This window comes from Perissodus microlepis, chromosome 15, assembly GCF_051167445.1.
Source record: "Perissodus microlepis isolate ML-2025 ecotype Zambia chromosome 15, ASM5116744v1, whole genome shotgun sequence".
In the NCBI taxonomy this organism is placed as follows: Eukaryota; Metazoa; Chordata; class Actinopteri; order Cichliformes; family Cichlidae; genus Perissodus; species Perissodus microlepis.
This window is the reverse complement of record NC_140475.1, coordinates 35,080,314-35,152,402: the sequence shown is the minus strand read 5'-3', so window position 1 is coordinate 35,152,402 and position 72,089 is coordinate 35,080,314. Positions and strand designations below refer to the sequence as shown.

General features: G+C 39.2%; 2 protein-coding genes and 1 long non-coding RNA gene across 4 annotated transcripts; 1 reads left to right on the top strand and 2 right to left on the bottom strand.

The window, feature by feature from the left end:
* Nucleotides 1-12,505: 12,505 nt before the first annotated feature.
* Nucleotides 12,506-26,968, bottom strand: nmur1a (neuromedin U receptor 1a). The gene is made up of 3 exons (XM_084954266.1): nt 26,845-26,968; nt 16,106-17,044; nt 12,506-14,349 (listed from the first exon to the last, which is right to left on the bottom strand). Exons 2-3 carry the CDS (start codon nt 17,016-17,018, stop codon nt 13,970-13,972), a joined length of 1,293 nt encoding a protein of 430 aa, XP_084810392.1. The 5' UTR covers nt 17,019-17,044; nt 26,845-26,968; the 3' UTR covers nt 12,506-13,969.
* A 10,029-nt stretch (nt 26,969-36,997) lies between these two features.
* hykk.2 (hydroxylysine kinase, tandem duplicate 2) lies at nt 36,998-51,637 on the top strand. Of its 2 annotated transcripts, none has more exons than XM_084953855.1 (5): nt 36,998-37,080; nt 48,366-48,674; nt 49,528-49,670; nt 49,833-50,013; nt 50,280-51,637. In XM_084953855.1, exons 2-5 carry the CDS (start codon nt 48,371-48,373, stop codon nt 50,744-50,746), a joined length of 1,095 nt encoding a protein of 364 aa, XP_084809981.1. In that variant the 5' UTR covers nt 36,998-37,080; nt 48,366-48,370; the 3' UTR covers nt 50,747-51,637. The 2 variants fall into 2 exon arrangements, with proteins under 2 accessions (XP_084809981.1, XP_084809982.1); XM_084953856.1 differs by lacking the exon at nt 36,998-37,080 and adding an exon at nt 46,052-46,129.
* On the bottom strand, nt 50,997-54,396 carry LOC146372554 (uncharacterized). Its single transcript, XR_014802778.1, has 2 exons — nt 54,153-54,396; nt 50,997-53,015 (listed from the first exon to the last, which is right to left on the bottom strand). It is a non-coding gene; the product is annotated as an uncharacterized LOC146372554 (long non-coding RNA).
* Between the last annotated feature and the right edge of the window lie 17,693 nt (nt 54,397-72,089).

The following is a 72,089-nucleotide window of genomic DNA, read 5'->3' as shown; positions in this document are numbered from 1 at the left end:
GGTCATTGTTAGGTGGTTTTGTCAACCAATGTGAAGACTTCAAATAATACTATATATTAGTTAGCCTTTTTGGGTATGAATTAGATTTTTTTTGTCGTGAAGTAAAAACAATGTAATACTTTTATAACATTTTATTAGTGCAATAATGCTGAAAATGGGTCATTTTAGCACACTGGTAACACGGTGACATTAGAGTATGAGTTAAACAGTACCTTTAGTAACCTTCAGGAGCACGACGCTTGATTTAGAAATCTACGTCCTACCTTATGTAGTAATCATTTCATCCTTACATGGCAGCCTTCCACACCATTCAAGTGGAAGGCCATTCAACCCGGCGTGTAGCTACATATCTCAGGAGGTGCAGCTTCTGTAGAAGGTTTAGGTGAATGTTTAAAAAGGGATTCCAGTCTGCGACATAGATCTGACACACATGTACATTTACAGATGTAGCTCAACTGTGTAGGAGGAGTTTGTGGGTGGATGAATAGGCGAACAGATGAAAGCGGTGGCTGTGCCTCAGGAAGTAGATCAGCGGGTATTTTAATTGGAAGGTTGGTGGTTTCATCCATGGCTGCTCCAGTCTGCATGCCAAACTATCTTTGGGTAAGACACTGCATAGAATAGAAAGCTCTTACAGTAGAAAGATAAGGAAAAAAAAACATAGACATAGAAAAAGTGTTTGGATGAATGTGTGAGGGAATGATGTGACAAATACTATACAAGAACCAATCCATTTATGACTACAGAGGGACACAGATGTACAGTCTATATCAAATTAAAAAAATCATATTATAAGTATATTTATTTAGTAATGAAGAGTTATTGAGGAATCCTCCTCATATTTTGTCTGTTACATATTAAAGCCTTCAAAAAAAGGGGGGGAAAGGAGTTGCTAAAGGGCTTTAGTAGATGCTTGTTACTTAATAACAGATTAATTATGAGAGATTGTTCCTGGTGATATCAGGAAACACTCAACTCTAAGCTCTGTCTTTAACTTGCAATGGCTGGTGGTGGTTAAATGGTTGGTAGCCCCAGTTGCAATGCAGGTGAATGCAGTGTGCATGTAAATTCAATGAAGCTGAGTGCTTTTTTCATTTATTTGCTTACTTTGTCTCCTGATTGACAGACGTTATTACAAAGAACAGCACCAAATTCTCCAAACAAAAGGAAGGTCAGAGCACAACCTTGAAGTGGTTTTGTCAGGCTTCATTTTTCCAATTTTCGATACATACAGGACATCAGTGATGGCCTTTGAATTGAAAGATTAGATGCCAATTTACAAAACATTACATTCCCAGAGGGCAACGTGAGGAGGAAGCATTACCACAGAGAACAATTTAGTCTTTTTTGTTATAGATGGCTGTTTGTAGGGCACAGGGAACAGGTGCATTTTCCCTTCACCTTAGAGTTTATTGAAATATTGTCTGGTTTCTACAGCAACCATGATCTCTACCATTATCTGTTAGCCAGAGACAAGGCTGTGTAAATTGGTAATCTTTGAGTGTGTTAAAGAGAGGTATCTAGGGAAACACTTATGAGGATTAGGAGCTTCTTTACAGAGACTCATAATCATATCAGTCAAGACAAATCCATACACAGTATGAGTATTGTGTAAGTCTTGAGCCATCCCGTCAGCTCTTTAATACTTTAATACACATCCTGAACTTTCTCAGACAAGTTTCCTTTAGGTAGTGTTCAGGAATAGTTCTCCAGCGTTATTGAAGGACATTCAAAGCTCTTCTTGTTTTTCTTTTTTGCACCTGTCTGCATTCAGTTATTTACATTCTCTTCCACACCATGTCGTTTGTGCTGTCTTCATCGCCTAATCCCAACCGGTCGCAGTAGATGGCCCCGCCCCTCCCTTAGCATGGATCTGCTGGAGGTTTCTTCCTGTTAAAAGGGAGTTTTTCCTTCCCACTGTTGCCACAGCTTTGCTCATATGGGGCCATGTGATTGTTAGGGTTTTCTCTGTTTTCTTTGTAATATTGTAGAATCTTTACCTTACAATGTAAAGCACCTCGAGGCAACTGTTGTTGTGATTTGGCACTGTTTAAATAAAACTGAATTGAATTGAAATATAATTCTCTGGATGTCGACTGCTTTTTGTTCTGTTCTCTCAAGATGATCCCACACTGCTTCAATAATGTTGAAGGCTCTGGGGGAGGATAGTGTTCCAGGTATGATTTTACTGCACTGGCAGTGTGTTTGGGATCATTTTCATGCTAAAAAAAATAAAGCTGTTGTCAAACAGATGTTGTACTAAATGTTGGATGAAAATCTGACATTAGTTTTCTGCTTTCATAAATCCATCAATTTTGACAAGATCCCAACACAAAGTGTCTAAAAGTTCAATTTAAAACTTCTTTGCCAAGTTGTCTGTTGTGAACAACACAACAGATGTAACAGCGGTTCATGCCTTGTGTTAGATGCCTTGTGTGGCTTAACAAATAAACAAAGAAATGAACAAAACTTTTTGGTGAAAAGCCGACAAGAAAACTCACCACTGCACTAGTGCCTTGTTTTACTGGTAACCTTGGTAACGAGACATTTAACCTCTTAAGCCCCAAGCCTACCTGATCTCCTGCTTTTAGCCCCCTGATACAGGGGCAAAAGGCAGGAGATCAGAAAGGCTTGGGGCTTAAGAGGTTAAGACTTTAAAGTCCAGTGTGTCACTATCCATTTGTACCATGGTTTGATTTTTATAGCAGCAAGAGTGTTTTTTATGCAATCCTCTTTTGTAGTCTATCTTTATGCACGTCTGCAGAGTCAGTAAAGTGCATCATTGTAATTATGTATAATGTAACTTAATTTGACATGACCAAAATGCAAAATAGTCACTCAAAAACACAGTTGTTAAAAGATAGCAAAGAGGAAACCATGCTTTCTCTTGCTTCGCTGGTTTTAGCAGGACTAATTAGTCTATAGTTTAGCATAAAGGTATTGTAAATGTTTTATTTATTTATTTATTTTTAGCCAGTGTCTGGGTCTGTGTCTGAGCAGGGCTGGTTTCCGTGTCCCTCATGTGGACATTTTGACTTCAGTCACAGCCTATATCGAAGGACCCAGCTTGTCTCCTTGATGCCGAAATGTTGAAAGTAGGACAGGAAAATAAGCCCCTTTCATGATTAACCAAATTATCTCCTTTTTTGGTCCAAGATGCACCAGATGTTATTACGGCTTCTTAGTTCTCAGTGTGTTCTTCTCATATCTCTGCCTTTTGTTCCTAACTCTTGTCTTAGATCATAATGACATCTTTAGAGTACACAAGGGGGATGAAATGAGCCCATAATACGTTGTGTCCAACTTGTTTTCATTTTTGAAATCAAACAAGATCTAAGCTTATGTCAGCTGTGTGAGATTAATGTTGTTCCTATTTGACAGGGCAATTTCAGCCGAGGGTTCATCTTTTGTTTCCACGCTCCCAGATGGGTTTAAGTGGTTGCGTTTAAGGTCGTGCGTTTGCATTTTACATTGTACTGACAGACTCTGTGTTGAGAGTTGTGGCGATGAATTCATCAGGCTTTGTTTTCCTTGTCTTCACCTCTCCCCCTGGGGATGGCTGTCTATAGCCGTTTTCACACATGCACGGGAGCCGTGAGCCTTTCTAGGCATTAGCTGGCAGAGCTGCGTGTGTCGATGAATATCTTTGAGCAGTCTTTGCAGCACTAGCTCCCCTGAACAAAGTCTGTTTAATGTCTGACTGAGCCAATATGGGAGAATAGCAGATAATATATTCAGAAAATTCAAAGCTAGCGGGTGTGATGTCCTGCCTCCTGCACGCTCTATCCAGGTGTCACACCTTGGCTAAATCAAACAGAGGATTTCAAGTGGTGAGAACGTGCCTGATGTCAGTCTACTCCTGTGTGTGATAAGTACCAGTGCCCCCATCTGTCCCAGCATCAGGTCTTCAGCCATTTTGATGTGTCAAATGACACGATTTCTGAGTTTTACACCAAGTAAAAAGGCCTAATTAAGCAATCATGACATAAGATATTATTTGAGTTTGTGCACATTTCAGTTACTATGTTGTTAGATATACATTACATTCACTACACAAATTCACAGATTACTTCATAAGAACATCTGTTTAGCTGCTTTATAATATGTCATTTATCCAATCACATGGCAGCAGTTCAGCGCACTCAACCATGTAGACATGGTGAAGGCAAACTGCTGATAGACTCAGCAGGTTAAAATGAGAATCAGGATGGGGAAGAAAATGTTATTAGTGCCAGACAAACTGTTCTGAGTGTTTGTTGTGTGTGGTGTATGGTTTATATAGACTGCAAAGAAGAAAATGTCCAGTGAATTGCATTTCTGTGATTGAAAATGACTCGTTGGTGCCAGAGGTCAGAGGGGAGTGGACTAATTGCTTTGAGCTGATTGAAAGGCAACGACAACTCAACTAGCCACTTGTTACTGGAGAACATGCCGAAGCTTGGAGCGGATAAGCTACAGCTCATACTCCTTACGGAGGCGGCACAGTGGTGCAGTTGTTAGAAATGTCAACTCACAGCAAGAAAGTTCTGGGTTCAAACCCTTAGCTGGAGCCTGACTAGGTGCAGTTTCCATTTTTTCCCTGTGCAGGACCTCTGGGTACTTAGACGCCCTCCCAAAGACATCTGAATGTGTTAGGTTAACCAGTAGTTCTAGTTTGGTTGTAGGTGTGTAAATATGAGCATGAACGGGGCATTAATCCTCGCATCCACTGGCACTCTGTACAGGGTTCGTCCTGCCTCTCAGCCTTTATGCCATATGGCATCTTAAAGTAGGCTCCAGCCTAGTTTAAAGACATTTTCAATCTGCAGTATGCAAATTTAGAGTCAATGAAAAATGAGCATTAAAGAAAAATGAGCAGCAGGCTTCTTTGGCAGACAGGTAGTGCTTTAATAGACTGTGCAAGGGCAATAGAATAATAGAACAAAAGTGTTTCCTTTGATCTTCAAGTGGCTCATTCAAGTTGACCTCGTGTCCTGCTGAGATTTCATTTTCAGTGATTTTCAGACATTTTTATTGAGGGGGAAGGTGAAATTCTGACATCGCTAAAATGCACAGTTGGAGGCCTTTACAAGCTTTAAGGGATTTAAGCTACATCCTTCAGAGAAGTGCCATCATTACTCACCTCGCCGGGGGGCAAAAAGATAAAACAGGCAGCATCCAAGATGGAAATTTGTGTCATGGAAATGTCCTGCGTCTATCCACCATTTCTTTTCAGGAGGCATGTGCAATAGTATCAGAATTAAATATTTAGTAGAAAAATACATGTGTACTACTTAAGACTGAGGGTTTAGCCATGCGCTGTGTCTCATGAGCTTCTTGCAAAGACAGATAAATCCTCCACGCATATCTAGTAATCAGAAATGAAATCTTCAGATGTTCATTAGTCAGTAAGTTTATTAGCATCATTGCTCATTCTGCAAATGAGAGAATTTAAACTGATGATATGATTTACGTTTTAATTTCCATTGTAAATCGCAACAGCTTTAATAGAAAACATAAAATTGATAGTATTTTGGTGAATGGCATTGCTTGTTTTTCTATGAACCCTCCAAAGACGTGTAAACAACATATAATTCAAGTGAGCAACAAAAAGTGATTACTTCAGTATGAAGGTCATAGCTGCATGTCCATTATGAAATAATTTCAGGTTCTTCGCTTTGTCATACAATTTAAATGTAAAACCATTACAAAGTGTTTTACAGGTGAGGCAGAATGAAACAAAATGACTAAAAAAAGTCAAAATTGTGGAAAGCTTTTCATAAAAGCATCTTTTCAAACATGACCCAAATAAAGCAACTGACTCTGCCATCCTAATTTCTTAATTTGTAGGTTGATACAGCGCTTCTGAGGTCTGATTGCAAACTCTCTGTCCCCTTCTTTTCCCCCGGGCCGTGGAAAAAGACAACAAACCATTGCTCGAGGATCTCCAGGTATGGCCTGGTGCGGTCAGTAGATCTTCTTATGCTTCTGCAGAACCAGAAAGTGTATTTAGTTAGAAATAAAGGATGTGACTGTGAGACATGAATCATTTTAGCTCTGTTGCTATGAAACAGATGTAACAGATGTAAGAGCAAAGCAAAGTTAAAAATGCCTCCCTTGTGTAGTTATCTTGTCATCCACTGCACCAGCCTCCTAATAATTTTTGCATGACTGCGTGGACATAACTATTTCTCTCTGCAATTGTTCGTAACTTAAAGTAACTTCATAAAGAAATTACAGTTAGAGGAAGGTAGCACAGGGATTCAGAATACTGATGGGGAACAGAAAGACAGAACATGCTCTCATATCTCATATTTCCAAGGATGTAAGACCTCATAATATCTTACAGACTTGTATAATGTCCAGTTATCTCAGTAGGGCAGGATTACATGTGTTTTGGACTCCACTCAACTCCCTGTCTGGCTTCTGGAGACAGGCACTCCCTGTACTTTTAAGATTACACACACACACACACACACACACACACACACACACACACACACACACACACACACACACACACACACACGTAGAAAAACATATTTAGCATACACATCCAGTAATGCATATACTATTATATATTGTACATATATTTATTAGTCTCAGATTTAGCCATTCTTATATTTTGCTTGTTTTACGTTATTGTAGTTTTGCACAACTCTGTTGCTTGTGAAGCTCGCACACAAGAATTTCACTCACATGTACTGTACCAGTGTACCTGCACATGTGATGTGACAATAAAAGTGATTTGATTTGATTAGGCTTGAAGGTGTACTTTTGCTAAAGTTTATAGTCAGGGCTGGATCTTTTTTCCAAATCAATTCAATTTTATTTATATAATGCCAAACTGCTTGACTGCAAATTATGCTGTGGTTATGCTGCTACAGTCTCGTGGCGATTTTCACAAAGCCATACTTAAGGAAACGAGAACAGGGGGAAAGGCTGAAGTATGTCAAATAACACAAGAACTGCACTGAAAATCCATGGCAACAGGTCTTACTGGTGCATAGAGGCTAGCGCTGAACATTATTGAAGCATTGTGGGATTGTCTTGACCGAAAATAGAACAAAAGGCAGAATTATCCAAAGAAGAGCTTTGAAGAAAGCTTGCCAAAGAAGGTTCAAGCAATATAAAAGACTGAAGGGAGGTCACACTAAATACTGACTTTCTCTCTATATGGTATATATTTGACGAGTAAAATGTAAAGAGATAAGGTGTGGATCAAGACTTTTGCATATATTACAACATAGAGAGAGAAAGAAAGAGTGTATATTAAGAGCTCCAGTGAAAGGCAAGTTTTCCTTTGATATGAAGGGTCCTTATGTGGTCACATGTCCAAGCTTCCTGAATAATTACCTTTCGGCAGGCTCATTTCTGGGATTAAAATCCACTGCAATGTTAAGAAATATTCAACAGTTAGAAGGAGTTCTGTGTATTTTGTCTTTGTGGTGCCATTAAACATGGCAGGACTGCAGCTTTACCCCTGCTGTGGTTAAATTATTACCACTTCAAGTGGGTGGTACAACGATTTGCCCACATCACCCCATCAAGGTAAAATTCATCTTATCTGTGATATTTAATAGTCTTGCTGCTAAGCCTTGGGATGATGCATTTAGGCTAAGAACTTCAAATGTTTTGCACCTTTATGTTATCGTATTGCAATTTTATTACTATGTTAGAGCAATGACCATCATTAGACAGAATACTTTAGCTCCTTTATTTCGATCTTGGCAGAAGGTTTGTTCTAAGGCATTTGTTAAGTGTAAAAGATCATATTGAAGCTATAGCTTTTTTATGTATATGTTAGTACTGAAGATTTACCTTTAGCGGTAACCATTCCCTCAATCTCCCACAAGCTACATTAGTTACTATAGTAACTAATGTTACATTAGTTACAATAGTAACTAATGTTACATTAGTTACAATAGTAACTAATGTAGCTGAACCCCTCCAGGAAGAAGGTGCACTTGAAAATTGAAATTGTTCCAGGGTATTTTGCAGCCAACACAGGTAATGATGATGGTGATAATACCTGTGGTGAAACAGAGCATTAGGAAGAGAGGTAATGTGGCTGACTGCTGGTCAGTAGAAATGAAAAGCCAATAAGCTGCAGGAGACAAAACAGCAGAAACATCACATTAACACCAACAGAATCAACTGGACATTGTCCACTTCTGTCATTTATGTTTTTTTCTAAATCATCACGCTGCACTTCAAGTTCCTTTTCATGTGGTATTTGCAAGTCCTATTGCAAAAGAAGAAAATGGACACAAATAAAAATGTCTTATTCTAAAAACAGGCTGCAGTTATTAAAAATATATACTTTTAATTTCTGAGCTGGCTTTCTCTCCCATGATGGTCATCATCAAGTAAAGTGACCGGGTGAATGCACCAACTAACCACAAAGAGTGACACACTTATCAACCAAGTGCAGTTTGTGCTCATACAAACCAGCACATCAATCATGAAACATGTTTGTTTTTCTGTTACATTCTGCCTGAAAACCAGACGATACTAAAAAGAAATTCGTCCTGTGTGGAAACTCTTTACAGAATTAAATATGACTATTTTCTAACAATTTTCAAATAGATAAAATGAAGAAATGTGAGGATAGAGCCAAACCGCCCACCTATCCATTTTCTGAAGCCTATCTTAGCTGTCAAAGGACAAGAGGTGAGGTACAACCAGGACCAACAATCACACACTCACATTCACATCCACAGTCTGTTTAGACCAGTTAACTTCATAAGCACCTCTTTGGACTGTGGGAGGAACCTCTTTGGACTGTGGGAGAACATGCAAATTAAAGCACCTAGGTGCTGAAACTCCTAAATGGGAAATTCCTTTTCCCATAGTGTCAGTATTAATGTTTAATAAATGCTTCCTCATTGCATGCCTCACAGCTGATCCACACAGTTTTATTCATTTAGCCATCCATCTGTTTTCCTCTGCTTGTACAAGCCAGGGTTGCAGTGGGGCTGGAGTCTATCCCAGCTGTCACAGAGCAAGAGGAAGCATACATGCTGGACAGGCCAGCGTACACACAGCGAGAGCCAGACAGTTATTCACAGGCACAGGAAAAGCACAAAATCTCCACTTAGCAAAGTGCCAGCCAGCCAGTGGATTTGAACCCAGGACCTTTGAACTGAATTGAATTGACTGCTGATTATTTTTAGCATCATCTGAGTTGCTGATGTAGGACCTCACTCAGTTTCCCAAAACGCTCCCTTTTCACACCTCCAACTGATGTTCACCCTGGGGTCCCATATACAGCAAGGACAGGTTACAAGGCTACATGATGTCACCTGATCAGACTCCTGATTACTCTTTGCTTTGCTTCACACTGGCCCAAAGAGAAACCCCAACCAGGCAAGTGAGAACAAAGGGACCAAGTTTTTCTTGCCTCATCATAGTCTTTAGTTAGAGCAGGATAAGTTCGTTCAAGTATGTAAATATTTCACTACAGCTGTTAAATTACTGCAGGTCCCAAAGCTAATTAAGAGGAATAAAAGGCAATCAAGTCCCTTTTATTTAACCGTGTCGAGGACTTACTGTCCTGCAGCACACATGGATCTGGACAGAGACCGGCGTGATAAGTCAGAACAAATGGGCTCTATTCACCACTACGTTGTTGGATTACTCTTACATGGCTGGATAAGCACAGTGGGAGCCCCGACATTGTTTCACGCTGCTGTCTGGATGGGGCAGTCAATTAGACTTAGTCATCATCTTAAATTAGATCAGAAGACCTCCTCAGGTCCTGCACTGATTTAAATATAAACTAATTTTATATATAGTTATTACAATTCAAATATGAAAGGATTGAAAAACCTTGAATTATGAATTGCCATCACTAGTAAATATTTGTTTTGTATGCACTGTATAACTTCTATTTCTCATGATATGATTTATCCATGAATGTGGAAACGTTCATAAATGTTCTCATATTAAATTTGATCAAACATTATATGTAGATATATCGGGAAACTGTGCATACTGTATATCTACAATACTTACACGTCTCAGTAATGAATATGCTGCTGTAACATAACATGTTTATCTATGGAGCAAGTTACAGAGTTGTGGGTTAGATATAATATGAAATCTAGTAAGTGGATGAAAGTCTGAGGATAAAACAGTCTGCATTTCTGACATTTGTAAATTTTCCCCTCAAAAAGTCAGATTCAAGTAGCATTATGAGAAATATCTCACAAAACTACAAGGAAAAAATGCTTCCCACTCTCACCCGTTCTCTCTTTTGCTCTCACTCCTATCGCACAACTTTACTCCAAAAAGTAGCCTGACCTCGCACACTGTTACATTTGCAAAAAAACCTCCTCCACAAATTACACGTGTATTATAAAAGAATTTACCTCTTTCAACTTGTTCAGATATGTCAAGTAGGTACATATGAAAACTGCAGATGTTCCAGAGAATCATGTGGCTGATGGTACCTGTTGGTAATGATTACGCTGATCCAGCAGATTCCTCAGGAGAAACGTTCTGCCTGAAAACCAGATATTGTTTTAACAACAACTAAAACTACGCCGCCTCCAGCCCTGAGAGATTTGATTATTTTGAAATGCCTTGAAAGTCTATTAGCAATGCCTTTTCAATTTTAAGGAAGAGGCACACATGGTTAATACCTGTAAATATACATCACTTGTGTGACTTCTGGCCCTGAGCACAAATAGCTTGCTAAACAAAGCCAGATAGAGATGTTTAAAATTATTCTGTGGTGTCATACAGTTATTTTAGCAAAATAACAGGCCAGCAGGAATTAAAATGCCAATGTTTTGAGATGTCACAAAAAATCCAGGTTTAAACAGAAGAGCATTTGAGAGGTGATGACACATAGTGTGAACAAATCTGCATCCCTTGAGTTTTTAGTGAATAGATTTGAAGTTATTAGACGCTCTCATTCTGATGCACTTCCCCTGATACACAGTCCTCATTCAATTAAATTCAATTGTATTTACACAGCGCCAAATCACAACAACAGTCGCCTCAAGGCGCTTTATATTGTAAGGTAGACCCTGCAATAATAAATACAGAGAAAAACCCAACAATCATATGACCCCTATGAGCAAGCACTTTGGCGACAGTGTGAAGGAAAAACTCCCTTTTCACAGGAAGAAACCTCCGGCAGAACCAGGCTCAGGGAGGGGCGGGGCCATCTGCTGCGAGAGAGAAGTAAGACAGGAGGAAACTCATGTGCAATGTGTGGTAAAAAGTTTAACTGAAACTTGTATTTTCCATTTTTCTAATTGGCCTTTTTTGAGATAAGAAAGCGCACCCCTTTACAGTTTCCCTGTCGAGCTACAATGAATAGATGGAAACAAAAGGATCTAATTTCAGGAGGCGGACTGTGAAATTTGTTTCCTGCTGTTGTTCGCCCCCACTGGTTTAGTGTTGTCATGAAAAATGTCGAATCTGTTTATTGTAATTTTACCCTTTTGATTTAAAAAACAAAACAACTTTCATTACGTTCCCTGTTGTGCCACAGCAGGTTGTAAACTGGTAAGAAAGACAAACCGCTGTATTGCTCACACCATCTGTGACCATCAGCTGCATTTCTCACTCCTGCTGAGCTTTTGACTTGTCCGAGGTTTCATTCTAATTTAAACTTGTAAAAGCAAAAGCACAGGCTGCCAAAATGCCAAAGCACTTACCCTATTATTTTCTACTTGCTACCCCACACTGCCATCAGCTAGACATGTGGTGTTTTGCAAAGCAGCGCAACACTCAGCATCCCAGGAGCCTGCAGCACTTGCTAAAAGGGTCCTCTGTGGAAAAACAGTGATGTTAACATGCTAAAATCTGCAGCTTTTCTGAGTTATCTTCTAATGTAGACCTTTAGGTGCTTTGTTATGTGATATGTTGTTCTGGCACAGAAACAAAGTACTCAAAACTGTTTTTGGGGGGAGAATAAAATGGTAAGTGGCTGATTAATCGACATGAGGCCAATTTTCACTGAGAGTACCATGAGTACCATGTGACACGTGCCAGGACACGCTGACTTGAAAATCATTTAGAATGTTGACCCCATCATCTGCATGTCTGCAGATAAGATTGTTTTAGCTGTTGTCTTCGTAATGATGAGAATGTGGATCCTATAACTTGTTATGTGTTTCTTGACCACAACACGTAGTCTCTTCTTTTCCTTGTTTCTGTTATACAAGTGGCTGCCGGAAATAAAGTTAAAGTGAGGCGATTTGTTTTTTGTTTTTTTTGTCTTTTTCAGGGGTGGTGAGGCTGAAATAAGGACAATAACGTGAACTGTTGTGACGCATCATCACTCACCTAGTCACTATTGTTATGGAGTCCCTTTGCTAATAACAGGAACGACAGGAGAGTGTGGAAGTGGGACCTTAGCCGGTTGGTGAGAAAGTTTAGGTGAATTTTCACTACATGCTTGATCAATTAAGATATAAAGTTAAGCTTTGCCATTCCTACATTTCACAGTGGGGCTAATCACTGTGAAAGTAACATTTTATTCCTGATACAAAACTAAACAAACAAATTATAGACTCAATTTAAAAATGGGTTTGAATATGTATTTTTAACACATTTACAGCCAAGATTGAATATGTTTTGTTTTCAACACAATACTCCGAAGAAAATCCACTCAAAAGGTTTGAGTGTAAATGTTACATCTTTGAGACTTTGAACGGCAACAGTGAGTAAAGAACATTTATATTACAAGAAGTACACAAAGCATTAAAACACCAGTATAAGCAGTACACATACACATTTTTCAAATGCACATCAAGGTAGTTTGTGATCATAGAAATAACCAATAATTTGATATACATACAGTGTAGTTTACCTCTTACATCAAAAGACATTAATATTTTACATTCAAAATTATATTCATAGTATTTTAACAAATAACAAATAAATTCAACACAACTGGTCATTTTATTATTTTGTCTGCAAACTGTATGTCTAGATTACTCCTCAATAATATCATCATTTAAAGCATTTTCTACTGTACACACAAATATGGCTTCTTTCTGACTTTCACATTTATTGGTTCACATAGAAACAAGTCTGACCACTTGGCAGCCATCTTGCTCATGTCTATTGGCAGATATTTGGGGAGTTATGTTTAAGGCCCTGCTTAAATAAACTGTTTTTTCAGTGGCCTCCTGCCGTTATTATATAAAGAAACCTGTAGATTTCAGGACTAGTTGAGTTCCACGCTTCTCTTTTGTAGTGCAAGTTGAGAATGCAGATTCTCAGAATACACCGATGTCATCATTTAAAAGTATGCTATAACCAGCTATCCTTCATTCTAAAATGCTGCTGCGAGAGTACTGACAGGGACTAGAAGGAGCACATATATATACTCTTTATTTGCTCCCTGTTAAATCCAGAATCTAATTTACAATCCTCCCCCTGACATGCAAGATCTTAAATAGTCAGGCTGATCTTAAAGACCTCACAGGATCATATCATCCAAATAGAGCACTTCACTGACAGACTGCAGGCTTACTTGTGGTTCCTAGGATAATCAGAAGTAGATTGGGAGGTTTATATTGTTAACTGGTAATTATGTAACAATGTGCTTTTTGGAGTAACAACAAAATAATGTAACCACATGTACTGCAGTACTTTTTTTTTTGCAATGTATAGTAGTGACCTGTATTGAGAACTTTATAAACCGATGGGTGTGTACATTCATGGAACATATTTTATAGCTTGATCAGCATAAGCCTCCCCTCTTAAAAAAGTTTAGTGTTCATGTGGGGTGTGTGATTTGCTGAGTTATGGGTTAAGTTTTCAAAACAGACAGCGGTCTGACAGCTTCAGCAGAGGAGTGCACTTTTTTTCTGCAACTCTTCCACTTAAGACTATTTTAGATATTTTGCTGATGCATCTGTGCAGACTGGATGTTGATGACAGCTGATGGATGCACTGGCTCAGAACAAGCAAGTTTCTCTTAATGTGTCCCCCATAACATGACATAAAATGTGTTTGTTTGTTTTTAACAAGAAAAACTGGTCTCATGTTTTATTCTCACTTCTTCATCTTCTGCCTCAACAACAGCAGCTCCGTTGCTGAGCGCCGCGTCACTCAGGGTACTGCGGAGCGTCACCCGGGTGACACTGAGCGAATGTTTTCTGGGAGTGATGGGATGTGGCCGATGGCACATGACCTCCTTGAACATTTCTCTAAAGCGTGTTGACATGAGGTTATACAAGATCGGGTTGACTGCTGAGCTGAGGTAGAAAAACACTCCGGAGGTGATGTGCACATACTGGAAGATTTCCAAGTGGGTGTCAGTCCAGTCACTGATGAAACTCCACATTAGCCGGTCAGTGTGAAATGGAGCCCAGCAGATTCCAAAAACCACAACCAAGACAACTGAAAAACAGCACGAGAGAGACAAGAACACAATGAGAGGGGATGTTTCAACATTAGTGTTTTCCTCATGCTTAACTGATGCAATATATGAGTATTTGAGCCTTGCTTTAGGTACCTGTGTTCATTTTTAGCCCTTTCCCAGCCAAATAACAGTCATGACTTCAAAGAACATCTCAAACAAACAAGAATTTTTCAAAATGCCAGACCACATTTTCCCCTTCTCTAATTGTTGTTTGGACTTTAATTGTGCATTCTAATTAGTTGAGACATTATTCTGTCTGGCAGACTTCTAGACTGGATTATTGTGGCTGAAAATTACAACAACTAATAAAAAATGAAATGAAAAAAAAAGATTTTTTTGTGTTACTTTGAAGCTAATTTCAGTTTTCTTGTGTCTTAACAGACTAACCGGCAGAGTACAAGTTTTTTGAGGCATTTACATTTCCAAGGAAATTTATTCACCAAACTTGAGGATTGATTTTTATTTTAACAGAACGTGTCACATCCTTGAATAAAAATATGTTTAAAAAAAGTGGCAATATTATAGATGCTGAGGAAAACAGCAAAAATATGAGACACACTAATGAAAGAGGAAGTAAGTTGAAAAGAGAACAGTTACCAGAAAAAAAATCTTCTGCTTTGTTTTGGCCCAACTTTTCAAAGGTCGGTTAAACTGTATCCAGAACATTCCCAGGGATTTATATCATCTCCTCAAGTGAATTCAGTGAAAATACTTCTTTTAGTGCTGCCATGTTCGGAAAAACACTCTGTTATTCCAAAGGTGTCTTATACAGTGTGCACATCTCACCTTTGCACAGACAGTGAATGAACATGAACACTTCCTGAATTTGGTTCAGTCTGTGTGACTGTACTCTAAGCGGTGAAACGGTAACTTCACATAGTTATGATCTGTTCTGAATTTTACAAAGCATATAAGATGTACATTGAGAAAAAGCTGTTAATTAAAAAGAAACTGACAGAACTAGCTTGTTGTATTTGGCTTGAACTATCTAGAATATTGTTTGCTTGAGAAAACAAGAAGCACACTGATGTTCATAATCACACAGTTCAACAGGTTTTTTTGCAGGCTCTGACTGCAAGTCCCCTGCTGGGTTTCAAAAGCTGGAGCTGTTTCTGTTGCTTTCATCAAAAGCATTCAGTGACTTTTCTTGACAGTTGGGCACGAACTGCCTACTTTTCTTTGAGCTCCTTTGATCTCTTCCTTTCAGGCATATTGATGAAAATCTTCCAAGAATAGTATGACCTTTTCAAAGTCACAACGCTTCGATATTTTGCACTTTGTTGAAGGAATATGACCTGAGAGGAGGATGACAATGACCCTAGAGGTCTTACTATCATGCAACCGAACGCTGCTTTGAAATAGAGGTCAATAAATTATTTATGTCACATCTGAGAAAGATTGGCAATTTAACTTCACCTTCACCACTGAGTGATGCAAAAGCACATGTGAGCCATGACAAACCCTTTCAAAGCTATGTTTCTGATAGAATATAACAAAGTGACACTTGAGTTAACCTTTTCTTCTTGTTTTCCTTATTAAAACATTTTTTTTACTGATTTACATCAGACTACAGACTTACTATCCATATGGGATGGGATTATGTGATCACACCAGCAGTGTCCCTAAAGGTAAAGTTAACTAACTCTAACTAAGCACTCAATTCTGCACAAACTACATAACAAGACTGTGAACTAGAAGGTAAAAGTTGGCACATTAGCAGATCCATATACTTACACAACATTTTAGTGACTTGCCGGCGACGTGCCTTCTGCTGCTGTGTGCGGATGTTACAGCAGCTATCTTGTCCGAAACCAGATTTTGGCTCCAGTTCCTGGTGCATCTTTTCACGCTTTAGCTGCAGCCCAATGAGCATGTAAAGAATACTGATTGTGAGCATGGGCAGAATAAAAAACAGCAAGGTGGTCATCTGGATTGTCAGGTTGTACATCCAGCGTGGTTTCACTAATGTGCACATGGCTGAGTTGGGAATCTCCACATTTATGGTTCCAGCAGGGTCTGTGGAACAACTGTGCAAGAAGACAATCCCATGCAGGCTTGTATTGGGCACAGCACACAAAACTGATACACCCCACACAGTGAGAATGACTCTCTTAGCATGAGTACGTGTCACATAATACTTTGCTCGCAGCGGGTGGACCACGGCGATGTAACGCTCTATGCTCAGTGCCGTCACGTTTAGGATGGATGCCAAGCAGACCGTCTCAAATAAGAAGGTCTTAAAGTAGCAACCTCCCGTTCCCAGAAGAAAGGGGTAGTTCTGCCACAGCTCATACAGCTCTAATGGCATGCCAAGCAGTAGCACTAACAGGTCTGACACGGCCAAGCTGAACAAGTAGTAGTTTGTTGGTGTCCACATGACTTTGTTGCGTGCAATGACGGTGCACGTCAGCACATTCCCCACAACGCCTACCAGGAAGATGATCAGATACATCAGGCAGATGGGGAGGAACACAGGTGATCGACGAGGACCCAGATATTTTTCCAGGTACCCCTCCTCTGTCAGATGTGTGAGATTATGAAAGGTCCCATTCACTGCATGAGTAATATTGGTGCACAGTTCTCCTTTAGGACAAAGCCACTCTTCGTTTTCAGTTATTAAATCAAATGAACAGTTGAAAGCTGACATCCTGCCAACTTAGCCGAGCTCACTGGCTGGAAAAAAGTAGAGGAAACCATTATTAGCATCAATCCAGTTGAACACACAGTAGACAACACTGAATAGTGAGGATAAATAATGAGTTTCAAAATAAGTAAGGAAAGAATCAAGATAATTATTAAACTAAGAGTATTTCCTACCTCAACCCTGAACACAGGACTATATAGCAGATAAAGAAAGTGTTACTTCTGGCACTTACCATATCACTAAATTGTCAGGTAATGTTCATCTATATGTATATGAGAATCATTACAGCACTGTGCAAAAGCTTTGAGCCACCTCCATTTCTTTATATCTAACCACCAAGGAGTTTTCCTTTTCATGTTTGCACCTGTTTCAGGAAGTAACCTCACGTTGCAAAAAAAAAGAAAGAAAAGAAAAAAAGAAAATATAAAGAAATCAGAGGTTGTGCAACAGATTATGAATTGATTACTGGATTCCTCATGTATTTGTATAGCAAGTATTATTTTTGCAAACGATTCCCTTATCAATTCCAGTCGCCCCAAATGACGTCACCACGTTGCGGAGCGTCATTTACCTGGCAGGAAACACGGCGCCTAAGCAGCTCAAACGCTCAAAAGTTTGGTTATACTGTACAAGAACGGATGACAACAGGGCAACTTGCAATACTTGCAAAGAAGATATTTCATTTAAGGGAGGAAACACTACGAATATGCAAAAGCATTTGCTCACAAAACACGCGATAACCTTAAATGAATGTCGTGTTTTTAATTCCGCTCCTTATTACAAGACCTGCCATTACTGTGCATTTAGGTGACCATGATGAGACAGACAGAGTCTGGCTCAGATGCTGGCAGTTCTCGCTGCAGTCTACCGGTAGCGTCTCCTTTCAGGCCAGGATAGACGAATGTCACCGAGCAGTGACTAAGTTTGTGGTCAAAGGCTTGCACCCATTTGCCACAGCAGATGCCCCTGATTTTTGGTAAGTGAATGTGTTTAATTGTAGGCAGGGACATTACTGGATATTCTTGTGTAATTGCTACAGAATAATTTATGTTATACTTTGTTATTGCTACAGAAGAATATTTATTTCATTATTTTACATTTACAATTTTTTTTTCCTGGGGGACCCTGTGACACCCATTGAAGAGCCGTAGGCTGTGGATCTCTTTGTAAGGCCATGTTACTCCTAAATTTCTATCTTGTTCAAAGAGAAGATATAAAACAAAGTTCTAAGCTAATCGACCTTAGTGTTCTCCTTTTTTAAAAATAAGAATCGATAAAGAATCGATAAAGAATCGAATCGTTAAACAGAATCGAAAATGGAATTGGAATCGTGAAAATCTTATCAATACCCATCCCTAGCAATTATAACCAAACAGATATTGAGTAATTAGTAGTTCAATTTACTTTAAGCAAATGATTTCTCATCTTGATTAGCTTAAAATGATCAATTAACCATTATTAACCTTTATACCCTAAAGTGTTTATTTTAACCTTTTTGAATCTGTCTCTCTCTTTCCTTCTCTTTCCCCAACCAATCACAGCAGATGGCCCCGCCCCTCCCTGAGCCTGGTTCTGCTGGAGGTTTCTTCCTGTTAAAAGGGAGTTTTTCCTTCTCACTGTGACCAAAGGGCTTGCTCATAGGGGGTCATAATAACAATCTGTATGTATTATTGTAGGGTCTTTACCTTACAATGTAAAGCACCTTGAGGCGACTGTTGTTGTGATTTGGTGCTGTGTAAATAAGATTTAATTGAACTGAATTTTAGCAAGGTTGGACTGTTGAACTCACCTTCAATGTGGCCAAAGAGACTTTTGTCACTGACTGATGTACGTGCAGTTATCTATCTGCACTTTTTATTTCTCCAATTATTATTCAAGACAGTAATATTTAACATCAACCATGAAAGCAGAATGTGCCTTTCCACACAACTCCATGGTCAAATATTTCAGCTGACATTCACACTGGTTTGCCAACTAAAAACTATAATGATGAAAAAATGAGTGATTTTTCACTGGCTGCTCAGTATGGTGTATCACACTAACAAACGAGGTAGAGTAGATAAATTACTGATGAGTTAATAAGTAATGAGTGAGTCATTATACATCTCTGTCACAACACATTTGTCATGACATCTAAAATAGATCCTTTTTAACAACTTTTTGTTCGTCTTTCTACATCTTTCCCCACCAGTTCTCTCAATTTTAATTACATCAGTTGTTACTGTTGTTTTTACTTAACTTCTGAGTGGTTGAATAAGCTGAAATTGCTGTTTCCTGCACATATAGATCTTTAAAAGCTTTAAGATGTGTGATGATGTTCTGGAAACTAATGTGAAAGGTAACATCCTCAGTCACACTGTTTTGTTGACATCAAACACAGGTCTGTGAAATACAGTCAAGCACAAATTCTTCTGTGAGAGATGTTTGAAAGAGGGACCAACAGACACTAAATCTGTATTTTTGAGGAAGCGACTGTTTCCAGTCTATATTTTGTTGCTATCACATTTTTTTTCAGTAAAATAACAGATTTTTCAGACACTTGTTCTTATTCCTTTTATTATTTGTTTTTCAGATCCGTGATGTTGCTGTTTTGGCTTGCTCTAACCACTCTGCCCGCTCAGAGACTTTCTCAGCTGCAGCTCCATCGATAATGCTCTGTTAAGCATCCACCCAACCAAGAACCAAAAAGGACAAAAGACAAAATTAGTGGATTTTTTTAAGGAGCTGAATATTTTTCTTTCTTCCAATTTGCTGCTACAGTTATTTGCAAATATTACTTGAACAGGCAAAGGATTCAGGTTGCATTTAGCAACACTTGCAGTATAAAGTAATTGCTAGTTTGTGTCTTTTCATGGGATTTATTGACATTCAGAAAAAACTATTACAAGCACAATTTATTAGTCTATTTATCATTTCTTTGGATTTATTTCACCTGCACAGGCCGACACGTCTACACTTGGAAGCAGGAGGAGCCTGCAGTACAAGAAGTGTCCAATCTGGCATTCTTCTGTTTTCCATTCCCTTGGCCCTTTGATGTCAGGTGGGTGGAAAAGAAGAGGATTAGCGAAAGTGGTGGGATACAGTTCTCTCTTTGAATATCCACATAATGGCAAATGATGAATGACACTAATTTATTTTGTTAGTGGGGAGCTATTTAACATTGACTGTAACGTATGTAATTGGCACACATCAAACGGAACATATCTAATGTTGAGACGGTGACATTTTATTGACTTTTGAAAGCTGTATGCTAATTTATGAATTCGATGCCAGTAACAAATTTCAAAAAGGGGCAAAAAAAGAAAAAAATAGAGTTGACCAAAGCTGGAGTTCACCTCATTCGATTGTCTTCAAACTTCAAACAATTTATCAGGCCTTGCAGAATACCTAGGTAGTTCAGTGTTAGCGCCTAAGGTCAAAGTTGACATTGAAAAAAAATTCAGAGAAACCATATTGAGTAATATATCACATAAAAGGGCACGGAGAGAGCTGTACAACACACTTATTTATTAATATGGCATCCTGTGATGTCACAAAGATAGCTTAAAAGACTGAGTTTGTGATGGGTGTATTCACACTGAGTGACAGAAAAGGAAGTAAACTTCCTTTCTAATTTTCAGGGTATTTGTTACTCGCCCTTTGTGGTAATTTGTTATTTTCTGGTGGATAAACAGTTAAATATTTCAAAAGACACTATAATAGCTCTGGTATTAGCTAAAGCACCTGGTGTAGCAGCTGAATTTAAATTTCTGATAAGTCGGTAAGATCTAAGTCGATGGTGTTAATGAAAGGAAATGGTTTCTTTCCCAGATTCATAAAACTTTATTGGAAAACACCACAAAGAGTCTATTCAACAATTACATGTGATGGAGGAGCCCCTATACCTCTAGCAGAGTTTCTGGGCAGTGCATTGCATTAAGTATTATGTACTTTACTTGGTGATTAAAACCTTCTGGGATATGTGGACAGAAAATGTGCTGAGTGATCTGGCATGTTTTCTGCATACTACTGCACTGGGCACATCTAATGCATTACAATGAATTATATACCACAAACTATTCCCCTGCAACTGCAGAGTGTACTAGCTTGCCATAAATTAGATGTAGTGTCATAAGTATTTCCATGTTCTAGTCCCTGATGTCCAAGTTAGTTCTATTTTATTGGAAGAAAAATGCAAAAGGATTTGACTATATTTGCATTTTTAGAGAGAAGCTTGGACATAATGACACAGAATATGTTGATTCTCATTCTATTCCAAGAAATAACACAGTGTACACAGTGCAATGAATAACAAATACATCCTGCATCCATACAAGTTTGGATACAAAACTGAGAATAGATCTGGTGCTTATAGCTGACCTATTGTCTGTCTACGAATTTTACAAGTTATATATCTGAGAGATTCCGATCGTATTACCATCTTGCCAATTCATTTTTGTGTGATATACTGTTCCATCTCTCCATTTTCTTCCATTAAACCAATTCAAGATCGGGACACGCTGGACCCTATCTCAGTTGTCATAAGGTGGCGGTACACTCTGGTATACAGTGTTACAGTTTTAAGTGACCTGCCCAGTGACTATGGATGCAAATCAGCATCTTGTAGGCCTATTTTCAGATGTGTCATTATAGGAAGAAAGAAAAAGTTACACTACATAGTTACATAAAAGTCTATTGATTCGGTTATTTGACCAAATATAACACAGCTGGAGTATAAATTCGTTTAAAAATTGGTTAGAAAGGGTTCACATATGCTTTTGACATCAAGCCTTATTAACCTCAGTTGTATATATTCTAATTTCATTGCACACTATGCTTTTTATATCCATGAAACAAGATGAAACAATAAGTTTCACTTCACGCAAGCCTTAAAGACAAAAAAGCATGGATGACCTGTAATGTTCTAATTCTAAAATTAGAATAAACTAAATTGTTTTAGCCGTAAAAAAGTGAGAGGCAGGATAACAAGGTACTCTGGATGTTGTTACCTTGGCCAACCTTTGATGCATTGGCCTGTATGTCTCACATATAAAATAAGGCCCTATGATTGTTTTCTTTCACATTGTGCAAAATTGTCATCAGTATTGTCAATTATTGTATCTTGAATATTATAATATTAGAATTTCATATTGTATGTGATATATATTAGCATTACTCCCAGAAAGGTCTGCGGGAAAACTATTGGCATAAACTAGACAAAGACAATTCTAGCACCCTCTTTTGGATCACTTTCAGGACTTCCAGCAACCTCCCGGCACCGCTCTAACTAGTCTCTTGGCCTGTGTGACTGATGGCTCATAGTAACTATGGCTACCACAAGATGCTCTGCACCACGCAAAATTGTCCATTATTAAAATATAGCCATTTTAAACTTGCACTAATTTTAAAATTATTCATTATTAAACTCTGGCTGTCTTCCACAGTCTGCCCCAGCTGGGCACGGCCAATGGCCTGAGCCTGGTTCTCTTACTCTTACTTGCTTATAGGGGTCATTTGATTATTTGGGTTTTCTCTGTATTACCGTAGGGTCTTTACCTTACATCATAAAGCACCTTGAGGCAACAACTGAGCCCATCAATAAAAAATTATTTATAATTTCTCTACCTTTCTTATGTCGTTCTACATCTTTGAGTTTATCACATTTTAACATTAATAAAGTTTTTCATAAAAGGAAAACATAAAATGCCAAATGCCACTGGGGCCAAGTTGCATGATGAAAACATCTTGTGTGTTTAGTGGTGTTTGCTCAGCACCATCAGGCACAATCATGATCTGAATGCCCCGTTGTGCCAGACACATTTGTTTTGTCTCTAAGTCTCTATAGACAATTTCTTTTTATTACATTTTTTTTTGCACCTTAAAGGTCTACATTTAAAACAACCTACCACTTCAGATAAAAAGGAAATATTTTTACCTTTTCTACTCGTCAATAGGTACAGTAGCTTTGCTGGATATAAGAACAGTGATTGTGAGTTTACTGAGATCTACAGGGAGTGCAGAATTATTAGGCAAATGAGTATTTTATCCACATCATCCTCTTCATGCATGTTGTCTTACTCCAAGCTGTATAGGCTCGAAAGCCTACTACCAATTAAGCATATTAGGTGATGTGCATCGCTGTAATGAGAAGGGGTGTGGTCTAATGATATCAACACCCTATATCAGGTGTGCATAATTATTAGGCAACATCCTTTCCTTTGGCAAAATGGGTCAAAAGAAGGACTTGACAGGCTCAGAAAAGTCAAAAATAGTGAGATATCTTGCAGAGGGATGCAGCAGTCTCAAAATTGCAAAGCTTCTGAAGCGTGATCATCGAACAATCAAGCGTTTCATTCAAAATAGTCAACAGGGTCGCAAGAAGCGTGTGGAAAAACCAAGGTGCAAAATAACTGCCCATGAACTGAGAAAAGTCAAGCGTGCAGCTGCCAAGATGCCACTTGCCACCAGTTTGGCCATATTTCAGAGCTGCAACATCACTGGAGTGCCCAAAAGCACAAGGTGTGCAATACTCAGAGACATGGCCAAGGTAAGAAAGGCTGAAAGACGACCACCACTGAACAAGACACACAAGCTGAAACGTCAAGACTGGGCCAAGAAATATCTCAAGACTGATTTTTCCAAGGTTTTATGGACTGATGAAATGAGAGTGAGTCTTGATGGGCCAGATGGATGGGCCCGTGGCTGGATTGGTAAAGGGCAGAGAGCTCCAGTCCGACTCAGACGCCAGCAAGGTGGAGGTGGAGTACTGGTTTGGGCTGGTATCATCAAAGATGAGCTTGTGGGGCCTTTTCGGGTTGAGGATGGAGTCAAGCTCAACTCCCAGTCCTACTGCCAGTTTCTGGAAGACACCTTCTTCAAGCAGTGGTACAGGAAGAAGTCTGCATCCTTCAAGAAAAACATGATTTTCATGCAGGACAATGCTCCATCACACGCGTCCAAGTACTCCACAGTGTGGCTGGCAAGAAAGGGTATAAAAGAAGAAAAACTAATGACATGGCCTCCTTGTTCACCTGATCTGAACCCCATTGAGAACCTGTGGTCCATCATCAAATGTGAGATTTACAAGGAGGGAAAACAGTACACCTCTCTGAACAGTGTCTGGGAGGCTGTGGTTGCTGCTGCACGCAATGTTGATGGTGAACAGATCAAAACACTGACAGAATCCATGGATGGCAGGCTTTTGAGTGTCCTTGCAAAGAAAGGTGGCTATATTGGTCGCTGATTTGTTTTTGTTTTGTTTTTGAATGTCAGAAATGTATATTTGTGAATGTGGAGATGTTATATTGGTTTCACTGGTAAAAATAAATAATTGAAATGGGTATATATTTGTTTTTTGTTAAGTTGCCTAATAATTATGCACAGTAATAGTCACCTGCACACACAGATATCCCCCTAAAATAGCTAAAACTAAAAACAAACTAAAAACTACTTCCAAAAACATTCAGCTTTGATATTAATGAGTTTTTTGGGTTCATTGAGAACATGGTTGTTGCTCAATAATAAAATTATTCCTCAAAAATACAACTTGCCTAATAATTCTGCACTCCCTGTAAAGGTAAGAATTCATAGACAAGGATGAAAAGGAACAAAGTTTGTGGTTTGACTGCAGATGTAGGACCTTGGAGTAACATTAGTTTCTGTCTCTTTGACTGAATATCTGCCTGGCAGCTGCAAAACATTAACCCACTTGACATTGCTATGTATAAAACTTGCAAATGGACTGATTTATTTAGTTTGGTGCCAGAACAGAATACCACATCATTCTGGCTGACATAACACCTGCGTGTACACTGCCCTGAACTGTAGTTTGTTTTTTTTAACCTGTCCTGTCGGGCAGCTTTAGCAGGCACAATCATGATCTGAATACCAGACACATTTGTTTTGTCTCTAAGTCTCTATAGACAATTTCTTTTTATTACATTTTTTTAATTATTCAGACAAATGTATCTACTGAGTGACAATGCCAGACCTCAAGGCGGGTAGAAGAAACTTTTTAATTCAGTTTAATGGAATTAAGTTTCAATTCAATCTATCACAGCCCTGAAATGTATCAAATTAAACTGATGTGCATTAAACTGAATTAAACAATAGATAATACAATATAGTTAATACAAGCCTGAACTGTTTTAAACAGAGTTGCATTAAAGGAATTCAACTTTACAGACGATGCTAAATAGGTGTAGAAAGCAATGATGAACTATGGAAGTAACATGTATTGCCCTAAAATGAGTAAGAATCGCTTTCTGAAAGATTGTATATTTGATCACATGTTGGCCACTTATAGAAATCACTGAGGAAAATGGAAAAGCATCCTTTTTTTGAATGTTAATTGGTCATTGTTTGAGGCCAGTGAGCAATGCAATCAATTATCTAGTCTGCAGCTGTTAACACAACACCACAATCCATATGTTACCCAGAAGCTTTTTCCAGTTGTCAGAGCTTTTGTCCCTGAAGTAGAGACCATACTTTTCACTTTTCTGCTATGATTTAATAAATAATCAAAATCGTGAGTCCGAATCATGTCAGTGGACAAAAATAACCTGTTTCAGCAAAGTCTCCATGACACCGTCTCTTATGAAAGTCAAAAATGTCATATCTTGATGGGTTGGAGTGTTTTTTCACAAGCTTTAAAACTGCATGAAGTCAGTACAGGTTTGCAGGAATTATACAAATGCCAAACAGGGAACTTTAATGTCTGACTATAAGTCAGACTTTAATAACAGTGGACACTTTTCAGTTCATTTGGGGGCACTGAGAACACAGACAAAAAAAGAGAACACAGAACATATCTCCTTTTTCTGTATTTTTTTCTGTATCTTGCAATATTCATGATTTATTTTTATACCTCACTGCTTTTATCATTTTTGACACATCACATTTTCATTCATTCAACATGTTCTTTGTTCTAAACAAGTCAAATCATGTAATAGTCTGTAATGGAGTTAATGCCACAAGAAAAAGACCTGCGAGTGTTTGAACCTCATTTATCTACTTTACAATATGTAAAGACGTAATAACTGATTGATTGGTAAATTAACAGCTGATGCACCAAGATACAAAAAAGCCAGAAATGCATTGTTTTGGATTCAATAAAAACTTGTATGTGACACTTGTAAAAGAGCTGAAAGAAATCGATTCTCTTCCTTTTCAAGTAAATATTCACTTGATCACATGTAGCGTATAATAATTTGGGAGAATTAAGAGACAGATCTGCAATCTGCGCTGTTACTGTGTAAACAAAGGTAATTACAAAGTACACAGCAAAATCTCCAGTGTTAAATTAACACTAGAGAGTGTCTATATGGGTCCACACCTCTGAGTGTTAAATACAACACTGTTGAGTGTTAAATTAACACTTTTGACAGTGTTATATGTTTAAAAGTAACCTAGTCAGTTTTGAAGATTAACAATGGCTAACACTGAGCAGTGCTGATTTTCTAACACTGGAAAATTTCTAACATTTTGAGTTATTTTCCAGTGTTAGAAAATCAGCACTGCTCAGTGTTAGCCATTGTTAATCTTCAAAACTGACTAGGTTACTTTTAAACATATAACACTGTCAAAAGTGTTAATTTAACACTCAACAGTGTTGTATTTAACACTCAGAGGTGTGGACCCATATAGACACTCTCTAGTGTTAATTTAACACTGGAGATTTTGCTGTGTAGTAGTTTAATGAACTGGTTGATTACACAATGACACCCAAGAATTTTTTTATTCTGAACGATGAAGTGCCTCTTATATCAGATAGTGAATAAAAATTACAGTGATTTACTGCAGCTCTGCACTGGAGCATCTCTAGCTTTTTACTGGATATAAATGCTCTTACCTCCAGTGTGTCCCTGTGTTGTTATTCCTTTGCGTAAACTCAGGTTGAAGCCTTACGTCTGAACAATATGCGGCTCTTTCACTCCACTCTCCTCCTGGTCTGTCGCACTCTCCTCCAGCCTCACTTGCAGTTACACACATACATACATATTGCGCACACACACACGTTCTCCCCTTTTCTGTCATCCTTCCTGCACGTCAGACTCTCAGACATGAATGTTCAAACACAGGCAGACATTTAAAACAACATTTGTAGTTCTTTCCATTGCAAACACTTAGATTCGAATGACTATGATGATATTAAAGTAGGAATACGAGCTGCGCTCCCTTCACTCAGAACCCCCTTAAGGTTGAGAATAAAAACCCTTGCAGATACTCAGCTTTCAGTTTTAATTCAGTAGACTGTAAAACATACTTTCACACAATTCCATGTGTAGCTGGTAATTTTCCTTAAACCTCGTTGTTAGAGTGGCGTAGCAGTGGTTTTCAAAGAGAACGTATCAGTCGGAAATTAGTTAGCTTTTGTTCATCTCCTCCACAGCTTGGTGGACATATTAATATGTGACTATACAGGTTGCCTACACTAAGCTGTTTTTGTATGTTTGAAGTGTATTCCTCGTCTTCAGTTTTTGCAAACACAGTTTTATGGATAAATATTTATGCAAAATTAATGTATACGTGAGTCCAGCAATAACAAGGCCCAAACTGACTGTTTTACCTGAATTTGTCTTCTAATGCTGCTTAGTACCACGTCTAACGAGCCAAACATAGCTCTCTCAAAGTCCTGTGTTGCCTGGTTACACATTGTACATATTGCAATTTCACTATGGACTGCAGACCTGCACAGAAAACAAATAACAACTTTCATTTTAAACAGACACATTTTTCATGTCTCCCAACAATTCAGACACCAATCAGCGGTCTTCAGATAAAGAGCCCGCAGTATCCCCAAAGACGACACAACAGGAGATGAGTGTGATCAGAAGCATGCTTCTCGTTTTCTTTGACGTTCCCAGTGGTGCTGAGTGAAACTGTCTCCCAGGGTCAGACTGTCAATGTAGAGTTATAACATAATCTTGTTGAGGTGTCTGAGGGAGAACATTCCCTCACTGACAACTTGAACTGTGGTTCACCCCACCGCGCCATCAAAAGCATAAGAGCTGCACGTTTTTATAAATTATTTTACTGTTTTTATACATTCTATTTATTTATTGTTGAGAAAAAGTCAAACTGAATTTCATTGTACACCTTATGATGACAATAACTATTCATTCAATCCATTGAAATCTTTTTGTTTTTTCTTCACACTAAAACAAGCGTAGTTACCATCTGGCATAATTGCCATGTTTCTACTGCAAAGTGAATATTAATTTAAAAGCTCTCCCTTTGTGTGTGTTCTGCCCTGGTGTATAATCAATACTTAAATGTGCCAGTATCTGGGACTGTTTCAGGGCATGGTGCAGCTGGGGGAATTGTTGAAGGTTCAGTACTGTGGGTGGAGGTGAAATGTATGCACACCTAACCTTTCATATGCACCAAGCATATAATCAAAACCATAGTTAGCTCCCACCGTGATAACCCTCTAATTTTGCTGGTTGACTGGTTTTTCTGAATGGGAGATAAAGAGGATGCACATTCACAACAGGTGGTTAACTCTATGTGTGCTGTGCTGGATTCTGGTACATAGCTGACTGATCCTGCTGAGAACGATTTATCTATATGTTCCTAATTTACCATTGTGTGGACAAATTTGCATCCCACTTTTTAAAATATATATATTTTAAACAGGAAATATAGGGAGATATAAATATATGGACACCCTGACCAACAATAGTCCTTCATGTTTGGCATTCATGCCTTATTGAATTAACATAAGTTGAAGGGGTTTGCGTAAAGCTCTTATTTGTGACTATCTAAAGTGACCACACTCACTGGAAATTAAATGCTGGGCCAAGTACGATAAGCACTATGTTCGGACTTGCTCAAGCTTGTCTGCGCTTGTTTCTTTAAACAGTCCAAAGATATTTAAAGGTTTCAGATTTTGCACCAAAACTTCTGTAAACTACAAAATACAGCACCTAACATTCCAACAAAGCACCCTAAATCTCCTCTGCAGCCTCAGTAAAGCAACATTTAAGCGACGCATGACGCCGCTCTCAGCCCGCTGCTGCTGGGAGAGTCTCCAGCTGACCTTCCCGTATGTTGGAAAATAGGACACAGGAAGGGAGGGCGCTAACTGGTGAGCGCCAGCTGAACTTTCAAAATAAGAGCGTGTTCTCTCTCTCTCTCTCTCTACACACACACGCACACATATACATATGTGCTTATAGCAATTTTCATATTGCTTTCAAATAATGTGCTGATGGCCCATATAGGCACATAAGTGTATTCATACAGTTTTACTGATACCATAAATTCAATATTTTCTAACACAACGTTGTTGAGGCTTAATTTAAAGTAATCTGTCATATTTTTTAAAATGCATTTCAGCACGTTTCTGTATGGTTGTTCATTGCTCAGCCCTGTGATTATTGAGTCTGGCACTGGCCAAATAAATAAATAAATAAAAATTGACTTATTTAAATCTGAAATTGACATCATGCACATACTAACTACACATAGTAACTACCTGGAGTTGTCTTACATCAGCTTGAATTTTTACATATATTTTATATACATTATATTCTTGTTATTTCATATTTTAAAAAACAAGCACTTTTTAGATTTTGTTGTATAGCAAAGTTTGTGTGTGTGTGTGTTTTCTTCTTTTTTTTTTATGTAACCAAAGCATTAAATATGACCTTTTCCAGAACTACTCATGCAGCAGTTACAGTTTATTTTCTTACTTTTGATGCATCCGGGTAAGAACTGGCTACAGTGGCAACATAAAGTCTAACACTTCACTGTTTATTGCAATAATCTGAGACATGACACTTTCAAGTCTAATTAACGATATGTGTGGCTTTTTACTCTTACTGTTTGCTTCTTCCAATTTGAAGGTTATTTTGACCTAAACCAGGATGCACCTGTGGTTTCTTGTAAATGGTGGTGAAATACTGATAGCACTTTCATTATTATTTACCCATGTTAATAGGTTTTGTTTTGTTTTTTTTGTATTTATTTATTTATTTATTTATTTTATTTAGGACAGTGCATGTTAATGAACATAAATGTAAAAAAAAATTACATGAATGTAAACATACCAGATTATAGCCAAGGGCTAATTTCCATCTGTATATTTTGTACTGATTCAAACGATACCTAAATAAGTGTCAAAGACAAGAGTAGACACTGCTGGAGCAGCTGAAAGAAGGATTGGAGAATTTTTTTCTTTGTTGAATTGTCATGCATGCGGTCATTTGAGTCATGAGTCATCGGTGACAATGAATAAGGTATTTCCCATGTATGATGATAAAGTGTACCAAGTCTCAGAGGAAGGACACAGGACACATATGTAATCTTCAGATAGTATGAGAAATGTGAAACACAGATATATGACATGTGTGTTGTAAATATACACATGCCATATATCTGTTTTTCACATTCCCATGAGACCAATCAAATTTTCTAATCTGTCCAATAGTACTTTTTCAATTAGAAATGTTAAATGTTGCACTAAGATCAAACAGTACTATGGTAGTCAGTTTGCCTGAGTCTGGATTCAGGCAAATATCATTTAATATCTTTACAAGAGCAGTTTATGTGTGGTGATACTGATGAAAACTGAATAGCTAAAAAGCTGAATGACCAGGTTTAAAACAGCAGGTAACTGCATCATGATTGTTAAATTGTTCCATTTTATAAAAGTAAAATAGCAGGAACTTAGCAAACATGGAAAATAAGCTTTTCTCTCTTCTAATAATATCATGTGACTTTACTCGTGTCAGTTTTATTTCATGAGCATCTGAAACCACTAAAACTTGTATGACTTACAGGCTTGAAAACGCTCTTTTGTTGTCATCAGGGGAGCAGCTTTGTCACCTGCTTCACCTTAGAAAACTCTTCAAAGAACGGAGCCAGATTCAAAGTGACAATGAAAAGATGTCACTGAATCCCATGACATACCTCAATTACTTCTGCTCAGTGCATTCATAGAACCTCTGCAGCATCCTGCATGTTTTTAATGCGGTTTTCCACTTTATCCATTTATCTCCTGCTGCTTTGTCTCACATTGTGTATTATAGCTGTGAAGCCCTTAATGTGAATCTCAAACTGCATGCTGATTCTCACCATAATCTTTTGCAGTATAGTATCACGTTTACTAAGCTTTTTTATGCAACATTTTTTCAATTGAATTTGATTATCAGTTCTCATAGGCACTGTTCTAGAGATGGCATGTAAAGGAAAGTTGGGAAAACACACAGTATGCGGGGTTGCATTTAGATGATATCCAGCTGTTTGAAAAAGAGTATGTTCTTTACTTTTTGGAGTTAAGTGGTTAGTTCCTGAAAAGACAAGTGTAAGATTAATCTAAAGTGGGGAGTAACTGGGCAGATGAAAACATCTGGATCAGTAAAATGACATAATAATATCCTCACTCAACTCAAGATGCTAATGCCAATAAAAACAGCTGTGTGGCAGGCACATTGTAGACCCAAACGCAGAACTTGGAAAGCAAGCATAAAAAAACGGTTTTAATGCTGATTGCTCACCAAAGCACAAAGCTACAGTAAGTGGGACAACACAACAAAGGACAGGGGAAGACACAGGTAATAGTGAACAGGTGGGGAACACAGCTGCAGACACAACTGAGTCAACACATAAAGAGACACTATCTTAAACAGGAAGAGGGAAACATGATTAACATGACACAAAAAGACTATTTTCTAGGCACACTTTAGGCCCTCTAAGACCCCGCTGAGCATTGTTTAGTCACCTCAGACTACTTGAGTAGTGTAGTTAACCATCTCCACCCCTTTATGTATTCTTCTTCTGACACCTGCTTCCAACAGGATAACCATCATGCCATTAAGCTGCATGGTGCAATCATGTCAGTATGAACCAAAATCTTCCAAGTCCCTCTGTATTTATTTGAGAAATGCAGAAATGATTATCTGGAAGGCAGTTTTAACTCATGACCATATAATTAAAGAACTTTTTAGAAGTATTTGTTCAATCATTTGCAAAAACAGTTGGGGCCAAAAATATTTAATTTCCAATCCACTGGAAATTAAATATGCTAATTTAGACTGATGAAACATTTCAGCCTCTGATCAATTAAAACACGAGGCTGAGGCAACATAATTTCATGTGAAAGCTTCCATTTCACTGAGCGATGAATCAGATAGGGCTCTTTGAATCTATTCCAGCAATCACGGCGAATCACACAGCTTGACAGAGCCTGATTCAGTGAACATTTGGACTTTGGAAAGTAATTTCATTACCGGCATTTTAATGAACTCATATTCCTCATTTCAGGAGAGTAATTGAATGATTTAGTAGCAAGCAGGCGTCTCATGGCATTTTAGTTTTTCATGAATGACAAAACCTTATTGAGCAGCTGTTTGCCTGCACCTGACAGGACAGATCCATATTAAATGATCACCCTGACCTTTTGCTTGTTCTTACTATCATCTGGGGAGAAAAACACAATAATGAACAAGAAGGAAAGATGAAGAATATCTTTGTCTGTCTTTTTTGATAATGGTTAAAAACAATTACCAGATGATAGAAAGAATAGCAGTGTGTGATGTGGATATTACACATGTCCACAGATGTTCCTTAAACATTACAATCAGGGGTGTTTTATGTATGCCTGCAGCTGTGCTCAGTAGGGCAAAAACATTTAAATAAAAATGAGTTCTTGTTTTCAGCTCTTGGAGCCAATGTTTTATCCTGTTAATTCTGCGTGCTTTCCGTGCAAGTCCCTCCAGTGACACTGAAAAGAAAGACACGCTGAGCTGGATTGTCAGAGTTTGTTTTAGGCACTGTGGTGTCAGTATGGATTGTGTTATAGCTATGACAGTATGATAGCTTGTCCTTTCAGTGAAATCCAGCAGTTGTTGACATCGTTAGACATATCAGCTGGCTGAGATGCCTAGCGGTTATAGACAAGCCTAAACAGCTGATGACAAGTGGCTTTTCATTACAAAACACAAACTGCAAATTTATTAGAAAATCTAGACGTCCAATTTTAGAAATGAACATAAAAGGCTGATGAAAAATTAGATTTCTCTTAACTTCTGGTTGTTGTCAGAAAAAGAGAATATTCTGCCTTTGGCGTGATTTTAGTCAGAGGATATGCTGCAAGTTGTTGATGTAGTGTGAGCATATTATTGCTAATTTATGGAGCCAGACTTCTTTGTCAGTGTGCTAGGCATATCTAAAGAACTGGACTTCAGTTTAGCCTTTTAGTTCCCATTCAGAACAGCTTTACATCTTGGACTTAAACTAACCAGCTCCTTGAGGATGTTATATCCATGGATGTTGTCACAAGAAAGTTTGATGCTCTGATATCAGCTTATAGGCCATTACGTGAAAAGAGCTGGAAAGGGATCAACATATTGTCAGGCTATTTGTGTCAGGAGGAAGGAGGGGGAATAATGTCAGAGCCATAAAAATTGTCCACCAGCAGCTTACTTATGAGAATCTGAAATGTTACAATATGCCTAGCAAAGTCGAACCTTTAATAACAAGGGTTCATGAGCTAGCATCAGTGTGAGAGTGAGAACACTCTGAAAAAATACAAAGTAGACATTTTTACAAAAAGTATGGCACAGTCGGGGGATTAGGACAGCACATTTTGTCCCACAGGCATCAGCTTGTCAGCTTTCTTCAGGCACGCAGGTTGAGTTTATTCACGATGAGTCAGTCTTTACCGCCTAATGCATTTAGCCACAGGATTGATCACTAAATAAGCCAGAAAGGCGGCATGTGCACATGCACATCCACAGATTTAGCAGATCTAAGCAGGACTTTTTTTCTTGCACATTTCCTTCCCTTTTTTTCTGCTTAAATACAAAGTCAAATGGGTTCATTTGGGTGTTTTTCTCTCTGTATTCAGTGACCCTTCTATATACTAAATTGAACGTAAATTCATATGTAACATAGGTTACCACTGCTCTGTATCAAAGGTGCCAATTTCATGTGTTATTCAGGACAAGCCAAAGGCCAAATCATGAATATACACAGAATGACAGCCGGAGTCATGATGCATTTTAATTTGTACTTCTTTCTTTTTTCACTGTTAGTGAGAAAGACAGAGAGAATATGAAGCAGTTTATGTGAGAACAGACAGCTGCTTTGTTATGCACGGCTCAAAAAAATCAAAAGGACACTTTTTTTATAAGAGTAAAGCATCAAACCATTTTAACTTCTGGGATATTCATCTGGTAAGTTAAGTAGCTGAGGGGGTTGTTAATCAGTTTCAGCAGGTTGGTGTTAATGAAATTAGTAACAGGTGCACTGGAGGAGGCAACAGTGAGACAGTAGTCTGACTGATTTGGCAAGGCTAAGTGTCACTGCTGGGAGCATGAGGTAATACATGGACCATACATAGGTTGCACAGGTAGCCCAGGTCCTCCAGGATGGCACATCAATACGTGCCATTGCCAGGTCTGCAGTCTCTCCCAGCACACTGTCAAGATCATGGAAGTGATTCCAGGAGATAGACAGTTACTCTGGGAGAGCTGGACAAGGTCTTAGAAGGTCCTTAATCAATCAGAAGGACTGCAGCATCTGCTCTTTTGTGCAAGGAGGAACAGGATGAGCACTGCCAGAGCTCTACAAAAGGACCTCCAGCAGGCCACTGGTGTAAATATCTTTGACCAAGCAATCAGTAAAAGACTTCACGAGGGTGACCTAAAGAACTGGCGTGCTCTTGTAGGCACTGTGCTAACTGCCGTACTCTGTGGAGTCTCACTGGCACTTCCCATAGAATATCAGGCTTAGCAGGTTCACCACTGCTGCCCTGTACTTCACACTGAGCACATGTGACATTTGTGAATGGATCTGGAGAAGCTATAACATCGTTCAGCATAACTGCTTTGGTGGTGTATCAATGATGGTCTGGAGAGGCATATCCATCTAAGTTCTATAGGCAAGGCAATGGTATGCTGACTGCCATTAGTTCTCAGGATGAAATCCTGATCCTATGCAGGTGTAAGGGTTCTGGGGTCCTCCTGGTGCACAACATTGCCTGGCCTCATGTGGTAAAAATATGGAGGTAGGGACTTGAGGATCAAGGAGGTGATACCATTGACTGGCCCCCACACTAGCTAGGAGCTCAGTGACGCCCTGGATCAGATCTGGGGGGAAAACACATGCATGATTATTTTCTGATTTGTTGTCAAGGTGGTCCTTTACGTTTTTTTGAGCATCATATGTTTGAAACTCTGTGTATTGCTCTTAGTATAAAAAATAGCAGGTGGCTTGACAATAACATCGTTAAACATCAGGAAAATGGCACAGGTGTGCTCCAAATCATAAATTGGGAAGTAAATGTCCAAGATCAGTGTGTTAGTGGATGCTTTGCTACTGCCAGAGGGAGGCGATCAACAGAATGTGAAGACCACAACATTAACATCACAAATAAACTAACCTCGTCTAACACAATTTACAGACTGCCCACATCACAGCTACTCCAGAAACGTGTGGAAAACCACACGGGCTTATATAACAGGTGAGGTCTGGTACTGGCCCAATGACAAACCAAACATTATTTTACTCATTATCCCTGCATGTGTCAAAAGTCGTGGTGGTACAACAGAGAGAGCAACACTAGTTTACAAAGAGTTTCCAAATTTATTCTCAAAATTTTTTGCAATTCTTGTTTTATGCAACTAACAATCCTGGGACAGGTATTCAGACTAGAGGCACACCAGGACAGACCTTTTGATCATCTACAAATAATAATAATAATAATAATAATAATAATAATAATGACTGTTTATTTAATAAAACAGGGTTAGAAAGTGCTTCACAGTTCAAATAAAAACCACATATTGAGGATAAGTGTGCATGTTAAATCATACAGATAATCAGCCATAACGACAGACATTCACACAAACATACATGTGCGCTTTCAAACTATGGAAGCAAATGAAGGGGAGCAGATTAAGGAAATGATAACTTATAAAAATGAGTTTTCAGCATTCACTTAAAACAAATAACAGAGTCAGCCAACCTGACTGACTGAGCAAGGCTGTTTCACAGTTTGAGTGTCACACCCTCAAAAGCACTATCACCTCTGGTTTTAAATGGGCTTCAGTGGGCTTGTACAATGTGAAGGTATAAGATATTATTGTATTTTATAATATTGCATGGTGTTTGTTGATATGATCTCAAAATGGGTGGAGGTTTTTCTTTTAGAAATCAGGATGCAGGTGGAGTGGCCAGTGCCTTCTTGAGAGAAATTTCTGGAGAAACAGCAATGGCTGGCATGAATCCAAGTCGTTCATGCCAGCCATTGCAAGGGGATGCAGATGTTACATATCTATAAAAGACTACTACATGCGAACAGGGCTCTCTTTCTAAAAAGAAAAAAAAAGCTCCCTGGGCTCTTTAAAGCCCCTTTCTTGAATTAAAACTGGAAGATAGCACTATCAAATATAAAGAATATGAAGACTCAGGTGCGTAATGATGAGGGATGCAGGGTAAACTAACAAACTCTGACAGACTGATGCCAGACATGCAGCAACAAAATAGCTCCAAGACTGGTCGACCAGCTGATGTTTTTCCTTTGCTGCCTACCCGCTGGCTTTTGGGGAGGCAGTTGTACGCAGGTGTAATTAAATGTCTAAGAATAAAAAGGAAGAGTGAAATAAAAATTCATAAATGAATACATTTACTTTAATACATCTATCTAGCTATATTACAAATTTAGTATTGAAAACCTAGGTCTGCTGCTATATCCTTATTGTATGTATTTCATATATGCATATTATTTAGATTTTGCAAATTTAACAATTTTATAAATAGTCAATAGAATTTTAATGTCAAAGGATGGTTTTGCTGGCCCTAAATATCCCTTTGACAGCTTTAACCAATCATTATTTATTTAAAAACAGAAACACAGTTATTTTACAACTGTTAAAATAACAGGAAATACCATATCTAAAAAAAACCCAAAACAAAACTTGAAATAAATTGCTTCAATATGACGCTGCTTTTGGAACTTGCTTTCTTTGAGCTTTTACTTTGAAAGAACAGGAAGCAGACGCTTTTCCGTTACAGGTTGTAGTAGGCATAATATCACAGTCCCTCTCTATTTCACAAAGTTGGCATACAGAAAGCAGAGGTAGGTCTACCAGAATTTTTCCCTTTTGTTTTGCATTTGTTATTAATTACTTGGAACACTAGCAAGTTATGAACTTTTCCTGAAGCGTGCACAAGGCTGTTGTAAGTGTGCAAAACAGACGGAGAGTGAGCTAAACATTAGGAAATGAGGATGATGAAGACTTAAAATTTATAAACAATTAAGTTAGATTCCTGAACAAATGCATGAAAAATACAATGTAGGGAGTTCATGAACACACAGACTGCTAACATGAAACAAGCATGCAGCATGAACACACTTTTTACTGTTAGAAGAAGTCAAAGAAGTGGAATCAGTGAGTGAAATCCTGAATATTTCTGGTGGACTCTGGTGACTTTATTAGTACTAGCTAAGTTTTCTAGCTCATGCTAAATTGGTTTATTTCAGCTATTTCAAAGGCTTATCTTAGGAATTTTCTTTTATAAAGACTGAGTCAATTTAGCAAACATAAAACACATTCTAATTGCTATTTGAGTGTGTTTTAATGGCTTAAAATTAAACAGAGTCTGAATACAGCTACTAGCCTGTATTCAGCCTGTATGTAGCATATATAGCATCTATGGCTTTTTTTTTGTCAAAGATGTTTTGCTGATGTTGTTTTAAGGGGACTGACAAAATATACTTGAGTAAAATATATTTTATTAAGCTAATTTAAGTTAGTGCAATTTCAAGATAAAACAGAGAAACCCCCAGCAATCAGATGACTCCCTATGAGCAAGCATTTTGGTGACAGTGGGAAGGAAAAAACTTTTTAACAGAAAGAAACATCAAACAGAACCAGGCTCAGGCAGGGCTGTGACCGCTTGGGGGTGAGGGGAGGAAGACAGAAATTAACATTAACTACTGATTAAATGCAGAGTGGTGTATAAACACATATGAAGTAGGAAAAAAAAGGTGAGTAAAAAAGTAACACTGATGGGTAGCCTCCAGCAGCTTAGACCTATTGAAGTGTAACTGCATAGGGAGGATTTAGGATCACCTGCTCCATCCCTAACTATGTGCTTTATCAGAAAGGAAAGTTTTGAGCCTAATCTTAAAAGTACCGAGAGTGTTTGTCGGGCTGGACAGACAGACAGAGGGTGGAGATAAAGAGTCTAGATAAATGAGTGGTATTAAAGTAGCTGTACATAATGTTATTTCTGTGAGATGGTTATGAGTACTTTTTTCTCTAATAGTTGAAATTCGTGAAGTCATTACTAGTTAAGGATTAATGGAATGCTTGCTTAACTCAGCAGAGCTCTGATCTTGCAGCCTGTCTACAGTCGTGAGAGAAACCTAGGCTTGTTCTTATTGTCTTCTTGGCTGCTGTTGGTTCTGTGGTCTCTAAAGACGATCCTACGCTGCTTCAGTAATATGTAGGTTAATCTATGACTGATAATGTTTGATATCAAGGTATGCTTTTACTGTATTGGCAGTATGTTTGGGATCATTGTCGTGTTCAAAAATGAAGCCATTGCCAATCAGACGCTTTCCAGACGGTATCGAACAAAATCTGACTGTGATTTTCTACATTTGCACCACTGGCTGAAATGCAGCCACGAACCATGAGAAAGCCGCCACTGCATTTTACAAATAACGATAAACTTACTATACCTCTCTTCTGTACATACTAATGACAAGAACTGTAACTACTGATTATTTTAGTAATCAAGTATTCTTTGTTATAATTATTCCAACAATTAAATGCATGATTGGACAAAAAATACTTTTTGAACAAAAGATTGCATACAATTGTTTGGAAGTAAAGCATTTCTTTTAGCCAGAGGTGGAAAGAGTACTAAAATATTTTACTCAAGTAAAAGTACTATTACTTTGCTGAAATTTTACTCAAGTACAAGTAAAATTACCTGTCTAAAAATGTACTCAAGTAAAAGTAAAAAGTAGCTCATTTAAAATGTACTCAGAGTAAAAGTTACATAGTTACTTTTCTGTCAGCAGGAGGACAGCCGCTTCTGAGTAGTGCAAAAAACAGACAGTGGGATATAAATCTCAAAGTAGTTCTTTTTTAGTGAAAAGAAAAACTTTACAAATTAAAATGCAGTGGCAGTTAAACTGCAAGTCTATACATGAAAATGGGCAATGGTCACCAAACCAATCAACCAAACTGTCAGGTATCACAGTGTTTTCAATACAAAACCATATCATTCTTTCACATGAGAATGTGTTCTAAACTGTCAAATAAGAGAACAAGTACTGAACTGAACGGCAGCTGCTTTAAAAATGTTTTTTAATTTTTTAAACTTGGCCCTGCCCTACTGTACCTCTAGAATAAAGTTCCTTTGTATCCGTCCTAGAGTGTTACTCTCTGAACTTCCTGTTAATTTTGAGGAGCAGTTGATTTTCAAAGTTAGTAGAGTTCATCCTTGCTCACTTTGCAGTGAACAGTAGTCCAGCACAGCTAAAGAGACGCTCAAAGGCAGCTGAGGCAGGCAGGCCAGTGTTAAGTTTGAGAGAAAGTTTTTTGACGTCCCTAATAAGACATCAATGCATTACATAGCTACCGCTGGTAAATTATGCCAATATACCTCGTGTTTTTTTTTTATTGGACAGTAACAGGCTAGTTAACGGGAGGTTGCAAGTGCTAATTAACAAGTAACAGAAGTCAGCTGTCTTTGACTAATCTAAGGTAAGTGAGCGCTCTGTTATTCTTTTGCCTGCAGTGTGAACATATGTGGGTTAAGTAAGAAAGTAACCGCTTCTGTCTTTAATTTAACTATTTTTTAAATAAATTATTATTATTAACAAACAGGAAAAACATAGGTAAACACATTTTCTTTTGGCAATTTACCAACCCAGTAAAAAAAATGTAAGTTGCGTGGACAACAACGTGCCCGATTACAGCAAGTTGCTAGTACCAACCAACGTTATCTGTGTTCTTCACAGATGTCTTAACTTAATGTGATTCATTTGAACACAGCCTTTTTGCTACCATAACGGTACGAGTTGTATTTAACTTACCTCTACATGCTTGCGCAGGTTTGATGTGGAATTTTTAAAAGCTGCTAACTTGGTTTCTCTGGGCAAACACAGCTTACACTGCATAATAAAGCTGTTGCCTTTCTTGCACTTGAAGCCGAAATAGTCCCTTAAATACGGCCAGGGGTTCACATCCGTTTCTTCAAATTCAGGGTCAGCAGAATTCGACGGGGCTTCTTTTTTCACTGGATCCGTAACACCGATGTCAGACTCCATCTTTAACGTGAACTTAGCGCCAATTTGTTCTACTACCCATCATTCCCTGCAGTATTTCCGAAGCGCAATGTTTTTTTTTTATTTTTAATTTACTCAGTAATGGGTGTGATTGAAAACGTAGCGAACTACAATACTTTTTAAAAAATATACTTAAGTAAAAGTAAAATTACAGACTTGAAAAATGACTTTAAAAAGTACAAATACACAAAAAAACTACTCAATTACAGTAACGCAAGTAAATGTAATTCGTTACTTTCCACCTCTGCTTTTAGCACAATCCATTCATTTCAGGAGCTCAAAAGTAATTGGACGAATAAATAACTGAACATAAAACATTTATTTCTGATACTTGGTTGAAAACCCTTTGCTGCCAATCACGCTCTGAAGTCTTGGACTCATGGACATCACCAGATGCTGGGTTTCCTCCTTTTCAATGCTCTTTCAGGCCATTACTGTAGCTGCTTTCAGTTCCTGTTTTTTGTTGGCCTTTCTGTCCAGAGTTTAGTCTTCAACAAGTGAAATGCATGCTCAACTGGGTTAAGTTAAGGTGGCTGACTTGGCCGTTCAAGAATATTCCACTTCTTTGCTTTTAATGAATTTTTGGGTTTCTTTGGCTGTATGTTCTTGAATCGTTGAACTTGGACTTTCGATTCCCTCCACAGATTCTCTATTGGATTGAGGTTTGGAGACTGGCTAGGCCACTCCAGAACCTTGAAATGCTTTTTACGTAGCCGCTCCTTCGTTGCCTGGGTGGTGTGTTTGGGATCATTGTCATGGTGGAAGATCCAGCCACGTTTCATCTTCAGTGCTCTCACTGATGGAAGGAGGTTTTTGCCCAAAATCTCACGATAAATGGCCCCATCCATCCTTTCCATAATACGAATAAGTCGTCCTTTCCCCTTTGTAGAAAAGCAGCCCAAAGCATAATGTTTCCACTCACATGCTTCACAGGGGGTATGGTGTTCATGGGATGCAATTTAGAATTCTTCCCCCTCCAAACACGGCAAGTGATATTTATATCAAAGACTTCTATTTGGGTCTCATTTGACCACATGGCATTCTCCCAATCCTCCTCTGGATCATCCAGATACTCTCTGGCAAACTTTAGACGGGCCTGGACATGTGCTGATTTAAGCAGGGGGACCTTTTGAGTGCTGTAGCATTTTAATCCATGACGACGTAGTGTATTACTAATAGTGAACTTTGTTACTGTGGTCCCAGCTCTCTTCAGGTCATTGACCAGTTCCCCTCGCGTAGTTTTGGGCTGTTTCCTCACTGTTCTCAATATGGCCAAAAATATTTATCACGATATAGATTTGAAAATTTGCGATAACGATATAACTGACGATATAATTGATGCAAAACAAAATACAACTCTACAACTTTATTAGTGGGAAAAAAACCCATCAATTTCTTTTTGTTTAAACAAGCAGCTGTTTATTTTAACGTGCATTACAGCCATACAAAATTCAACAGTGGTTATCCTGTTATACAGGGAGTGCAGAATTATTAGGCAAGTTGTATTTTTGAGGAATAATTTTATTATTGAACAACAACCATGTTCCCAATGAACCCAAAAAACTCATTAATATCAAAGCTGAATGTTTTTGGAAGTAGTTTTTAGTTTGTTTTTAGTTTTAGCTATTTTAGGGGGATATCTGTGTGTGCAGGTGACTATTACTGTGCATAATTATTAGGCAACTTAACAAAAAACAAATATATACACATTTCAATCATTTATTTTTACCAGTGAAACCAATATAACATCTCCACATTCACAAATATACATTTCTGACATTCAAAAACAAAACAAAAACAAATCAGCGACCAATATAGCCACCTTTCTTTGCAAGGACACTCAAAAGCCTGCCATCCATGGATTCTGTCAGTGTTTTGATCTGTTCACCATCAACATTGCGTGCAGCAGCAACCACAGCCTCCCAGACACTGTTCAGAGAGGTGTACTGTTTTCCCTCCTTGTAAATCTCACATTTGATGATGGACCACAGGTTCTCAATGGGGTTCAGATCAGGTGAACAAGGAGGCCATGTCATTAGTTTTTCTTCTTTTATACCCTTTCTTGCCAGCCACGCTGTGGAGTACTTGGACGCGTGTGATGGAGCATTGTCCTGCATGAAAATCATGTTTTTCTTGAAGGATGCAGACTTCTCCCTGTACCACTGCTTGAAGAAGGTGTCTTCCAGAAACTGGCAGTAGGACTGGGAGTTGAGCTTGACTCCATCCTCAACCCGAAAAAGGCCCCACAAGCTCATCTTTGATGATACCAGCCCAAACCAGTACTCCACCTCCACCTTGCTGGCGTCTGAGTCGGACTGGAGCTCTCTGCCCTTTACCAATCCAGCCACGGGCCCATCCATCTGGCCCATCAAGACTCACTCTCATTTCATCAGTCCATAAAACCTTAGAAAAATCAGTCTTGAGATATTTCTTGGCCCAGTCTTGACGTTTCAGCTTGTGTGTCTTGTTCAGTGGTGGTCGTCTTTCAGCCTTTCTTACCTTGGCCATGTCTCTGAGTATTGCACACCTTGTGCTTTTTGGCACTCCAGTGATGTTGCAGCTCTGAAATATGGCCAAACTGGTGGCAAGTGGCATCTTGGCAGCTGCACGCTTGACTTTTCTCAGTTCATGGGCAGTTATTTTGCACCTTGGTTTTTCCACACGCTTCTTGCGACCCTGTTGACTATTTTGAATAAAACGCTTGATTGTTCGATGATCACGCTTCAGAAGCTTTGCAATTTTGAGACTGCTGCATCCCTCTGCAAGATATCTCACTATTTTTGACTTTTCTGAGCCTGTCAAGTCCTTCTTTTGACCCATTTTGCCAAAGGAAAGGAAGTTGCCTAATAATTATGCACACCTGATATAGGGTGTTGATGTCATTAGACCACACCCCTTCTCATTACAGAGTTGCGCATCACCTAATATGCTTAATTGGTAGTAGGCTTTCGAGCCTATACAGCTTGGAGTAAGACAACATGCATGGAGAGGATGATGTGGACAAAATGCTCATTTGCCTAATAATTCTGCACTCCCTGTATACATGCTTATCCATAATCATGTATATCCACAAAACTTAAGAGGTGCTTTGCAACAAAAGTGCAGTGTGCAAAATCAATAAGTCAAATAATAATAGTATTGCACAAACTCTTAGTAAAAACAAAACAAACAAAAACATAGATACATTATGCTACTGCTCCTGAAAGTTTTTCTACATTTCAACTTTTAAGATTCTTTGTCAGAAACACTAACATGTTCACAGATGCGGGCTTAAGGGAGGACCTTTGACAAGTTACAACATTTCCACCTGTGCTGAACAACCTTTCAGATGCAGAGCTAGTTGCTGATGTGGGGAAAGTTTACTGTGTGAACTTTCCACCACGAAAGAGGATCACACTCACTGTCTGCTGGTGGACTATTCACATAACTGCTCAGTTCAGATGATAACCTCTCTGCAGTTACCTCTTTCTTGCCACTAACTGGTCCCTTCAAAAAACTCCCGAGACTCTTCTTTAGCTTTTTAACAGCTCGCTGACTTGTTTGGTCACCAGTAGATGTATGAGGTGTTTCTGAAAAACCTGTGGCTGTGCTACCCTGGTGTGGGACAAGATGCTCTAGTTCACTCATGACTTGAACTTTGATGGCTTCGCTTTCACTCTCACTGAAATATTCTGTATGAAACCGTGGATCAAGGAAAGAAGCCATGTTAACAAGCCTCTCTGTGACACTGTCTTTGTAGCTTTTGTTCATGTAGTCAAGTATTGCTGTTTTGATGTCTTTGGTCAGCTCAGTGTCACCTTCTTTTACTTTTAACATGTCATTGTTAAACATCTGAAGAACAGGCTTAACACATGAAATGGTTACATACTCTTCAGCAGAGAAAGCATCTGTAAACTCTAGGAGTGGACTCAATGCAGTGCTGACCGAGTCAAGCACTTCAATGTCTTGCCATGTCAACATGAGATGCCTTGTGGTTTTATCAGCAGCTAAAACCTATGTTATAGCTTTTTCTTGTTTCAGCAGCCATTGGATCATTCTCTGCTTTGAACCCCAACGAGTGCAACATTCAGTTATGAGTAGGCCCAGTTCCTTTTGGGCAGCCTGCAGAGCTCGCTGGCGCTTCCAGCTGTGGCCAAAAGCAGCAACAATCTTCTTTCCCACTCCAACTGCTCGTTCGATCCTTGGGTCCTTCACATGTCTTTCTAAAAAACATACATTTAAAAGGAAACACAGTTCATTACTCAACAGCAATATTAATGCGGTGTGGAATGTGTGACATTTAAGTTTTATGTATAACACACAATTATTTACACACACACACACACACATATCCATCAATCTATCTATCTATCTATCTATCTATCTATCTATCTATCTATCTATCTATCTATCTATCTATCTATCTATCTATATATACATATATATGTATATATATAACTATATCTATATATATAGATATATATATAGATATATGTAACTTGCAGTACAACTACCCACATTCAGAGATTAATAACACAAACAGTATTATTACCATCATTTAAACTAATACAATAAGTGCTTAATCTGACTTTATAATTAACTTACCTATTGCAAAAAACCCCCAAAAAACTTACCTATTGCAATGTGCAGGCGATGTCCAAAGCATGAAAGTCTGGTCCAGTTGTTGAGTGCGACGGCTTTCATAATGTTGGCCCCATTGTCTGTCGTCACACACACTTGTTTTTCCTCCTGAAGAGTCCACGAGCTGAGGAGCTCTTTTAAGACTCTGGCTATATTTTCCCCAGTATGGTCCTCGGGGAAAAAACTTGTTTCGAGGCACTTGTTTTGTAGCTTCCAGTCTTAGTCCACGTAATGTATTGTGAGGCTCATGTAGGGGTCTGATGCTGGCTTGACCACATGTCCGTGGTGGATGCAAAAAACTCCACCGAAGATAACGCATTTGACACCTCCGTACGGATCTCTTCATATAAAGCAGGCAAGGCGACTTTAGAGAAGTATTTCTTTGTGGGTAGCTTGTAGCGTGGATCGAACGTTTTAAGCATCTTTTAGAAACCTTCTCTTTCCACACTCTGAATAGGCATCATATCCCTGGCTAAACAATGTGTCACTGCATTAGTTAGTTCCCCCCAGCGTTTGTTACTTTTGTCATAAGGCGTGCAGCTATTTAAAGCTACGTTGATTGTTTGTTGAGTCATCTTCTTTGGTCTCACCACCTCGCTAGTTGAAGCGGACAACTCTTCACGTGCTTTAACGGCTTTTTTGTACTCCAAGAAGTGCTTCTGCTTCAAATGATAAAATAGGTTTGTAGTGTTTCCTCCCTTCACCACGACAGCCCGCTTGCACGTTCTACAAAAAATTGTTCTTTGGTGGGTATCCAATGGACGAAAACCAAATCACTTCCACACCACCGAAGTTGCACCATTTTTACTGACCAATTCTGGTTCACCCGCTTCATTCAAAGATGCGCTTTCGTCCGTGTCATCCTCCACTGCCGCCATACTTTTTCTGCCATGTGCGTATGAGCGTATGAAAACAAAGGCACTGCGCATGCGCATTTTGCCCACATTGTATCGCGATATTTCATTTTCCTATCGTTGCCGACCGTTATACCGGTATTACCGTGAACGGTATAATATGGCCCAGCCCTAGTTCTCAAGATGATTTTGACCCCATCAGGTGACATCTTGCATGGAGCCCCAGGTCGACTGAGATTCTCAGTGGTCTTGTTTTTATTCCATTTTCTAGTAAGTGCTCTAACAGTCGATCTCTTCTCACCAAGCTGCTTGCCTATTGAAGACTGGCTCATCCCAATCTTGTGCAGGTGTGTTCATGCACGTGTGTATTTTGTGTGTGCCGTGTGTCTACGTGTAAGTGTGCTAGTAAGTGTGTGTCTGTAAGTCGTAAAAGGAGCATGTGATGGCTGCTATGAAGAAAAGCGAGCAGATCAGCATTCTCAGAACTGAGGTTTGCCCTGTGATTTGATACGACGTATCAAAGCCTATTACAAAACACATAATTTGTTCCAATTTCTTCCTGCCAGAGATACGTATTCTTTAAATTATCAAGCTGCTTTGCCATTACACAACTTAAGTTAGCCCAGTTTAGTCCGTTCTATTACTACCTGTAGTACAAGATTTGACTTTGCACAGTACTGCTTAAGATAATCTTCAAACATCTTAGCAAATCTGTTCTTTTAAGCGTGCAGGTGATAGAAGGACAGGTTATTCATTACTGCTGTTCACAATAACAGATTAATGAAGGCAGAGATTCTCAGAGATTCTGTGGATCTGTTTGAGTCGTTTCTGTCAACAGAAACGACTCAAACAGATCAGGAATCTACTTTCTGTTCTAACCTCAGAGACTTTTGGCTGCCTCAGAATCAGATCATCCAGGGTTTTGAGTTCTTGAGAGTTTGGTGGGATGTGCTGAAAGAATTGAGAAAAAGTGAACAGTGACTTGGAGGTAGAAAAATAAGAGATGGGGTGAGGGTTGCTGAGAAGAGACAGCAGATGTTGGAGCTAAATGACTGAGTGGGGGAGACAGCTAAAGGGTCCTTCATCAGTGCCAGCAGGAGAATAAATCCAAATGTGAAGGATAGATGTGAGGAGGTGGTGAAGTTCTGCTCTGAGCTGTTTAAGGAGAACTATGTGACTGTGAACGCTGACTTTACCTGCCAGACCTTCCTCAGCTTTCTGATTTGGGAAAAACTCTCCTGTGCTTCCTGATGAACGGTCTAAGGCAGGCCTGGGTATCGTATGGTTCCTGTCAGTTCTCAATTGGAAATTAGGATTTAAATGTAAAGAAGCATACATTATGCAGTTTGTCAGTGGCTGAAATTGAGTTTTTTGGGGGGGAAATCACAATCAAATGCCATTCCCACTAGATACTGCTGTGAATGCAGCTTCACAGTAATTAATTTGGGACAGATATTTATGAGAGATGTGATTTTGCTAGCACTGAAACAAGTCAACTCACATTAATAAAAAAAGACTGATGCAGAATGTAGAGTTTTTAACAAGGATTACATGGACTTCTAAGAATTTGTTCAAAGTATTTATTTGCATTTGCACTTTGCTGCATTAATATGTCCTGAGAAAAAAAGAAGCATTTGGGTCATTCCATGGAAACTGACTAAATTTAAGACCATTACTGAGTTCCCAGTGATGATGAGCCAGCAATTCCAGTAATAACACATTTATTAATAGGAAATCTACATCGTAATTGAAAATGTTTTAGCTTTCTACTGTTATTAGTTTGCTCATACAAGTCAGGGGCATGATCAAGCCTTTTCTGAACTGTTTTCTGTGGAGCCATTTTCAAAGAGGCATCTTCAGAGAAGAACTTAAGCTGTCTTTCAGTTTTTTAGGCCAAATTTCTGCTACAGCACTGCTGCAATAAAATGTCTTACTCTTCTCATTTTATTTGCATATTTGCTAGATTTACACGTTTTACATCTTTATATCAATTTCACGTTAGCTAAAGAGTAAATACAAAATGCAGTTCTTAAATGATGATTTTATTTATTAATGAAAAGGCATTGCTGTATTTAGTTTTCTTGTTTCTTTGCGAGGTTCAGGTCTGTTAAAGCGAGTATTGTGTGGGTGTATGTGTCTAAAAAAGATGTAAAGGCTTTTGTGCTTTTTCCTCATGTTGTGTGGACTGATCTCTGTGTTGTGTATTGCAATTTTCTGCTCTTTTTTTTAACGTTCAAACAAGTTTCACTTCTGCTGTTAACACCTTTATTATTATTGAGGACTAGAAATGTGTGCGGCTCAACTGTAAGCATTAATAATGAAGACTGAAGTTTACATCATTGTTACAAAACACATAAAAGATCTGATTTACCAGTTTTAGCATGGCGATGATTGAATTGTGCCTGATTAATACTGTAACACTGTAAAAGGCAGATGAAAACAGGTAGTCAGGTAGAGGAAATGTTTCTCTCACTCTAACTTTTTTTGCAGTTGCATTTGTTGTAATTTGTGAAGATGTTATAATATTTGTTGATTTTATAAATTAGTGCAACTCTTCTCTAATGGTTTGTTGTTTTCCTTCAGCAATAATGTCACCAAAAAATGCCAAGCCCAACTTAAGCCATTCCCAGGTATCTGAGATTGTGAAGAGGCTCTACCGGCTGACTGCATCAGTGATTCAGTCTCTGCCCAGTTATGATGACCAGAACTTCTATGTGGCGCCCAGTGAGGGTGGCGAGTATATCCTAAAGATAATGAACTCAGAGGACAGCAAGAATACCTTGCTGATTGAGGTGCAGACATACACCATGTCCTTCCTACAACAGAATGGAATTCCTGCTCAAACCGCGCTGCCCAACACCTCAGGAGAGCAAATGAGTCTGGAGGAAATTGGTATGTGACCAGCCACGTTGTTCAGATCTGAAAAATATCGTTATCTGACATGACATAAAATTTCATCCATGCACGATGAAGCTTGTGTCACTGCAGCCTGGCACTCGGTGTTCAGTCAGTCAGGCTCAAATTTATCCTGACTGATGTCAAAATGCTTCGTAGCAATTTCCCTGTAAACATTCACTGTTGAATCACAAGTGATTATAATTAGAAATTGTTTGTTTTTCAGTAACATCTAAAGATAACATGTCAGAGTGTTATTTAAACCTAGGACTACGAAGCCCCCAAAAGACTTTGTGTGCTTACTGCAGACTTCTTTATGTTACAGTGCTGTGAACATCTTTGTCTCCTTCCAGATTTCTTATCATTTTTTTATATTTAAATGTTCCAGATCACCAAATACATTTTTTATTGGATAAAGATAACCAAAGAAACACAAAATGCAGCCATTGACGGCTGATCAGATATTGTGGGTCCTAGACCCTAAAAAAAATCCTGAAATTGATAGAAAATGAGTGAACCAGTGTCCAAAGACTTTCCATCATTACTTAAGTATGTTGGCACACTGCACATGCTTATAAGTACTGTGTCTCTGTGACATAGTATAAATGTGCTGCGTAGTTGAACTCGACCTTTGGACGGTTGCTTTCGCAGATAATCTGTAGAGATAAGGCACAGGCAAACTTGGCAGGAGTAGAGTAACACATCCTGGCTCAGGGCTAAAGGGCAATCTTACACAAGGAAGTTTGCATAATTAGCAATATTGTTACGCCTGTGCCCTTGAACAGGGCTCTGCCATACATGTTCAAGTTTTATTGAAGCCTATAATTATTCATATCCTTACTTTTGGCAGATTGTGGTTTTGGCAGTCAGAAGTACCTGGTGAGACTGTTGACCTATTTGCCTGGGACAACCATCTCCAAGGTTCCTTTAACTCCACAGCTGCTGTATGAAATGGGGAAAACTGCAGCTAAAATGGACACAGTCATTAAAAAGGTATCATAGTAACAGTCCTGTGAAATCTCTTCTAAAGGCGTCCACTCTGTGTTAGAATTTCAGTGAATCTTCGGGAGAGAATTTCGTGAAACTGCCCAGAATACATGTGTCTATCAGTTATTTTTCATTTACACATGTCTTGCATTTTTGGTGTAATTTAAGATGAAACACCCTCATCTTCACGTGCTGGAGAGACAGGGGTTCAAATGGAGTCTGTCAAATGTTGCTCTTCTGGAAGATTACCTCTATGTGTTAGACGGAGAGCCTCTGCTGGAGGTTGTGAAGTCTGTAATCCAAGCGTACAAGAGCTCTGTGGATCCCAAACGCTCTAGTTTTCGCAAATGTGAGTATACAATATTATCTTGTTACATGTATCAGTTACATGCTTATGACTTACCATAAGATATATTTATTGTCATAAAAGCATAGCTGTGAAGGTTAAAGACCAGTTACTGTTTATCAGAGAGCTGCTCATACAGTTTGCACTGTACTTCTTGATTACCTTGTCTTGGCTTCTCATTGGCTGATTGTATGTAGTCATTGTCAGTGTGTCTCTCATGTAGTGATTTTTGATTTTACAAATACACTTTTCAAATGTCTTTTTTAAAGGCGTTAACCATGGCGACTTCAATGACCTCAATGTCCTCGTACAGCCTAATGATAAAGAAGGCTATAGGATCACCGGTATTCTGGACTTTGGCGACATGAATAGTGGCTACTACATCCATGAGCTTGCAATCACCGTCATGTACATGATGATTGAGCACCCTAAACCCATCGAGGTGGGTGGACCCGTCCTTGCTGGCTGGGAAAGTGTCCTTCCTCTCAATGAGGTGGAGAAAGATTGTCTATATTTGCTGGTGCTGTCCCGCTTTTGCCAGTCCTTAGTTTTAGGTCGTTACTCTCTGACCTTGCATCCAGAAAATGAAGAGTATCTGATGATTTCATCCAGAAAGGGTGTTAACATTCTCCAGCAGCTCTGGGAGTTAGGAAAGGAGCAGGTGGAGAAGCTGTGGTTTGAGACTGCTGCTCAGCTCAGTGACAAAAGTGAAAGACAGGAACAAACTCATTCATGAAGGCAGTGACTCCACCGAGCGACAATTTGTCCAAAAAAACGAAGATTGTGTTTCCACAGTTAAAACAGTTTATATCTTTTAAACTTGTTTTATTTCAGACAGAACAACAAGGAATGTCAAAGTGTTTCAATCAAGCTAGAGGAGTGTATAATGTGTCTGAGAAGAAATTTAGATACTGTTGTGGAATAAGGGAAATATTTTACTGCTACTCATAGTCATCATTATTACCATTGCAATAATCAAATCAATCATCATTTCAGTAAAACATTTATTGAAGCTGTTGGCATTACATTAACCTTTTTATTACAGGTACAGCTAAGACCATTTTGTACACATTGCATCTTGTGCTTATTAAGAAGTGTATTCTGCTCAGTCAATCGAAGGTCTCAAGCTTTGTTTGGCGCGATGTCCAGACAATCTATTGTGTAAGTGACTTGGAGCAACAGAAGGTTAAAACTGCGTACACGCTTACAAAACACATATAATACATATAATCTAGAAACGGGCTTGAGTGAAGGCCTGAATGTATCCGGCTTCTTGTTGCATCTGAGTTCGCTTAGTAACAGGTGACAGAAGATGGGCCAAAAAGGAGGACCAGTCCCTGGGAAACATCAGAGCCTGAATCCATCGCCATATTTGGAGAAGATGCTAGAGAGGGGAACTTCAGTGTCTGCATTTATCTCTTAACATTGCTCATTGTCTATAAAACATGCAAATGATGTTCTTAAAATACAAATTATGTTCTTGTACAACGCGAGAAGGGGCGTTAACCAACCCTGACGTTATAAAAGCAATCTGAAGTGTATTTTTGGGCGGAGATCTACATCTAATGTTTTGCAGTGTACATCTTCCCACGCGTGTGTTCAATAAACTCATCTGTTTGATTGCATCCTCCTGGGCCTCTATTTTGTTTTGGTTCTCAATTGGGACACTGTATAAAAACTATTAATGAAGTACTGTAAAAGAAGAGGTAGTTATTAGCAAATTCATGGATGAGAAACTGAAAAAGCGATTACTAACTCCCACAGTTAAGTGCCTCAGATCCACTTAAAAAGGAAAAAGTAACTGAATTGTCATCTTATTTTACAGATTACGGTAAATGACAGAGTGATTTAATCAGATTGTTTAGAGATGCTTAAATACGTCTGAATTAAACACATCCACGTTCCTCTACACGTTAAGAAATAGATGTTAACAGATTTGTTTACACATTTCCAAATCTCATCACAGACACACAGATCCAAGTGCAGACACATGGATGTGAAGACATGGATTTGAAATCACGCAGATTACACAGTTCATGTGGCTTGAGATACACATGCACAAACAATTTGACAGCAAAATAGTAGTAGAAAAACTAAGTACACCCTTATTGCTTCCGTAGGAATTAAGATGGAAAGAGGTGAGCAGATGCTGCTCATCAAATGCAGAAGTTGTAGCAGTTTGCTTGTTTGGAGCGTTCAGTTGTGTGTGTTAATACACTGCTACAATCTTCCCAGCAAATTTCCCTCCAAGTTCAGAATGTGCAGTGCTCAATTAGGAAAAAGGTGAACAAATATGTTTTGTTTAGAAGGAAAGCCTCTTATCCCCAAATCAGAATCAGTATCAGAAAGGGTTTTATTGCCAAATGTTGAGCAGGTTTACAACATTAGGAAATTGCTGCGGTACTTAGTGCAAACATAGTGTCATATAACGCTTAAATAGACATAAAAATAAGAATTAAAAGTGCTAAATAGATAGATATATACATGAGTGCAGGTGGTGATCAGTGCCAAACATGGAATGATGCAGTGAACACAGTGTAGAGTCATGTGTTAGTGGTGCGAACAGTCATATGGTTATTGTTCATGAGTCCAACAGCAGAGGGGAAGAAACTGTTCTTATGGCGAGAGGTTCTGGTGCGAATGGACCGGAGCCTCTTGCCTGAGGGGAGCAGGTCAAACAGACTGTGTCCAGGGTGAGAAGGGTCAGCTGTGATCCGAGCTGCACACCCCAGTGTCCTGGATTTGTACAGGTCCTGCAGAGATGGGAGTCTGCAGCCAATCACCTTCTCAGCAGAGCGCACAACACGCTGCAGTCTCTGTCCCTGATAGTGGCTCCAGCGTACCGCACGGTGATGGAGGAGGTGAGGATGGACTCGATGATTGCAGTGTAGAATTGCATCATCGTTCCGTGTTGGCAGGTTGAATTTCTTCAGCTGCCTCAGGAAGTACATCCTCTGCTGGGCTTTCTTAATGACGGAGGTGATGGTGGGCTCCCACTTCAGGTCCTGGGTGATGGTGGTAGCACATGGCAGCACACCTTAGGTTTGCAAGGTTACAAATGAACAAACTACAAAATTTCTGGAACAATGTCCTGTAGTCAGACGAGACCAAAGTGGAGATGTTTGACCATAATGCTCAGCACCATGTTTGTGGCAGAAACTAGCATATCAGCACAAATACCTCAAACCAACCACAAAGCACAGTGCTGGAGGGGAGATTAGTTGGGCTTGTTTTACAGTCAAGGGACTTGGACACCTTCCAGTCACTAAGTTGACCACAAAGTCCTCTGTATACCAAAGTATTCTACAGTGAAATGTGAGACTTTGTCAGACAGCTAAAGTTTGGCTTAAACTGGGCCATGCAACAGGACAGTGATCCCAAGATGCTAGAAGTCCAGACCAGTCAACTCTGTGCATTAATGAATGTTTGCAAACCTCAATTAACTGAAGCAATCTTGTAGAAGAACAGTTGAGACTTATAAAGCCATATAGAAGCAATTACCTGACGTTTTTGGTGCTATAGGTGGCTCTACAAACTGTTGTATGTATGTAGTATCGTACTGTGGAAACTTTTTCACATGACTGCAGTAGTCATTAAGTGCAATTACAAAAACAATTAGCCTGCTAGCTAGTTTGCTCCAGCTACACAGAGCACTACGGACTAAGAGGTTTCGTCCCACTGTGGCGACCTGTTGAAGCAGAATTTCCCATAATTGTCTCTCCCTCTGACATGTCAGTGCTGCTGAAGTTTCTCATTATTAACGACTAAACCAGTGGAAGAATTAAGAAATAATCTGTCATTCAAAGTAAAAGTAAAAACAGCTGAAACAAAAAGTACTGCTCACATTTTAATCTGTATATTTTCCCATAATGATGCCAGAGCTCAAGAAACAACTCTGTAAGCTACACTGTCTACTCTGCAACGGACTTTGGATTTTCAAGTAACGGCGAATTTCACAACCGAAATAAAAAACATGTCACGGCTGGGGCAGCAGTCGTGCTGAGATGAATGAGGACCCAAAATGCAAGCAAGCGACTGATGAAGAGTGTGACGTTTATTTACAAGTGGCAGTGGCAGAAACAGACAACGAAGCATGAGAAATACTAACGGAAACCTAAACTGGGGAAAACTAAATAACAAACCTGAGAGGATACGAAAAGGGCTGCGGGGCAGAGACGGGACCGAAGCACCATGAAACGCAGAGATACACAGATGAACTCAGACGAGCCGACAACGAACACAAACCGACACCCACTAAATATACACACACAAGGTAATCGGGTAATCACACACAGGAGGGGAGAACAGCTGATCCTAATACACACGATGACTGGAGGACACAAGCTGAACACAATGACAACAGACACAAACCTTCAGAATAGAACAGGAAATCCAGAACACGAGCCTTCAAAGTAAAGCAGGAAACAGACTGATTTACAACACAACACGGGGACATGAACAGAGCACCGGGGACAGACACAGGTAGGGCTGATAAAACACTAAACTTCAGGTTCAACCCTAAACTAATACAAAATCAGAATAAACACAAGGCACAAAAATGAACTTCAAGGAAACACAAAACGCTGGGTCAAAATGACCCAGGACCATGACAAAAAAAATCATTTACTATGCTAAGTAAATCAGTGCCTCCCACTGACCACCTTAGAATTTGTTTTTACAATAACTTTAAAATATTTAATGAGGCCATGCAATTTTTCAGCAGCTTTTTCTTTTCGGATTTGGTCCTTTTTATTTGGAATAGGCCTTAAAAGATTTAAAATCTCAAAAAATGTGTGGCATTTTGACTGGAACCAAGTGTTTGCTCACTTATTAAAATTTTATACTGTTTTTATTACTTTTTGTTCTCTTTCAATTATCTATTACCTTTCTACTTGAGAATGTGTTGTGGCTTATCCAAGTCCAGTCAGGTGAAAGCTCTAATGTCTGTAAAAGAGTGTCTGCTTCCATAAAACAGAGAAATGGGGTCACATTTCTAAGTACAACAAGTCTTTTATTGTACATCTTTAAAAGGCTCAACTAGAGCGTCTGTATTCTAGCATTTTGTATGCAATGTTTTCTGGTAAATCACTGACTTGATCTGGATTGTAAAACTCTTTGAAATTGCTGCCCTTTTAAAAGACAAAACATGTCAATTTAAAAATAAATTAAAGAATTTCATGTTGTGTTTTTATTTCTGTTATTGAAGGGGTTTTGGAGCCACAATGGTTTTTGGCACAGACTTTCTACCACATTCAAATTGCAAAAGTGAAAGGACCGTATTTGCTGTACATCACACAAGTTTAATTCAGATAGATCAGCAGCAGAAACATCATGTATTAGGAACATAATTTAAAAAAAAAAGACTCGATGACTTTGTGGTCTTTTCAAGTTAGGGCTCTTTACATGAGTTACACTCATTTCTCTTGCAGCAGTTTTAACTCATAATTCATAGCATTGGATCTAACAGATGCTATCATGCGTCATGTATCATTTTATTATGGAAGTTATACCTTTAGTAGCTTTAAAAATGTCCATCATGTATTTTGGTGTTGTGATTTTCTCCTGACAGTATTTTTGATTAAATTTAGTGTAATACTGCCCCCATGTGGTTGTCATTAGTGAAGCAAGGACTCTTTATGGTAAATACTAAAACACTGACTGTTAATCACTGACATCACCGACAGTCTGACCAAAAGAATATATCATATCATCAATTTTTTATTTTATTTTATTGTAATTTTTGTTTCAAAAAGTATGTTTTTCCTTTGTAGAGTAATGTTACACTGACATACACATACCGGCCACTTTATTAGGTACACTGTAACAAGTAGGACTCCTTTTGCCTTCAGTGCTGCTGTAATTCATCGCTCCAATCCATCAAAGTGCTTGAAGATTTGGGTAAATATTGACATGCTAGCTGCAGATTTGATGGCAGCACACCCATGATGCAAGTCTCCTGTTCCACCTGCTTTCAAAGGTACTCTGTTGGACTGAGATTTGGTGACTGTGGAGGCCCTTTGAGTACAATGAACTCATTGTCATGTTGAAGAAATCAGATGTGAAGTGATGCTACACTATGCCACATAGTTACACCACCGCAGCCTGCCTGAACTATTGATACAAGGCAGGATGGATCTATGCTTTCATGTTGTTTATGCTCAGTTGTGACTCTACGATCTGATTATTGAACCTGAAATTTCTGTTCAGAAATCTTCCTGTCCATTTTTTTCATCTTTTTCAATTTCCGTTCTACAAACATTTGTGAGAGAACGGGTCTCTCTCAGGACCTCTGTGATAGGATGCCACCTGTGCCTAGTTGTGAAATTTCCACAGTCAACTGTTAGTGGCATTATAACAAACTGGAAGCGATTGGGAACAACAGCATTGTAACGACGATGTGGTAGGCCATCTGCTGACCCTCACAGAGCAGGGTCAGCCGTTGCTGAGGTGCATAGTGTGCAGAGGTCACCAACTTTCTGCAGAGTCAGTCGCCACAAACCTCCAAATTGTAATGTTGCCTTCAGATAACCTCAAGAACAGTGTTTAGAGAGCTTCATAGAATGGGTTTTCATGGCTGAGCAGCTCCATCCAAGCCTTACATCAATAAACACAATGCAAAGCGTCAGATGCAGTGGTGTAAAGCACACAACCAGTGGACTGAGCAGTGGAGAAGTGTTCTCTGGAGTGACGAATCAGGCTTCTCCATCTGGTAAACTGATGGATGATTGCAGAGATTGCCAGGAGAACAGTGCTTGTCTGACTTCATTGTGCCAAGTTGAAGTGTGGTAGAGGGGTGAATTTGTTGTGGGGTTGTTTCTTAGGAGCTGGACTCGGGCATTCATTTCCAGTGGATGAAACTCTTAGTTCTTCAGCATACCAAGACATTTTGAACAATTTCAGCTCCCAACTTTGTGGAGACGGTTTTGGGATGGCCCCTTCCTGTTCCAACATGACTGCACACCAGTGCACAAAGCAAGGTCCATAGAGAGATGAGGGAGTTTGTGTGGGCCGGTCTTCAACAACAGTGCTGACCTCATCCCGACAGCACACCTTCGGGATAAATTAGAGGGGAGACTGCAAGCCAAGCAGTTTCATCCAACATCAATGTGCTTTTGGAAGAATGGTCAAAAATTCCCATAAACACTCCTAAACCTTGTGGAAAGCCTTCCCAGAAGAGCTGAAGCGGTTATAGCTTCAAAAGGTGGGCTGATGTTTTATTGCACCCCATAGATTACGAATGGGATATCGCTCAAGTTCATAAGTGTAAAGACAGACAAGGGAATACTTTTGGCAACATAGTGAACATTTTTTACTTGGATCCCATTGAGGATGCCCATTTTTGTTGAATTAATTAAAGAAAGAGTAATTCATAACTCTGCACTTTTTAAAGCACAAATGGATTATGCAGTGAGCACAGAGAACATCTTGTGTAGATAAAGATGACTCAAAGACTTTAGATTTAGATATTTTTAACACCATTCCCTCCATAAACAAAGCTGTGTTGTTACATTACACGTTTCAAGCAATCTGACCCCTGATCTGAACAGTGATTGCATTTATAGCCACATGCTTTATAACTGCTTAAAACAGTGCAAACTTTATACTTCTCCAGTCTTTCTGGAGATGGTATTCATCCAATTTTAGGTGGTCAAGCAAATCTAATTCAATAGAGAGAAATCATTAGAAAGAATTGAAAATGATTTATTGATCTACAGAATTCAATGATGCTATTTGCCGATTAGACTCTGATGGCCCACAGCAGAATGAAATCTCAACGGTGATAAAAATTAGGGCAGGACTCTCCAGAGTCCAAATGCTGGAGGCTTCGATGAAGTGACTTGCGGGCAGGAAGAAGCAATGATGTCACCATTGAGTTTTACAGCATGGGAATGTGTTAGTCATGTAATGAATAGACTAGCAGCTAAACACCTGGGAAAGCAGACAGATTAGTGAATATAGAATCAGAATCAGAATCAGAATCGTGTTTATTGACCAAGTATATGTGCAGACACATACAAGGAATTTGGTTCAACACACACACACACACACACACACACACACACACACACACACACACACACACACACACACACAGGGCAGCAGATCAAAAAGTCTGTGTACAGGGTGTGAGGGGTCTGTGAGGATTTTCCCTGCCCGTTTCCTGGTTCTTGAGAGGTACAGATCCTGGATGGAGGGCAGGGGGGCGCCGATGATCCTTTCTGCTGCCCGTACAGTCCGCTGCAGTCTGCTCCTGTCCTGTTTAGTGGCTGCACCATACCAGACTGTGATGGAGGAGCACAGGACAGACTCAATGACCGCAGCGTAGAACTGGATTAGCAGCTCCTGTGGAAGACTGTACTTCCTCAGTTGTCTCAGGAAGTACATCCTCTGCTGGGTCTTTTTGAGGATGGAGGAGATGTTGGTCTCCCACTTCAGGTCCTGGGAGATGGTGATACCCAGGAACTTGAAGATCTTCACAGTCGACACAGGGCTGTCTGATATGGTGAGGGGGGGCAGAGTTGAGGGATGTCTCCTGAAGTCCACTGTCATCTCTACAGTTTTAAGAGTGTTCCTTATTGAACTTGTGCCAGTGTTTCATAAATATGGCTTGATTAAACCTCTATAAACATGACTATCTGGCGCTGAGATGCAGTCTTACACGTCTCTCTGCAGTTTTCTCCTCCTCTTGTCACACCAAAACCTTTACCCCATAAAACCTGTGTCTGCTTCCAGGCCACCTAACATAAAGACCTAAACAAAAGGAGTAAACCATAAAAAATTCACGAAGAAAAGCTGTAACACCTTTTCAGAACAATTAACTCACTAAACTACATGACAAAACTTTAGTTAATGAGTGATTAAATAGCTGATCAACATGTTGGTTTATTTTGTCTTACAGAAACTTAGTTGCAGATGGAAGAATATATTCATGTAAATAAATCAGCACCCATGTGCTGTACTGACTGCCAGAACCCTCAAAGCACAGACTGAGGCATGATTTCATCTGTGCAATACTGCTAAAAGTAAAAACATCCTGTATCAGAGTGATGCTGGAAAACAGTGTCAGGCTGTTCTCAAAGCTCCCCAGAAGGGCTTCAGTTGATCCAAAATGCTGCAGTGAAAGTACTGACAGGGAATAGAAAGCAACACCATATTTCACCCATATTACCTTCTCTTTACTTTTTCCCTGTTAAATCCAGATCTGATTTGAAAATCTTACCCCTCACAAAGTTTTGAATGATCAAGGGCCGTGTTAAAACATGTATTACACTACCCTAAGAGGCTTATTCGCAGTTCTTAGAATCCAAAAGAAGAATGGGAGGCAGAGCCTTCACCTCTCAGAGCCCTTTTTCTGTGGACCCAGATTGCTAGAGACACACATATATTCTATTTTCAAAGATTAGACTTAAAACTTTCCTTTTTGATAAAACTGGATTCGATGACTCTGATTCAGTCTTCAGATTTGCTGCTATAGACTCACGCTGTAGGGGGCTTTCACAGTTAGAATCATAATTTATGGACAAAGACACAACAGTGGACTTTAACTCTATGAATACGCGATTGAAGTGCAGACTTTCTGTTGTAATTGAAATGATTTTTTTTTTTCCTTTTTTTTGGGGGGGGGGTTGGCAACATTTTTTGCCAAAGTGCCAGACTGACTTTGATAGACTGAATAAGGGGCCACAAAGGATAGCTGGAGCCTATGCCAGATGCCATAGCTTAAGAGGTGGGGTTCCCTGGACAGGTTGCCAGACAGGCAACTATTCATACACCTAATTTAGAATCACCAGTTAACCTAAGTGCGTGAGTTTTGGACTGTAAGACGAAGGTGGCGCGCACATAGAGAATGTGCAAACTCCATGCAGAAAGGCCCTCACCAGAGGGTGAATTCAAACACAGGACCTTTTTGCTGTAAGGAAACCACTCAACCACCCCACTGACAACCTTATATTTAAAATTACACAGAAAAGCTATAAAAGACAAATTCAATACTTTGCCCAACTTCAGATATTTTACCTGTTTTGCTTGTCATGATATCCTGAGGAGACAGACCTCACCTGGTTATGAAACTGGTGGTCAGTCAATGTATTAATTTTGAGCCTCTGAAAGTTGGCAACTGTGTATAAAATGCTGTAACTCCTAAATGGTTCATGCAGGTTTTTTTGTACATCTTCAATTAAAGCTGAAAGTCGGAACTTTGATCGTACCATTTAAAATACACTGCTAACGCATCATGTCATGAACTTTCTCCCACAGTTTTTCGCTTCACGTTTTCTCTCCATGCTCTCCTTTATTGCTCTTCTCCTTCCCCTCATTTGCCAAACTGGTTGCAGCACATGGCTGCCCTGGTTCTGTCAGAACTCATGTTCTGTTAAAAGGGAGTTCTTCTTTCCCATAGTTGCTATGTGCTGCTCATAGGTGTTTTGGGGGGGTTTTCTCTCTAACATTGTAGGATCTCTACCTTACAATATAAAGTGCCTTGAGATTACTGTTGTTCTGAAATGGTGCAAATTTTAAAGTTTAATTGAATATAAACCTCTTTACCACTAGATGGAACCATCATCCCACTCATCCACCGTGCTACATAATCCGTCCTTTATGAATCAGTTCTTCAGACCTGTGGGCTTGAAAACTTTAGCTTTGTTTTGACAGCCTGTCGGCGGCAGAGGGAGTTTATGTCTTGTGTTGTAACCGTGTAAAATTTGTGTTTATTCAAAAGCTTATGAACTTAGGCTGATCTCTTCAAAAGCTTGAAACGTCTAAATCACGGCATGCAAATCAGAGCTACGGCACATTAGACGCAGATGCAATGAGGAAACCATGGTTTGCATAGCAAGATGTGGCCGTGAGTTTACTACCAGTCACCTCATCCTTAATAAGTCAGATTACAGCTTTGAAAAATTTCACAATAACAGCACAACCATATGAAATTGTGTGAAGCTGATTTTGTGGTTTTTTCTGTGCAGAATTTCACCTTCATGTGCTGCTGTGCTGCCCACACCTCAGCCAGAATCTGGCTTCGCACTCCCTCTCTCACACATGCGCATGCACACACATAGACACCTCCTCTACCTTCCTACATTTCAACCTCCTACCTCAAAGGCACCATCTGCCCTCTGCCCCCGTTGCAGCTAGTGATATGTACCTCCAGTCATGCAGAAAAAGTCACAGTGTGCGTCTGTGAATATCTGCCTGTGTTCACGTTTGTACTCCGTCTGTTTCGCTGTAGTTCACTGTTGTTCGAGTACAACGAGCCCAAAGAGACATCTAGCTGAACCCTATACTGCTGTATCCTTTATACTGTAACCCAGAGTCCCGTATTATGCTTTCTCGTCTCCCATTCCTCTTTTTTTGTCTTTGTAATACTTTAATTCCACATCCCACAAATTATAGTTGAAACAGAAATGGCAACACTCAAAGGACTTAGCTTAATACACCGACCCCACTTATCAGCGCCATTAAATCCTCTTGGCATTTCAAACTCGAGCACTGTGGGTATGCTGAACATCTTTATAAAATACAGCATATAAAATTTAATTTACACTCCAAAGATCACCAATATGGTGACTTTTTTACCGTTTCAAAAAACATGCTACCCCTGTTGTCAGGTTTCTTGAATGATTTTTACGAGTTGCGTACATATTCTCTTTACGAAGGCTAAACGATGAGAAAAGATGCAGAAACATGAAAAGCAAAGTCAGCAGGTGGAACAGAAGATCACTTACAACTAAAAAGTAGAATCTCAGTATCGTCCAGCCTCATATCTTCAGCATGAATTGCTCAGATGTTTTTGAGATTTTAGACCATGTAAATAGAACTGGACACCAAAAAAAACTACTGGATCCACAATTATAGTCTTCACCAAATAGAAATACTGCTCCTCAGTTGTTTTAGCTGTGATCAATGGGACTGTTTTAATTATTTACACTGTCTTCTGTTTCTGTAATCACACAATATTAAATGTGTGATAACAGGTTTTAAATAAAACCAGGCAGGCTGAAACTCTAGATCAGCAATTTTAACCTAATTTTACATTGTGGGCCACATACAGTTTTCTACATGATAAAGTAATGCTGTTGTAGTAAATCAGAGAAATCTGTCAGCACGATTCTTCGCATGTATACATTTTTATTATTGTGGCCCTGCTGTTAAAAACTGAAATTTCTTTGGTGTAGTATGAAAGGCATGGTGGAGGTCTTTATTAGGAGGGAAATATGCAAAACAGTATTTAAATACATTTAAAGTCCATAAAATCCTTCATATTTTCCAAAAGCATCGAATGAGTCTTTACCAGACCGTTTCTTGCCCCTACTCCTTGTGTTGGACACCCCTGCTCTAGAATGTTTGAGTGAAAAGCATTAGTTGGCACACATGGTCCTTTTCATTCATTACAATGAATGAAATGAAAGCGCTTTGCTTTGTCTTTGGTTGTATGTCTTTGTTTCACTGAAAACAACAGTTAGTTTCCGCCTTTAATAAAGATTAATCGGACACAAAGCACTTGGCTGCCTTTCCAAACTGTCTTTGCTACCAAGCTGACCTGTTAGCACTAATCCACTTCATGAACCCCTGACAAACTGTTGCGTAATGCATATTAGATCTGTGGCTGGATGATACGTAGTGACCACAATCGTCAGGGTTGACAAATAGCTAATGGGTCTTTTTCTTTACAGCATGGGAACTTGGAAGTTCGGTTACTGGTTATGTGGACAATTTGGAAAGGTCCCTAACTAGCAGATTTTGCACCAAAATCTATATTCATTACTTAATGTATCACTTTTTAATGTGATTAACAGTTTTTGACTGATCTCCATTTACTTCAATGCCACTATCACATACAGATAAATCAATTATGCTAATTATCAATTGTAATCAAAAGAAAGAACGCTTCAAAGATAGCCACCAAAAAACTTGGACAGCTTTTTAACAGAGGCATATTTATAGTGGTGCTCATCCTGTGAAAGGGGATGCACCTCACAAATGGGAGTAAAGCTCAAGAGGAGACAGTGGCCTCAATTAGTAAGCTACTATGTTAGCTCGGTGGCTTCTTCAGCCTCATGAATCAACTTCTGGTCTTCTGTCACGAACTGTTCTCCATCAGACATACAAAACTCACCAATGAGGCAGCGAAAGAAAGCCTTAGGCACAAAGTCATTACAACTTTCACACATTATCACGTTGCCTTTTAGTCGATGTATTCAACAGCAAATGTGACGTTTCTTGTAGAAGCGTCATGGTGGCCTATCTGCACCAAACAGGTTGAAGGCACAGCGGCCTCTCTGAGATCCAACATTAGGGGTGGTGCGTGGAAAGGGATGGCTAATCGATTAGAAAGGGTTTACTGAGCTGACTGAGTCACAGGGTGACTGTGGAATTAAAGATGGAAATCTGTGTGTGTGTGGGTCTCTGTGGGTGAGGAGGAAGAGGAGAAAGTTGTCTGGTTCCACCGAGAAACTTGCTACCTATATTAGATAGCTCTGGAGAGCAGTATGTGCACTAATAATATGCACTTTTAAGAAAACAGTGAGAGAAAAATGAGTTGCCCTCTGTCCATGTAATTTATGTCTGCAATGAATCGAGTTCACTTCCTGTGGCTCAGTGACACTATTGTCTTTCACAGAGGACTGCTATAGTGATAGACAGTTGTTTTCTTTGTACAGTAGTTTATATTTGCAGCATAGCTGTGTGCTGAAAGCCGTCCTTCTGTGGTTATATGTGCATGCATAAAGTGCTGAGATCACATCACCCATATGCACACATGAAAAGCTGGAGGTGGGGACAGCAGCAGGACATTAACAACAGAAAAAAGCAGGATTACCCATTTTAAATGATTGGACAAATTATTACAGAATACAACAATTATGGATAAAGTATTTGCAATAAAATCATTTTACGAAAGAGCAACAGCTCAACTGATGTAGTAAACTTCATGTTCTAGCCACAGGAAGACAAAATCCATATCCTGCTTACTTTCCAGTCATATAGATAATCTTTTTTTGTCCTTTTGTAACTTTTTCTGTCCTGTGAATCACATTCTTGACACTGTCTGACTTGACAGTATTGTAATCTTGATCCACCCACGCAGCAAATGTACAGCTGAACTCAGGATATAAAAATGTACACAATGTCTGACACTTAAACATAGTTTTAAACACCCCCACATGCCTCACGGCAGTGTAGTGGACAGACAAAGGCAACTCCTGTCAGTTACATTTGTCGTGAAAACCCAATTCTTCCTGCAGCACAGCAAGTTTTGCTTATACACCGGCAAACATTCAGACACTGTTGATAACATTATTGACCTACAGAACATTCGATTAGACCAAACTCAAACTTTCTGGTACTTGCAGTGTCGCTTGAGGACTAAAGTCTAAACTTTGTGCCCGCTTAGTACTTAGCTGCTGATGGTGAAAAGGATGTATAAGGATTGTTCTTCATGCCTTTTATGGTAAATAATGTACTGGATGGGGGGGATGATGAGAAGTTTAAAGGCTGAAATGGAGAATCGGCTGCTCAGTGCCCGGCTCTCTTTTCTTTGGCTCAAAAATCTCAAAATACTTATTGTAGCATAGCTAACATAAGACATATTTAGATATTTTTAGGCAACAAAGTAACCATTTAAATTCCACTGATGTGTTCTAACAGTATCCTTAAAAAGATAAAAAAATATTTTTATCTTTTCAAGTCCTTTGAAAAGGCCTTAGGGTGCTGCCAGCTCTGATGTTTGTAGTGGTTTGACATAAAATATAATTGCCAAATTGGAAAGTTCAGATGTTTTACTTGCTGCTGGTCTGCCTCAGCAGACTTCCAGTAATTCAGTTTCCCAACATGTTGCTGTGGTGCACAAATAAATGGGTGTGGTCAAAGGAGCCATGAGCTAGATTAGATGAGCAGAGGCCTGTTTAATTGTTAAAAAAGAAGATCTACAGTGTAGCTTAATGGTAGAATGCCGTTTAGCATGTGTGTTCGTACTGATGGATAAATTTGGTTCACTCCTTTCCTTATTTAATCTCTCCTTTCTCCTGTTTGGTTGCAGCAGAGCGGGGTGTTAAGGGACAAGAGCAATTGAGGTGTACTAGGGCGAAACCCCCCTGTAAGCGGCTGCGTACATTTCCCTTGGAGCACAGCTGAATCTTCTTTACTGTCTGACACTGACATCGTGCCAGGCACAGCTCGAGTCGAGGACCATTTTCAACAGAGAGTGCCAAGAGCAGTGACCCAAAACACACTGTGTCCAAAATCAAAGTAAACTGTGACAATCCAGGAAATGGCAAAATCTGAAAAACAAACAAGAGCAAAATAAAAAATAATAAATACAAAACAAAGGAATTATAATTTTTTATATATAATATCTCACAGGAAACCTTCGTAATAATAAAAGCTATTCGCAAAGCATCTCACACTGACGGTCAAAGGTCAGCTGATGTAGAAACATTGCAGCTGATTATCATTGTGTACTTAGCTTTACTAGCTTTACTTTGGGCTAGTAACTCGACCTTTCCACTGCAGCTGTCAGATAAATGCAGCATATTAGTGTATTTCCAATGGGAAATCTGGTAAAATATCCACAGAAAAGAAATTAATAGTTAAGTAAAACTAACTCAAAATTTTCTTGATGCCTTTAGTTACTACCAGCACTCCTCTAATACCTCAGGTTTACACGGGCTGTGAGGTACAAGTCTGCTGTTAATAATACAATCCATTTCACAGGAAAATTGAAGAGTTTTGCTGTGTTTGTTGCTCGGGTTGTTTTACAGAAACGTGTGCTTTGTTGTAACAGCTGGTTTGCTGTCACCACGGAAAGCAAGGTTTCCTTTTCCTTCACCTCCAGCCATTCCGCTTTTTTATTAAACACAATGTCGAGCGTCTGCTTTATGTCATGAGTTAAGTTGCATGTGTGCTGAAATCACGGGATCACCAGATTGTAGGACAACAAGTAACAAACACAGCTCACGTTGCTCTCACAATCGAGGGCGTTTACCTGAACGCTATTTGCAGTATCGCCTTACTTGAAGTTTTAGATGCATCACTGGAGTGAATGTAAACACACTTTGCGATTCAGTGGACTCTGAATTAACTGAAACATGAGTTGTGGGCTGCACAAATTAAGCACCACCATCTAGTTCAGCTTAATGTGAGTATATAGCTGTGTGGCTTAAAGTCAGTGCCTCTGTGTGATCAGCAGTTTGGATGGCCACTCATGACCTTAATTGGGAGAATTTCTACAGACAAACTAAACTAAAAGTCGTGTGACAGTAAAAGAGTTAAAAAGTCCAAAAAGTTGTTGGACCTAAAAAAAAAAGAAAAGAAAAATAAGCCTAATGGTTTTGCTGGAAAGCGTGTTTATCTCTTTCACTTTTGCCATCCATTTAAAAAGAAGTTGAGAGATTAAGAGAAAAGCTCAGGGAGAAAAGCTATTTTACTGAAACAATAAAGTAATGCAAGATTATGCAGGGTGGCAAGAGCAGTTAAGCAAACAGAGAGCGTTTGCTGGCACTCCATAATACACTGTCTCTGTCACAGGCCCTCTGTTTTTTAGATAATATGGGCTTTTAATTCAACATGTAATTTCCAGTAATTCTGCAAAGTCTGCTCACTCTTTGAGGGGAGAAATTGAGGTGATGCGGGGTTGAGTTTTTTTCCCCCACATCTGCTGGCAAGATTGAGGAAACAGAATTAAGACTTTTTCATTTTTGTTGTTCATTAGTTTTTCAGCACTTGGTATTAGTTTGGGGGATCTAAGGAGTCTCCACCCAGGACACATGTTTCTGATGAGAGCCTTGATGTGATGGTGTGATGTTTGGCTGTGCGCGCTTGTAATTATGGACACATATGCGTGCATTTGTTTACAGATGGATAGTCTGAGAGTAAATGACAGTGGAGACAGAGACGGAAAGAACTCACCACCAAAGGGAAAGTGATGGCAAGAGATCAGGAGAAAGAGAAATGAATGAGTGGGAGGTGTAGACATCCAAACTGTGAGGTCGGCATAACCTCTGATGACCCTCTCACGCCCCATCTACATGCAGAATCTCTGAGGTCCACTCTTGGCTTCCCTCACTCTGCTGTTTGGCCAGCATTGGCTAGCACCCATGTGGTTCTCCTGTGAAATATACCCAAATTAATTAGCCTCGACCCTGCAGGACATTCTGATTTACAAAAATATGCCGATCATTGCAAAGGATTTCATACCGCTTTGGTGTTTTGAGGGTTTTCACTTACAATAACCGAAAACACATGGACATGGGGTCCCTGGTCAAGATTTTATTTAAACTACATTTGAAATAGAAGAAAACATTTCTGTTTAAAAATTCTGTTTGTCACAGTTTGTCTGGCCGAACTCAAATGCAGGACTCAGGAATGAAAGTTCAGTGAGTTTATATATAGTGTTGGTGCAGCGCAATATATAAAGTCTTTTTTGAAGTGCTCAGTTGAAAAGTCCAAGATGTACAAAATCCAATGTGAGGAAGGGTCCAAGTGCCCAATCCTCTCAGTGTCCCGAACAGAAACAGGTCTCAGCTTAAACACCAAACAGCTGATTGAAAGATGATCCACAGGTTCTTGAATGATTCAGGTGCATCCAGGAGGATCCCACCCCTGTACGGCAGGTAAACACACCAACACTCAGTGCAGCAAACGCACAAACACAGAGAGAGAGAACAAAGGGGAGGGAAATGGTTGGGATGCACAGTGAAGACTGGAGGACCATGACACTGTTTTATAGCTGCTCTCATCACAAGACATTTTTATCTGATACATAAAAAAAACAACCTTCACAAGTGCAGATAAAATTAATACTGAAAGCTGACTTTGAAGGTGAACATATTGAATTGATGAGTACACCATGTTTATTATTATTTTCATCACAACATGGATAATGAGGTTGAAGACATAAGAGCCAAAGTACCAAAAGCAGATCTCAATACCACATTGGGAACGCTCTACCCACTCTTCCCAGAGATTTGGGAACAAGAAGAAATACCAGTAGACTAGAAAGAAGTGCTATTATGAGTTTTTTCCAAGAACTGCTAAGGAATTAAATTAAATTTAATTGAATTTTTTATATAGGCCAAAATCAGAACAATAGTCAAAGGTGCTTTATATTAAAGATAAAGATCCTACAATAATTCGATGAAAAGCCCAACAATCAGATGACCACAACGATAAAGCACTTGGCAACAGTGGGAAGGAAAAACTCCCTTTTAACAGGAAGAAACCTCCAGCAGAAACAGGGAGGGGCGGGGCCATCTGTAATTACATTACCCTCAATTCCAGGGAAAATCCCTAACAGAATAATTTTGGACAGACTGAAGGCTGCTGCTGATCAACAAGCAGAAGAAACGTATCATGTCTTGACCAGATTGACACCCTGCGCATCATCATTGAACGGTCACCTGAGTGGAATCAGAGTATGTACAGAACTTTATGGATCATGAAAAGGCATCTGACGCTGTGGGCAGGGAGACCTAGTGGAAACTGCTAAGAAACTATGGAGTGCCAGTGAAGCTGGTTAACCTCATCAAGAGGTGAGACAACGGTGCCCACGTTCACCATTCCTGTTCCTATTAGTGTTTGACTGGGTAATGAAGAAAACCATAAAAGGAAGAAGAAACCGAATTCAGTGGACACAACTGAAAAACCTGAATTTCACTGATTTGGCCTTACTGTCAGTCTTGGAGGACAACAGTGGCTACCATCAATAAGATACAGACCATCACCAGAAGCCACCCAGTGAAAGTTTTTATGATCTATCAATCATTCTTATTCGAAAATGCGAAGCTGTAGATGGACAGGATATAAACTGAGGAAACCAGGCAACAACATCACCAGACAAGCCCAGACGTCAACCCGAAGGGGAGGAGAAGAAGAGCAAGGCCAAAGAATACATGGCAGAGAACTCCAATAGGATCCTGAGAAGTTGGGAAACAATTGGCATCAGATTAAGACAATGCTTAAGAGTGAGCACTTTGGAGGACTCAGGAGGGGTGTTGAGCATAAGTAAGCGAGTGTTTGCTGGTGGGAAATCTTCTTTCTCCACTCTCAAATCACAGCCAAATGCTCATTTACTCATGTAATCACCAGATGATTTTTCCATAAGATATAATTTCAATAAATCAAGCTTTGAAGATTAGAAATGGATTTATGATGGATCCCCTGTATAATTGGTCAAATGCATGTAATCCCAGTATGTATATATAAAGGGTGTTTTTTCTGTCTTGCCAATTGGTCCATGTTGCTTTTTAGCTTTACTGCTTCAGACCTCTCCCACTGTGCTTTCTTGTTTTAGCATGAAAATTTTCTTTTGCTGATATTTTGACTGATTGCTCATTTTAGGGTTTGCTTGACCTGTGTTTTTGCCCACTGTAACCCTTTTTATATGGCTTACTGAACACATCTGACATCCTTTTACAAGACCAGTTGGGTCTTGGAGCATTTAACCTGTTAGATCTGATATGCCTGTTGCCAATTACGTGCATTCTTTTCACAGTAGTAATGCTTCTCTATTCCTGCGGGAGCTTGTGTTTGCTTCTCATTCAAAACCTGTTTCTGTTTTTTCATCATTGCCTATTACTGTTTGTGAGGCTCCCTTCTGCGGATATTCTTTCTGTTCCCATACTCATTTACTTTTCCTGATTCATACTCGGGTCCAAAAATTGAGCCGATTTTATGATCATTTGTGAGCTTTTCCTTAAAACAAAATCATCTTCACTTTGCCTCATAGTTAGCTTCAAGGAAACTGCTGCACAGATATTACTGCATCAGTGCAATTTAGATCAGCTCTGGTAACTCACCAGTATACATAATAAATGGTGTTAAAGTCATCAAAGCTTTCAGGCTGTGTTTGTGTGGTGGTATGCATAAAATCTTGTCAGTCTAGCACCAAAACATGCCAAAATAGCCTCCAAAATGTGTTTTTTAAACACAGTGTGACACACGTAGGTCTGTTGCTATTGCACCAACTGTAAAAAAAAAGAAAAAAAAAGAAAAGAGATCGCTATTCAACGTCTGTTGACAGACAGAGGAGAGAACTGTGGGAAAAGAGGTCAGAGACGTTGTTTTGGCTGCATGCAGCAGCGCCATAAATCAGAAGCTCTATAAACTGACTTTTTAGAGAGGACACAGAGGCGTCTCTTGGCCTGCTGGATCAGAAGCAGGCAAACAGAAATAAGAACTATGTTTATGCGTGTGTGTGTGTGTGGGTGTTTATGTATTTGCTTTTAAGTTTAAACATACTTGTATGGTTAATTTCCCCAAAGGGATCATTAATTCTCAGCATGTCTTATCCTGTGTGCATAAGTGTGATAATGCAGCATGAAAACAGCTAATATTCATGGATTTTGTCATTCTCATTACTTTTAACTGTCTTCCTTTGATTTAAGAAATTTGAAAGTTGTTAGAGCTGTATTTACCATAATCATGTGGTTTTTTAAACTAGATTAAAATTTGCAATTCAGTTAGTCACAACGAAAAGTTGACGTTTTGACTTACAATTGTCCATCCATCAGTCCGTTTTCTTTCTGCTTAAGTCAATCCCAGTGAGAGGCACTTTGCCAGTCAGCCTCGCCAGAGAGGCAAACAAATATTCACGCTCACAAACGCACCCACAGCCCATTTAGAATCATCAATTAATGGCTCAGACACACTGGAGCAAAAATAGGAGCTCAATCTCCTTGCAACTAGTGAAAACTGGTGACTGCCTACAGACTGCCTTGAACTTTTTGGCATTCAGCAATTGATTGTGAGTACCTGTGGTGAGCAACTTGCATAGCGACTGCACAGAAAGCGTGGTTGCAGGCAACATGTCTTCAAACAAAGTGGAGTTCAAATTGGAATAACTGTAATCCCTGTTAGATTTGAATCTATTTGTTCTGATGAGCACAACTCGTCTGTGATGCTTCTTTTTGCAGTAGAGGACTCGACTAAAGTTGCCAACTTTTTTGTATTTTGATTATATTGTATTGGTGAGCACCCTTGTCACTTAAATGGCCATCCTGCAGAAACTACATCATCATTTGTGGAGGAATTTTTGGATTTCTTTCTAGATCTATGATGTTCTGGCTGTGACTTGACTGTAAATAGTTAATGTGAATTTCTCTATATGTAGACAGAAAGAATTTGCAATGTTTTGCCAATTATCAAAAGCAGATTGTGTGTAATTACCAACTTGACCCAATTCAAACTGAAAACAGACTGATGTTTTATCACCATCTTGACATACCAAAGTTGCTTTGAAGATGGCAGCTGACTGTAAGTGGTCTCAGACCTGGTCCTCATCTTCAGAGCAACAATTTCAAAGGCAATGAGATCACAAGTTTATTGCACATGGTCAGAGCACGGTCTCTAACCATTGTTTTCCCTAGTGTGACTATAGCATTACATAACAGGCATGTATTTTGCACTGTGGGAGGTAGCTGGAGTACCTGGAGAGAACCCACACAGGCACATGGAGAACGCACAAACTGCTGGCCTGGGTCCTTCTTGCTGCGAGGTGATAGTGGTAACCACTGCACCATTGCACCCCTTGCCTACAGTTGTTTACGTTGTAAAAAGGTTGCCTAACATCTCCATATGGAACACATCTGCTGGAGTCCAATCAGGGTGCAGGTGACATGAAATCGATTTCTTTGTGTACATGTGAATGATCTGATGCTTTGGAGTTCTATTGTGAGACATGTTTTTTTAATCGTTGCAAAAAAAAAAAAAAAGAGATAAAGCTTGTTTCTTGTCCAGTGAGCTGCCTTCAGCATAGTTTTTAGTGGTTCTTTGTTTCTTTGCTGACAGTAATGTTGTTCTTTGCTGTGTTGACAACCCTTCCTACTGACAAGCTTTGTTGCTTTGTTGGTTTAATGCTTTAGTTTTTCACCAGCAACATCACCTGAGACACACTGTTACATAATTACCAATTAACAGGGTAATGTGAAACTTAACATGTTTCACATTAACACTAATAAGGACAATATAAACGAGCTTTCCTTTATACTATTTAATAACCCATAACCGCAAAGTAGGACTTAGTGAAAACCATCCCAAAGACCACTTCAGAGAAAATAAAGTGGTGAAAATGCCCAGTTACGTGT

Excerpts from the sequence above, each read along its gene's own strand:
- nmur1a (XM_084954266.1), bottom strand. The coding sequence starts at position 17,018 with ATGTCAGCTTTCAACTGTTCATTTGATTTAATAACTGAAAACGAAGAG. Across the intron at positions 14,350-16,105 it reads GCAAGTCACTAAAATGTTGT|TTGTCTTGGTTGTGGTTTTT; the intron begins GTAAGTATATGG and ends GCTGTTTTTCAG.
- hykk.2 (XM_084953855.1), top strand. The coding sequence starts at position 48,371 with ATGTCACCAAAAAATGCCAAGCCCAACTTAAGCCATTCCCAGGTATCT. Across the intron at positions 48,675-49,527 it reads AATGAGTCTGGAGGAAATTG|ATTGTGGTTTTGGCAGTCAG; the intron begins GTATGTGACCAG and ends TACTTTTGGCAG. Across the intron at positions 50,014-50,279 it reads ACGCTCTAGTTTTCGCAAAT|GCGTTAACCATGGCGACTTC; the intron begins GTGAGTATACAA and ends TCTTTTTTAAAG.